The 72,089-nt window shown below is 39.1% G+C and overlaps 4 protein-coding genes across 6 annotated transcripts in view; 1 reads left to right on the forward strand and 3 right to left on the reverse strand.

The window, feature by feature from the left end:
• Positions 1-9,603: 9,603 nt before the first annotated feature.
• Positions 9,604-12,437, reverse strand: LOC121997205. Of its 3 annotated transcripts, none has more exons than XM_042551496.1 (4): positions 12,135-12,437; positions 10,337-10,433; positions 9,908-9,991; positions 9,604-9,819 (listed from the first exon to the last, which is right to left on the reverse strand). In XM_042551496.1, exons 1-3 carry the CDS (start codon positions 12,344-12,346, stop codon positions 9,980-9,982), a joined length of 321 nt encoding a protein of 106 aa, XP_042407430.1. In that variant the 5' UTR covers positions 12,347-12,437; the 3' UTR covers positions 9,604-9,819; positions 9,908-9,979. The 3 variants fall into 3 exon arrangements, with proteins under 3 accessions (XP_042407430.1, XP_042407428.1, XP_042407429.1); XM_042551494.1 differs by having other exon boundaries at positions 9,908-10,024; XM_042551495.1 differs by having other exon boundaries at positions 9,908-9,962; positions 12,135-12,436.
• Positions 12,438-17,948: 5,511 nt separating this feature from the next.
• On the reverse strand, positions 17,949-21,603 carry LOC121997206 (amino acid transporter AVT6A-like). Its single transcript, XM_042551497.1, has 5 exons — positions 20,715-21,603; positions 19,854-20,006; positions 19,534-19,737; positions 18,846-19,311; positions 17,949-18,401 (listed from the first exon to the last, which is right to left on the reverse strand). The coding sequence occupies exons 1-5, from the start codon at positions 21,139-21,141 to the stop codon at positions 18,263-18,265; spliced, it is 1,389 nt and encodes a 462-aa protein (XP_042407431.1). The 5' UTR covers positions 21,142-21,603; the 3' UTR covers positions 17,949-18,262.
• A 21,354-nt stretch (positions 21,604-42,957) lies between these two features.
• LOC121997207 (transcription factor bHLH49-like) lies at positions 42,958-45,390 on the reverse strand. The gene is made up of 7 exons (XM_042551499.1): positions 44,577-45,390; positions 44,319-44,492; positions 44,188-44,253; positions 44,037-44,105; positions 43,858-43,929; positions 43,569-43,742; positions 42,958-43,409 (listed from the first exon to the last, which is right to left on the reverse strand). The coding sequence occupies exons 1-7, from the start codon at positions 45,069-45,071 to the stop codon at positions 43,323-43,325; spliced, it is 1,137 nt and encodes a 378-aa protein (XP_042407433.1). The 5' UTR covers positions 45,072-45,390; the 3' UTR covers positions 42,958-43,322.
• A 25,425-nt stretch (positions 45,391-70,815) lies between these two features.
• LOC121997208 (E3 ubiquitin-protein ligase CIP8-like) overlaps positions 70,816-72,089 on the forward strand; it is a 1,487-nt gene continuing 213 nt past the window's right edge. Inside the window, exon 1 of the mRNA XM_042551500.1 lies at positions 70,816-72,089. This exon is cut by the window's right edge and continues 213 nt beyond it. Coding sequence (XP_042407434.1) covers positions 70,934-72,089 — 1,156 coding nt within the window. The 5' untranslated portion in view covers positions 70,816-70,933.

A 72,089-nucleotide genomic window follows, 5' to 3' on the forward strand; every position in this document is an offset into this window, starting at 1 on the left:
TCTCGACGATCCTCTTGCTTCTACGCGTTCTTCTCGCGGAGAAGAGCGTCCTCGTACCCTTGATGTTGCCGGAAGATACTCCTATGGCCCTAGGGATGGAACCCTAGGTCCTTCCTTGGACTTGGGCGCCGAGAGAATGAGGAGGAGAAGAGGGCGGCGTGACAGTTTGAGGGAGAGGAAAAGTTACGATGAAAATAATTCTCCTCTTAATTTCCTATTTATATTAAGTGGTTAATTCACCCAACTTAAATATAAATATAATTGATTCCCTTTTCTTTCAGCACGGCCCTGCTGGGTTCACTTGGTTACTAGAGTTATCCATAAGACATAGGGTCTCATAGGTCTCGGGTTCAATTCCCCACCTAAGCTATTTTATATTTCTATTTATTTTTGTTACTTCCGCTACTCTAAAAATCTCATAAAAATATCCTAAAATTCCAGAAAAATACTAGGATATTTAGAAAAGTCTTTTGAGAATTTTCGGGCGCTACACCTTGCTAAAGAACTCTAGGAGAAGTTCCTAGAACTACACAAAGGAACCTCAAAGGCTAAACTTGCAAGACCGGACCTGCTCCAGAACCAACTCAGCAACCTTCAAATGGAAAAGGGAGAAGCAGTAGCCCAACTACACGCAAAGATCAAGAAGTTGATCACCAGACTCATAAACCTCAGAGAAATGGTAAGAAATCAAGATTCTTTAAGGTATGCATTAAGGCAATGTTTGGTTAGACATAATGTAATCAAATTTATGATGTAAAGTAATATAATTAATATTACATTACTATGTTTGGTGAAAGAGTTGTATATTATTCATGTAATCTTTGATTACAAGGGTGATTATATTCTTTTGTTTGGTGTCTATTATTTTTTTATAAGAATTGTAATTTATATTATTATAAAATGACAAAACTATCATGTGACCTTTGCCGGCAATGATTGGCAGCCATGGCTGGCTGTGGCGACAGTGCCCCTCCCTAGTGGCAGGTGATCAACGGCGGTGGCCGGGTGGTGCAAGAAATGGACTAGAGGTATATCTGGCATATTAAATCTTAGGATTGCAATATAATCAAATTACATAGTATTAGCCTTGTAATCCAAGTTGTATAAGTTTATTGTCTTTTGTAATCCAGATTATATTTCATTACAGGTTTGAAACTATACCAAACAAAGTAATCAACCTTGTAATATAATCTTGATTACATTACAGGACTGATTACCCCCCACCAAATGCAACCTAAATGTTGTTCTGAGAACACCTGAATGGACGTCGATAGTAGACTCCTACTATATTTTCAAGGACCTAGAGGTAAGTATTTTAGAAAATCTATTTTCCACATTTGAATTACATGAGTTGAGATGTGCAGGTTTAAGAAATAAAGAACAAAAGTCAATTCAAAACCTGACACTCAAAGCCAAGAAGAATGAGTCAAAGCCAGAATCATAGCTTGACGAAAACAAAGAAGGCTACATGGTAAGAAATTTTAGTAAGTTTTTTAAAACTAATAATTTTGATAAGAAACAGGAAATGAAGCTATTACCAAGCAAAAGGAAAGCTCATTGCTACAATTGCTAAGAAGAAAGACACATCAGGAACAACTGTCCGAAGCTGAAGAAAAGGGAGAAAGAAAAGGGCAAAGGGCCAAGATGGACGAAGCACAAGAATTTAAAAATCATGTGGGATGAGTTGTCGTCAGAGTCCGAGATTGAGGTCTATGCTGGACGTGCACTTATGGCAAGTCATCAAGAAGAAGATGAGGAATGCTCATCCAACATGAGCATTGAGAGCAACTATGAAAGGGGAGCAACGAACTACGAGTCTGACACGATAAGTGAGGTATGTAATCTTCCCTCTGATTAATTATTTGAAGTTATGCAAATGCTAAGTAAATCACTTTATAAAACTAGGACTAAGTATATAAATGAAAAGAATAAATATGCATATTTGTTAGAAGAGCTATAAACTTAAAACTGAAAATACAAAGTTAAAAGGCAAGATAGAATTATTAGAAAATTCTGCATACTTAAATCCTAATATTATTCATATTTTAAATTTTAGGAATTATAATAGATTTAATTGGTATTTAAGAAACCATGAGGGCCAAATTATGAAAATTACTAGAAATAATATTCCTAGAAAATACTTGATAAATCTAGTAGATAGTAACTTATTTTGAATATCAAAATCTATAGATTGTTAAATTAATTTCATGTGTATGCTACAAATTTGAATGGTTTTGATTTATTAATATTTTTAGCAAAATTAAAATCGTAGATCTTCTGTTCATATTTTCAATCCAAATTCTTTTTTTTTTAAAAAATAAAATATTATCTCGTAACATAAAAATTCTAATTTTTTTTACCATTATATTTTTATGAATTTTTAATGAAAATCTTATATTTTTTAAATTAAAATTATTTTTAAAATTAATTTTTGAAAATCTTAATTTTCTGTGATAAAACATTATGTTTTCTGTTGTGAGAAAATATTTCAAAAATTTTCGACTCTTATATTAATTATTATGAATATTTTACCAAAAATAATATTTTTATAATAAAAAATTCTCACAATATTATTTTGGAAATTTTAATTTTTCTATAGATAAACATTATATCTTATATGTTTATAAAAATTATCAAGATTTTTTTAGCACTAAAAATATTTTTAATCGATAAATTTTAAAAATATATATTTCTATACCAAAGTATTTATTTTGGCTATGAAAAAAAATAGTATTTTTATGAAAATATTTTATTTAGATCCGAATACTTCTGTGAACATTGACAAAAATTTTAAGGATATTTTATGACTTAAAAATAATCTTTAAATATTTTGGTAAAAATAAAAAAATATCTTTTAAAAATTATTTTATGTAACAAAATATTTTGGTAAAAATACAAAAGTTTATATATTTTGCAACCAACCCCTCAAATTTTTTCTTGTATGTTTTTCTATTATTTTTTATTTTTTTCCTTTAATTTTGTTATGATCAAAAAGGAGAGAATAACTAGATGTTAGATTTAGAGAGAGGTTTTATTTAATTGTCATATTTATTTAGGTGCAATTTAAATAATTATGTTTAATTGTCATATTTAAGTTATAATTATTTTTCACTTGTTTATTTAATCTTAACCTTCACTCAGGTTGATATACATTAAAAAGGGAGTCAGATTAATTTTGATGTGATTAACTGAGTTAAGCTAGGTCATTTTGCTGCTTTGTGTCTAAGTGTGTAGAAACTTAGGAAAACAAGAAGTTGAACAGAAGATGTGGTGAGCGAGAAAGGTGGCACGGGAATCGAGTCGATAGCTAGATGCATCCAAGGGATGAAAAGTTATAGAATAGTACACCGATTAGGGGTGAGAATTCGATTAATTCGATATTAATTTTGTATAAATTCTTTTTTTTTTGTTATTTTAAACAAATTTAGTTAATTCAGTGTTTACCGAAATAATCAATTCAGTTAATTTAGTTTTAGTAAAATTTTGATTTGATTCGGTTAGCTAACACTAAATCGATTTTCGGTTAATTTATGGACTGAATTAACCGAATACTCACCCCTAACATCGGTAGACGAAAAGGACACACACAAAGAGTTTGAGGGATGAGAAGTAAGGAGGAATTCTGATCAAGGAGAAGATTAGAGTTGGATTTGAGTGAGCTCAATTTTGGACAAATGGAGCATCACCCATGTGATTGGAGTTGTTTATTCTCGGATGAACATCACTTGAGGTGCCTTTAATGGAACTGGAGGAGACTTGGATGAATAGTGTCAAGACGCCTCAGGGCAACAGGAGGTGCCTTCAAATTGTAGGAGTGCGAATGCGCCTTAGATGATTTGAGGATCCTTGAATGAATAGTAGTTAAGGCACCTCCGATTAGAGGTGCCTCCAATGAAGCAAAGCTATTGAGAAGACTGTTGCAATATGGATAAAAGTTTATCCACTTTGAGACGCCCTAGATTCCTTTGGAGGCGCCTCCAAGCCACGTCATCACAACGGTAACTTTTCCCAAGAGACTATAAATAGCCCCCTAGAGCTAAAAATTAATCAACAATTCTTGTATTCATTTCTTAAATAATTCCTGAGTATTCAAAGTCTATAAAAGGCTACTCCGCCTTCACGAATGAGTCATTTTAGTGGAGCTATTTTAATTATCTTGAATTAACAACCACCTAGATTGTAACCAAGTAAAATTCTATAGTCTTCTTACTTTTATTCTATTTATTTTTATGTTACTAGTATTCATCAAATTTTGTGTCCTTGCCAAGTTCAAAAAGTAAGAAAAATTTTCCAACTTTATTTTCAGGGTTATTGACCCCCACTCGCTAACCGGCTTTATTGGACCTACAGTGACAAGGCTAATGACTTTTGACTGAGGAGTTGGGAAAGAGTCGGAGAGCCTATCATAAGATTGTGTTCTCCAACTCCAGAGTCAGGAATAGAGGCTTACCAACATCAGTAACATCATGCTTGATCTGTGACTCCCAAGTGTCCGTGGAGTCGGAGAGAGACTTACTAGCATCATGCTCAAGGGAGGCTTATCGGCATAGATAACATCATACTCATTCTACAACTCCCATGTATTCATAGAGTCGGAGAGAGGATTATTGCCATCATGCTTAGGGGAGGCTTACCGATATAGATAACATCATACTCGATCCGCAACTCCCAAGTGTCCATGGAGTCGAAGAGAGGCTTACTAACATCGTGCTTAGGAGAAGCTTAGCAACATAGATAATGTAGGATCGAGACGTGCTAGGGGGGAGGGTGAATAACACTCATGACTTTTTCACTCTTTTTTGAAAATACAGAATAAACACAGCGGAAATAGAAAGCAAAATAGCGGAAGTAAAACAATCACTAACACGCGTTGATTTTATTTGGTTCAGAACCGTTGACGACTCCTACTCTAAGGCTTGCGATCCTCGATCACTTTCATTGGGCAATGCACTATCAGTTCGAAAAATCTTTACAAAGACGGGTACAATAGATTTATAATTTGAAAGTAGACCAACAACTTTTGAGGATCTAGAAGGTCGTACTTTCAGTCGTCAGAGTCGTGTCACTCAGTTGCCGGAGTCGCATCGCGGAATCGTAGGATTGTCTTAGGAGCACCACATAGGAGAAAGGTTACAAAATTGAGTTGTTTCTAAGCCTCTGGTCGAGCACACCTTTTATGGGCCATTGAAGGTGCGCCTTCAACCCCATCGAAGGCGCCTCCAGCCTGGATCCTTATCCCAGAATCCGCGAAGATAATAATTCTCGCATTCTATGAATTTTATCCCTTTGAAGGTGCCTTCAAACTCATGGAAGGTGTCTTTCATCCGGTATTCAAGGCGCCTTCAGGCACTTAGAAGACACCTCTGTGCCTCTTCACGCGAGCCTTCACCAAGGTGATCAAGGCCCCTCTAATCTCCCTGGAGGTGTGATAAGTTATGATTGTTAGTACCCTGAGGTAGTTTTGACATGGTCAACTGAGTTAAGTTATGTTCTGTGTGTATTTGATGTCTTGTGTCTAAGTGTACAGGAACTTAGGAGCATAGGAAGTCGAGCGAAAGACACAACTAATGAGAAGGACAATATGAGAGAGAGTTGACAAGCTCAGTGCATCCGAGGGACGAGATGCTGCAGAAGAGTACGTTGGCAGACGAGAAGGGAGCACGCGACGTTTCCGAGGCATGAGTAACCGGAGAAGGATGGAAGATGGGTCCAGCCGTTTGGGTGAGCCTAATTCTGGATGGACAAAATCACTCAGGCGATTGGCGCAGTGGAAGAGTAAACGGGAGTTGCGAAGTTGCTAGAGGTGCCTCTAATGTTGTTAGAGGCGCCCTCGCACCTTTTTAGTGGAAGACGCCTTCGCACCTTTATGGAAGGCACTTTCAACCCTTTGAAAGCGCCCTGGACTGGGTAAACAGCAACCGTTAGTGAAGATACAGTTTTATCTTTGCACGGATAAGATTTGCCATGTTGGAGACACCTTCAACCCAATTAAAGGTGCCTTTCAATCTCGAATAGAGTTTTCCAGGAGCTATAAAAAGACCCTAGACCTAGGAAATTAATAACAACTCAAGTATTCATTTCCTAATAAATTTTTGAGCATTCAACATATGTAAGAGGCTTCTCCATCTTCATCGAAGGAGATTTTTAGTACTTTCTTTTGCCTTAGATTAACAACCACCTAGGTTGTAATCAAGTAACTTTCTTTACCTCTTTATTTTATTAGTTGTTAAATTGTTTTAGTTTAATTGTACTACTAATCTTATTTGAAAGATCTAGAAAGGTCATTTTTAATTTACAAGAAATTCACCCCACTCCCCCCTCTTGTCGGTCGCATGGGTCCTAACGATGATTTGATACATTCTTTTATGTTGATATTGGGTGTATTACATTTAATTGCATATGTTTATATGCACTTTTTATCATGTTTATACATCGATATTGTTTTAGCTCAAGTGTATATTTTTTCTATTAATCCATGATATTATTCTCACAATTTGAATTTGGTTTTGTAGGGCACTTGAGTTGATTCAATTGGTACATGATCAAGGCCCAAATAAGTTTGGTTTAACCAACTTGATGAAGAAGCTCAACCAAATCGATTCAACCGATCACAAGGAGTTTACCTCTCAAGCTTAACCCAAATCAGATCCTCCTCAACAAATCCCTAAAACCTCACTTGAACCAAACTCAATTCCATATTTGACCCCTATTTAAACCACTGTATATAATCCAAGTTTTCATGGATGAACAGTGGCTTGCGTTACTATTCATCCATGATCTACTTCCTTCCATGCAATCGCAGCCCACTTTCTCCACTCCGGATCCACTTTCGACATACTTCATCGGCGACGGGGTTTACAGCTATTGGCGTCCAGCTTCTGGCCATCTGAGCTCGCTTTAAGGCGTTCCTACGGTGACAATTAGACTTTGGAATTCTGTGTCCGCCACTGCATAGGTGGTGTTCCTCTGATCAGCGGGTCCAACTCACAATCGTGACCATCGGCGGCATACCTCCGGTGGCACTAGATCCCTCCCAATGACTCTCCATCCTCCATCAATGCCACATCGGATCAAAACTTTAGAATCTCAAAATTACAGATTTGGATGAGGTTTGGCAGTTTGATCTTCACATCTTCACAAAGAGGACTTCTATGCGTGATGGTTGGTGAGATCGAGCTTAGTTTAGTTGCTGAGATCTTCTTCTTCGATTGTCAAAGAGAGGTTTCACGGAGGTTCCTTGTGTGACGGCAAGGAATTATGTTCTTATCAAGTAATCTATCATTTCTTTATCTTGTTGATGTTTAATTTGTGTTAAGTAGTTAGTATTTCATTGGCGTAATTTATTTTAAGTTTTTGTTAAAACTTGGTTAATTGTTAAGTTGCAATTTATTGAGATCTTCTTCTTCGATTGTCAAAGAGAGGTTTCACGGAGCTTCCTTGTGTGACGGCAAGGAATTATGTTCTTATCAAGTAATCTATCATTTCTTTATCTTGTTGATGTTTAATTTGTGTTAAGTAGTTAGTATTTCATTGGCACAATTTATTTTAAGTTTTTGTTAAAACTTGGTTAATTGTTAAGTTGCTAAGTTTTAAGTTAGGGTTTAATTTTTTGCTTTATATCAGATTTCAATTAATGTTTTGCTATTTCATTCCTTAATGTAATTGTGTTGATGATGAAATCCATAGCATATAGTGACAATGCGTTATGTGTTGGATCGAAAAGAATTTAGATATCTCCACTGGCATGATATTGTCCACTTTGGGCCTAAGCCCTCATGGTTTTGCTCTTGGGCTCTCCCCAAAAGGCCTCATACCAATGGAGATATCTTTTCTCTTATAAACCCAAGATCTTTTCCATGTGTTTCCAATATGGGACTATGTTTGCACCCTTGCAACCCCAACAATCCCCCCCTCAAACAAAGGACCATAGGCTTCCCACGTTCGATCCTCGACCCACCAGGTCTTCCTGCCCCTCGGTCCACCCGACCTACTAGGACTTCCTTGCCTAGTCGCAACTAGGACTTCTTGCCTGGTGTCTGGTCCTCTTGATTTGAACATAGGAGCCCCCACTTTCTTTGTTCGAGGTCAATATTGTACCCACATGACTCAATCAGACCATAGCTCTTGTGCACAGTCGGCGGTTAAACCTTCTGGCAGTCCGGGCTCTGATACCAATTGTTGGATCGAAAAGAATTTAGATATCTCCACAATGGCATGATATTATCCACTTTGGGCCTAAGCCCTTATGGTTTTGCTCTTGGGCTCTCCCCAAAAGGCCTCATACCAATGGAGATATCTTTTCTCTTATAAACCAAGATCTTTTCCATGTGTTTCCAATATGGGACTATGTTTGCACCCTTGCAACCCCAACATTATGGATTAATTCATTCAAGCATTCAAATAGTTTTCTACTTGTTTTGATTTTCATTTGTTATTTAGAATCATAAAAAAACCAAACAACCTCCATTTTCATATTAAACCCCCAAAAATATGAATAATATACGATCCTAGATTACCATCATATCGTTGCATTCGTTAGGAGACGACCTGCGTTATTTCTATACTGTATTAGTGTAGTTAGAGGGGTTCAATAATTAAATTCTTTTGATATCATTTCATGGCGTAAACAAATCTTTATCAAGGCACCTTGAGCGCTGTTCATTCGAGCTTATTTTGTGGTTTTCATACCCTGCAAGCCATGTTAGTCCAAAATACGAAACATACCCTACAAGATAAAGTTAGTACAATAAAATATGAATAACATAACTTATTGACAGTCTTTGGCTGTTCAATTCTGACTTTCAAATTTTTTAAAAATCCTAGGTCGAACAGACGTCTACTGCTCCCTTAACGGGGAATGCGTCCTCATCTACTCTTCTTGGAAAAGTTTACCTTTTACCAGATCGACCCTCCAGATTGTTTAGACTTTTGCTCAGCGTCCGAGACATCCGGACTTTATGTTGAACGTTTGATCCCTGATCCATCTATTCTTCCACCTGGTGCTTGCTACCCCCAAGATTTTCAACTAGAGTCCTCGACTCTAGGATTTCGCCCAACGTCCTCGACCCGCCAAGACTTCACCTAGTCCCTGAATCAGGACTTCATTGCGTAGCCGTAGCTAGGACTTTCCATAACCTAGGATTACCTCCCCTTATGACCTAAGGTTACCTCTCCCTAGAGTTTTCCACCTGCCTAGAATCTACTAGGACTTTTACCTAAGAGCACTTAGGACTTTCTTGCATCACTACAAGAAAAAAACTAATAGACAACGCTTTTAAAACGTTGTCTTTGTGCCTGAAAAAACGTTGTTAAAGGCACTGTTGTTAAAAGTCTGCTCAACGACAACGCTTTTAAAGCGTTGTCGTTTGTAGCGAAGACAACGCTTTTGCAGCACTATTACAACGCTTAAAAAACGTTGTTGTTTTTTTACAAAGACAACACTTTTTGCAACGCTTTAAAAGTGTTGTAGTTTTAAAGAAAAAAATTTAAAAAAAAATTATTTAAAAATCATTATTTTTATATTTACGAAACTATTATTTTTCTTTTACCATGTCTAAATTCGAATTTTACATATAATCAACTAAGCTAATGATTTCAAACTCATACCAAAATAATAGAATTCTGACATTGAAGTAATATTAGTATTTAATTACATGAGAAGCTAGTAAATATCAAAATTAACACTAATTATGTTTCAAAATAGATAGTGATATTCCTCGAACTCTTCCTAAATCCAGCTTCAGTTCCACACTGATGGAAACCATCTGCTTCTCTGTGAACTTGGAGACAGACTCTGCATCAAATTCAACAAATGCCACCCTGCCACACAACATTTCTTTCAAGATTCTAAATTGTTTAAACAAGTACTTTCCTCTGAATAAAAACGGTTTCTAGCATTAGTTCTAACCTGAATTCATTCCTCTTCTTCAGTATAGTAGTCCAGTCCATCCCCATTTGAGCTCCTGTTAGAACAAGCAACTCAAACAACATCCTGCAAGTTGCATGTGGTACCAAACAACTCAACCTAAAACGGAGCCATTGTTAATGTGATACCAAACAGATGCAAATGAAGTCTTTTTCACAATTTAAATCCTAATTAACTAAGTTGCATGTGCAACCATATTATGGCTAGGGAGACCAAAATACATGTACTACCCAAACTGAATCCTAGTGTCTAAAAGATTAAGATCAAGTGAATCCTATATAAACAGCATAAGTTTGGATCCTCAACCAACTCACTAACTTTCATGTACTTGTGCTTTTTCTATTTTCTACCATATACTAGATCTTGAGACTATTAATCAGTGAATCATTTCAAAGGTGAAAACAAACATACAATGGCCTTTAATAGAGATCTATCATCATCTGTGAGAAATGTAACAGCATGTCCTTCACGCCCAGCTCGAGCAGTACGACCAACACGATGAAGATAACTGTGAAGTGAAATAAAACAGATCATTAGATAATGGCAAAGTGATATATAACATTACATAGAAATATAGAATAACTGTAGATCAGTGAAATGGAAATACATCAATTTGTGTCTGCAGAAAATTTAAAAAACAAGTTGAAACTGTACTAAGCAAGCACTAATACAATGCTAAGTCAATACATAGCCTAAGTCAATCATGTCATCTGCGGCAAGCAATGCCAAGGATACCAATATAACCCTTATAATGAAATCAAGAACATGAAATTTCACAAACAGAACAAAATTTCTGGAAAAGGATAATACAGAATATAGAAGATTTAAAAAAAAAAACAGTATAAAGACAATGTATGTCATTTACATTGAAGAAAATTATTGTAAGTCATTCAGTTTGTTTGTTGATGTCTATTATGATTTGAGTTCTGTAAAAAGCATATCAGCCTACTTCAAAGAAGCTAGGTAACAACTAAATTCTAAAAGACAAAAGATTCTTATGTTAGAGTGATTTGAGTTCTATGGAAACATAGAACTGATGTTATAAAGGAATGACTGTGAAAAGAAAAGGAATTGTGGGTTATAATCAAGGTCTTAAACACTCATCTGATGTTATGCTGCCTACTGGGAATCACTAAATACTTGCTTTATTTCCACAACAATAGGTACAACTTCCTAAGGATCATAGTGATAATCCACCAAGAAGTCATTAACTAAATGGACTGATCTATCATCTCCTTTATAAGTAAGCCTTCATAAAATAACTTGTGGACCAACACCCCCACCCTAGAAACAGAACCTTCAATGCACAAAGAAACAAACCAAGGTAACATGTCCTGGGGAGGTAGGAATACCACCATAGGCTCATAGTGAAGGTACACACAATCTTCCATATTGCCATAATATTATCTTGGTGTTAGCAATTATAGTATGCAATTATTCTTGTATATTTTTTCTACTGCATTAATTATTGTATAGCAAAGAAATATTAGTTTATATTTACAGAAGACTAACTATTCCTCTTCTTAGCTCATCCATGCTGTACTTTAATAGTTGAGATTCTCTACAAACTTGTTTTATTTTTAATGTCATGTGAATGCGAGCGTGCGGGGAATACTAAGAATGATTAAGTGAAGAAACAAAGTAGGATTTAAATGAGACAGAGATTGATGTTAAAATAGACTTGAAACTTTGTGTTCATTAGAACACCTATGACCTGACGCCATCTCTCTGCTGTAGTTTGTATAGAATTCAATGAGAGAGATTTAGAACTGTCCCATAAAAATATCCATCTTTGTTTGCCACTTCAATGTCATATGGGTCTACATACATAATCAAATCTCTAGTTTCAATATGCAGAAAGAGGCCAATTTGGGTTTTCTATAGTTATGATAGTTTCAGAAAAAGAAGCATATGAAGAATGCATATTTTTCAAACAAAAAGGTTTTCAGTTGCTCGAAGAATGCGAAATCCCTAAATAAAAGGTGGGAAAAAAAATCTTAACAATATAGGAACTATGTATTCTCATGTACACAGCATCAGATCTAGGACAAATTGCACTCGCCATTGGCATGCTTTTACCTACTTCCAGATTGATCTACAATCGAATCACCACACTTCAAAATTTCTAATTCAAACCCTGAGTTACTGGGAGGCAGGAGAATCTCGAAACAAATGTGGAAAATCAGTAATGAAGCAGGAAGCAACTGACCTCTGAGGGACGAGGCGGCCAACAGTGCAGCCACGGAAGAGTTGGATCTCGGTCTCCTCAGCCACCGCAGTAGAAGGGAGACAGGCATGCGTTGTGAGGAGGAGGTTACGATGGATGAGGAAACCAGTGCCTGCGCAGCCGCCGCCGCAGCCTCCGACGACGGAGATGGACGCGAGCGCGAGGCCTTTGGACGAGAATATGCTGTCCTTCATCCTCTCCGATCTTGAGAAGAGACGGCCGGAGGTGGGAGGTCGCGTGCCCTAGCCGCGCGAGAGGAGATGTCGCGAAAGCACTGTGTCGTCGCATGGTTAAAAGGAAACGAAGTTTTCTCCTCCTTTAATCTGGGTCGTCCATATTGTGATGAAGATGGATGAAGATCCAGCCGTCAGATCTTGAGATAAGTGGTCTAGATCACTTAAGATTGAGATGATAACTTGACAGTAGACAACGCTTTTTAAAAATCGTTGTCGTAGACACTAAAAAAAAAGCTAATAGACAACACTTTTTACGAAGCGTTGTCTTTGACCCGTAAAAATCACTAATAGACAACGGTTTTTAGAAAAGCGTTATCTATTAATAAGAAAATAATGAAATAGAAAATGCTTTTCACTAAAAGTGTTGTTAAAAAAAATAGAAAACATTTTTTTTTATAAAAAACGTTGTCGTTTAAGTGTTGTAGAATCCCAATTTTCTTGTAGTGCATATTCAGTTACACTTGTTAGATAACAAGACATCTTAACTTTTAAACCCTTTTCCATAATCAAAACTCATGTTCGATCGTCTGGTGCTCTCTGCACTAATAGATAACATCGTACTCGATCAGCGACTCCCAAGTGTCTACAGAGTTGGGGAAGGGCTTACCGGAAGCATGCTGAGGGGGAGGCTTATCGTCATAGATAACATTGTGCTCAATTCATGACTCCCAAGTGTCCGTAAAGTTAAGGAGAGGCCTATCAACAACTTGTCCAGGGGAGGCTTATAGGCATATATGAGCTCAATCCTGCCTATGTCCGAGTCGAGAAGAGAGTGAACCCTGAAAAGAACAAGGTGATATGATGCTCACTTGACCCTTGTACGAAGGGGAGTCCTCTACCGTAGCCTGGAGGATCTTGACCCCTATTATGTCAAAGTTTGGGATAGTTTGGGCCTTAAAAAAGATAAAGTAATACAGTACTCGCTCAACCCTTGTAAAAGGGGAGTCCACTACCGCAGCCCGGAGGATATCGACCCCGACTATATCCGAGTATAGGAGAGTTTATGCCCTGAAAAGGATAAGGCGACATGGTATTCGTTTGACCCTTGTACAAAGAAAAGTCTGTTACCATAGCCTGGAGGATCTCAACTTTGACTATCACCAAATCTGAGGGAGTTTGGCCCTTAAAAGGACAAGGTGAAACAATACTCACTCGACCCTTATACGAAAGGAAGTTCGCTACCGCATCCTGGATGATCACAACCCCGACTATATTCGAGTTGAGGGGAATTTGTGCCCTAAAAAGGATGAGATGATATAGTATTTGCTCAACCTTTGTACGAAGGGGAGTCCGTTACCATAGCCTGGAGGATCTCGACCCCGACTATATCCAAATCTAGGAGAGTTTGTGCCTGAAATGGACAGGGTGATATGGTACTCACTCGACCTTTATACGAGTTAGAGTCTGCTATCACAACCTAGAGAATCTAGACCTTGACTATGTCTGAATTCGGGGAGTTCAATGAAGCATCTTCATGTAAAACTGCGAGAAAGAGCAACAATTCATATTCAATAGATAGAACTATATGTATTTGAACATGATGCGCAGTTTTGAGATGATTTCGTTACTCTATTAAAGATAATAGCTCGATCCCTCAACTCCCAAATACCCGCGGAGTCAAGGAGAAAAATAATATCAATCTACTGAGAGAGATAATAACTTGATTCTGGATGAAATAGAGATTGACTTGATCCCATTGGTGGCATTAACATTCTCTTGCATTATGGTCACTCCTCCGTCGTGACTTTTTTCTCCACCGGATTTACGGTTGTCAGCATCCCCTCTAGTGTTAACCATCACAGTATCTTGACTTACACGTTCTCACAGATGGTGCCAATTTATTTCGGCCAATATACAGTAGATGGTCAAGTCACCAGTCAATGATATGCTGCCGTTCATTATTCCTTGGAGATCGTTGGGGAAGATAAGGAAAGGACCTCTATCTGCGGGGGCTATCAGTGAGGTGTCAATGATGTTGATGAAGTCGTCATTACTCGGAGAAAGATAAGACTAATAAAGATACTTGTGGGGTCATAAAGGGCATCATTGAGCATTGCAAGGAAAGCCAAGCCGTCTAGAGGGCATGCAAGAAGTAGAAGAGCATAGAAGAGGGTTAGAATGGAGGTCGAGGGTGCCTTAGCTCATCCACTAGGACGCTCAAGTCTCCAATGGGGGAGATAAATATGGATAGTAATAAATGTGTATATGAAGTATGTAAAAGTATATGTGTACCTTAGCCTATGTGAGCGGGAATTTTTATAGCACAGAGTAGAATGTGCGTCGGGGCATCCAAATGGTGAGGCCCTCGGAGATGAAGTGAATCAAGATCGATAGGGATCGAAGCTCGGATCAACGGTGAAAGCAGAACACAATGAAGGCGGATCACAACAACGATGGAGGGGTCTCATAGGCTCAAAAGTCGACTACAACTTAGGCGACCCAAAGGCATGGTGATGACCTAGAGGCTGGAGATGGCCCGGAGGCCAGAGACAACTCGAAGGTCAGAGACTGCTCGCAGGAGCCCAACAAGCGGAGAAGGTCGGCAATAGAGATGCAACCTAGCATTCTTGGAGATTGTGCACGACTAGCAATGAGGGAGGCACATCTGGCAGTAGCGAGAGAGAGAGCGGAGATGGTTGTGAGGTCTTCGGTGAAAATGTCGTTCAGTGATGTGAAGAAAGAGGAGAGGCATCATGTCTGTTGAAGCGAGGAGGAAGGCGATGGAAGATCTTGCTCCATGGTCCGACGGCGAGAGATCTGATGGTGGGCTTTGGCGTTGCAAGAGGGAGAATGTGAACTATGTTAGCAATATCATCGTGAGACGTGAGGTCAGCGACAAAGCCATGTGCTGCAAGGTTGCCAATGAAGAATAAGGAGAGTAGGCCGGTGCTGGGACGACTTTGAACGGAGAGGTGGCGTCATTGGCAGCATGAGGTCGATAGGGAAGGCCTCCTCCTATCCACAGCAAAGGAGGAGGAGAGAAGATCCTCCAAGAAAGAGAGAGAGCTCCAAGAGAGAAATCGTGAGTGTGAGAGGGAGAGAGAAAGCTTCAAAGGGAGAAGTGTGAAAGGGAGAGGTGGTGAGGGAGAGAACGTAAGAGGGAGAGAGAAAGTGGGTGGGGTGCCCCTTGCCTCTGAAATCCCCCTTTCCTTCCCTCAATCCAACTCTAAAAAGGGGAGACAAGAAGGAAAAGATCAAAAAGCGCTCGTCCACGTGGAACCTATTTTATACCTCCACGTCAATAACCTTAGATAAATAACCAAGATTATCAATAATAATATTGAAACAAACACATCCTAAATGTAATTACTCCCTTTTTTATCTCTATGTTCGATATGCATAAAGGTGATCTATTCTAAGGAATCCGATATATTCTTTCAGATAATACCAGTGTATCTACCCAAACACAGCACCTACTTTCAAGGTAGTCATACTAAAGCGACTGCTTTCTCATGCATTCTCATGTTGCGATGCTCCATGTTCTTCTAGGTGTCATTTCTTACTTCATGATGTCGAACCAAGATAGACCCATTAACTTCTGTAATAGCTAATGGTGCTCTCGAGAGGTTTTGAACTACTTTCATGAACAAGTCCTCAATTTCAGGATTATAGGTCTGAGAATTAGATTCACATCTCAGCCATCCATTCGTAGAATTTGCTTGATGGACTTTTGATATTCAACGAAGTAATAAGTAGATAATTACTGAAGTATATGAATGTGAAGTAAAATGATCAATTTATTACTCTGCTACAAAGTACCAAAGTTTTTGTATGGTTTGTAACTGATTCAAACTCGGATTGATTTTGAAGTAAAAAGGTTCTTTACTTTATTGGTTATGTAAAAGTACCGAAATAGTTGATCATATATGACTTCATAGGTTACGTTGATTGACGAAAGAAATAATTTATATGATTTCAAAATTTTTGTATTAGAGTGTATTAAATGTGTGATTTTACTTCTACATAATTTGGCTTGACCGAAGCATTTTTTGGTGTATTACTTCGTTGTAGTGTAGACGTAATACAATATATTTTACCGTAACAAAATTTTTAATTTAACAAAGTAATTTATATGAACGATTTCATAATTTTAAACCATAACAAAGTAAAAATTTTCTTTAACTTCTCCACTATTCAAATTTGTCAAAGTGTTTTATATTGTATTACTTCACCATTTATTTATAGTGTAGAACTAATTGATCATATTTTACTACAACATAATTTTAATTGAATAAAATATTGTTCACCATCAAAATAGAATAAATATATCACAAATATCTACCAAATATAACCTAAAAGTATATTTACAAAAGACATGTTTAACCAACCTCACTCAAAAGTGTATAAATATCTAAATACAATCCCAAAATTTATATTATAATGTACACGATTTCATGTAATTAATGATAAATAATATCATTTGACATTGTAGGTAAGATGGTTAAATTAAAGATGTCTAAATAGATATGCATTATTATCTATTATAGAGAACCATATTACATTTCATAAGAATCATAAGATTTACTTGTATTGTGCATTGAGACATATTAAATACAAGTAAAATTTGAAAAAGATGATAATAATTCAAGGTGTTAATGTGGTGCATCTAGATGAACTAAGTAATATCAAATTCACATGGATCATGTGTTAATCAATCATATAAAAAACTAATGACCAAGTCATGTTTATTTGGCTAAAGATTATGATTTAAAATTATTTTTAATAAAAAAATTAAAAATTTTAATGTTGTATATCTACTAATAGAAGTCATTATTGATGGTACTAATATAAAGTTAGAGAAGTATTAAAGTTTTCAATAATTTTAAACTTTATATCATTCTTTGAATATGACCGACATTGTTTTAGAAAATTATTTTTCACTCATAACCATTGACATAGAATTCTTATGAGTTTTTAAATTTGAACTTCTAAAGTTTTCACAGTAGTTGACTTATACCTATTTGTCAATTTATTGGAACATTAAACCTCGACTAAAACTTGGTTGTTTTAGTCATCTGTCCTTACTCCTAAATATGCTTTAAGGGGAGCTGCATTTTAAAATCAAATGAATGATCCCAAGAAGAGGAGACGTATTTCGACATCCCCAAATTAAGAAAAGAAGTTAAGAAGAGAAGGTTGGAATAAAGGGAGGCATCCACCTTGTTGAAGTGATAAGCTTAAGGCTGAGCTTTGGACAAATTGCCAAAGGAAAAAAGGGATGATATAACGGTGACTGCTTCTAATCAGTATTGTCAGCCCACGGAGTTGTAAGAGTAGCTGTAAAAGATTAGGCAGTGTGTCGTGAAATTCCTGTTCACTTACAATGCTGATATGGTAGATTTCTATCTACTGAATTACTAGTTTACTTTAGATGCCATGCCAGTAGAAATTTTAGGACTCAAAATGGTAGGTCCGTCGCAGATTTTGATCATGCAGACAGAAAACCACCTCAACTGAAGCTGAGCAATTCAAATTTACTGATGGTGATTAAGATTTATGTATTTGAATATCATTGTATGATCACTTAAATATTTCATTCAAAAAGTCTAATGACAAATTCTAAGAAAAACAGGTTCCAGTGTTTAGGATGCCTTTTTATTACATACAACTGAGATATATACCACATCCAGCAAATATTAACTTTATTGGACATTAATTGGACATAAGATCCTAGTCGGGCCTAAGGAACACATTCCTGGAGGTCCTTATACTACGAGCCACTATACAACACATAACTCAACGTATAGGTTGAGTTACATTATTGCTGATAGGTACAATTTTACACAGACCAACATAACTCGATTCATCATAAGAACAATTGTGTCTCCCTACAAATAACAACTAAAATCACCAGCACTGACATTAAGAAAGATCTCAGAAGTCCGAGGCTTCACTCTTATGAAAGAGAGCATATGCATCACTGTATATAGCAATGACATTGGACACCACAGCAAGGACAATCATGAAGACAGCTATAATCTTGTCCCATTTTGTTGCAATGCCATGAGAATCTCTGAAATAGGAAAACAATGGCAACAAACTAGGGATTAAAGATCAGTTACAGACTGAAACCATGTATTATAAATAAGGATAGGCAAACAGTACTTTGAGGTCACATATTATCATATAGATCCACATGCATATACAATGTTTCAAATTCAATAAATATCTATTGTATCAATAAGCAGATGCAAGATAACTCTTTCTCTCTAAGCAAATAATCCAAAACTTTTGCTTATTGCATAGAAGGCTAGCATCTTGCCGAGGATTTCTTCATGTGAGGATTAATGCAATACAACCGCAGGTAATGTGAACTATGGTAAAACTTTTAGTGGCCTACCAATAAGTTACTTGCTGAAGCCAATTAAAATAGAATATTCAAGAAATAACAAAAATGGCGGAAAATATAACTCCTGCATCCAAACAGATGTTGCAATAATGAATTGCTTAGACGCACCTCAGGGTAATGGAAGCAGGAAAAATGAATCCAATGCAAACTGCAGCAGTTGCACCAGTGAATTGGAATGCATCCCAAATGCTGGGAATAAAGTTGGCTGCCAAGAAAATAATTGATAGAAGCACCACTGTAATTAATGCAAACCTCCGATTGTCAGAATACAAAGGGTTGGCTGATGGATATAGTAGGCCATCTACATTGAGCCGAAGTGCATGGAAGACTATGGGGAACACGAGCATGAGATGCATAGCATAGCTAACTCTGACTGTATCATTGAGGATAGAGCTGTATGGGATATTGAGATTGGTGTCAAAGTTGGCAAGAACATCTTCGAGAGTGGATTCACCAAATAGGAGAAACCCAAAGAAGCTTGTGGCTATGTAAACTGTGGAACAAAGAGCTAGTGATGCCTTTACAATTGACTTTATTTGGGACGAATCCTCCAATTCATTTTCGATAGGGTGAACTGCAAATAACAAGTCAATAGAAATGAACCTCTCAGGTTATATGAACAATTCTTGATGAGCAAAAGGGACTCATAACGTGAATCAGCAGTTTGTCATGATAATAAATGGTAGATTATAGAAAACAGAACAGACGAAGAGTTGTTTAAACGTAGGGAAGCTTCATCCGGACACAAAAATTTAGAACTATGCAAATAATTATAGATGAATTTCAGTTACAATACCATTATAATGGCAGATGTATGCAGTCACAAGTACAGGGACCACTGTAAAGAAGTTCCAGACAGAAGCCAAATCTGGGACGTCAGGGAACAACTTGGGCATTGCAATGCTTCCAGCCAGCAATTTGACAATAGCAATTCCTGCTGTGATTACCACAAAAACAACAGCAAGCGCAACTGACAAGGCAGATGTGTACCTTAATGAATCTGCCAAAAGAGAGATAATAAAGTGTCAGCCTTGTTAAACACAGAATTGTTAAAGAAAATGACAGTTCAACTTTTCTGAAAAATGTTCTCAATCAGAAAATATTATAACCACTAACCTACACGCTTGAAGCATGCCAAAGGAGCAAACACTGCAAGCATAGAAACCAGAAGAACAAAAAAACGACCAGTCCACCAGTGTTGACCAAACCATCCTTCCAAAATACCAGAATGGTGGTCTACAGTCGATGATGTTCCAGAAAGCACATCACCTAGTAACAACAAGGTAGGCAGAGGACAATAACTGTATCAAAATCCACTCAAGAAAAATATTTAAAAGAAGTTAGATTTTAAAAGAAATGGGTACCCTGAAATTTTCACAATTGGTGTACATACATAGATGAAGAGAAAAGAATAAACAAAAGAAAAGGCCTCGTGTAAGTAATTTCAGACATGAATTGGGAATTAGATTCTCATATTGTATTTAGGGATGACAAATAAATATCTGGTTTCTTCTTAGATTCTTAGCTATGTCTCATTTGCAAGGGATGTTGTCCTTGTAAAGTTTCAAAGTTGCCTCTTAATCAAGTCTACAAACTGAGAATCCAGTTTCTTCAACCTCCCCAAGGTGCGTTGGAAGGTAAAATATATTATTTGTAAAGAACTTTAATCTGACAAAATTGTTTTCAACAACAAAAAACAACAAAGCAAGATCTTAATTGTTGTGAATAAAACTGTTTGATCTCTTTTTATCAGTGAGTGATTTGTCCAACTTCTACAAGATATTATATGGTAATCTTCTATCTAGGCAAAGACTAGAATAGCATTAAAAGTGAAAAAGAACTGTATAATTTGTCTAAGTAGTGCAACTTACCTAAGAGTTTAGCAAACAAGGGAGGCAATTTGGTATTGTAATTTACAACCTACTAAATATATATCTTAAAAAACTACTATGAAAATTTCTATGTTGGAGAACATACCAATAATAATCATGTAAACAATCAGCACCCCTACATTATTCACAATGATACATAACTGAATTAGCATCTTGCCAATCCTTCCAAATGAATCATCCATAAGTCCTCCATAGGAAACTGTTTTCCCAGCCCGACTATACCTTATCAACATGTCAATTGATATATCAGTGAAGAAAGCAAAAAATATGATGAGGAGAATTCCTGGAACCAGTCCTAGGACCTTCATGGTGGCAGGAAGAGACATAATTCCAGCTCCAACAATAGTAGTGGAGAGGTTGAAGACAGAACCAGCAAAGGAAGCCCCATCGAACTCATTAAATTCACCAGTTTCCTCCTTCTTTCTGGGTAACAGAGGAACCTTATCATCGAGGAGTCTTTTCCCCCTTCGATCTCCAATGTTCTCAATTGGATAAGTACCTTCAATTGTCATTTTTTTTTACCCGAATATCTCGAAAAGAACAATTTCTAACAGTAACACCCAGAAAATCTGATACGCCGAGAATAACTATTTTGATGTATGCGATCCAACTCCCAACTCCGCAGATCCCAGGGCTGAGCAATTGAAGACAGATACACACCAGCTTGGAAAGAAAAGATAAGGAACTAGGACAACTCTCCTTCTCCAATAAGAAGGGTAGCTTTACTATCCGACCTCTATTACTTACGATTTGACACGGAACAAGAAGAAATGTACTAGGAACGTAAAAGTTGAAATTTTCTCTCTTCTTTTTACAGCACGAAGACGTTGACGCCTGAATCGAGCTTCTATCGGTGGATCGCCTGAAATCCACAAATTTCCTCCGACTCGGATCGTCGGAGAGAGAACAGAAAGGGGTTTGCTCTTCCCCTCCTTCGCCGGTGGTGCTATTTGAAGAGAAAGGAGAGAGAAATTATGGCGAGTTGTAGTTTGCTTGCCCATAAAATGATACAAAGTTCGACCGAATACCCAAGAATACCCTCCGGAACCAACTAATCTTTCCATCTAAACGCGTTTTTGTTTTGTTTCTTTTGACCTAATCCAAGGTTAAAATAGGCACTTCAATTAAAATAAATCGACCCGATGAGCATTATTTTTAAAATTCACGTTATTATATTGTACCCTCTTCCGTACCTCGAATTTACTACTGGATCATATTTCTTGAGCCGGGTGGGCCCGCGGAGCTAAACACTGGTAAGCTGTGGCGGGTGGAAGACAAATCCCACCCAAATTAAAAATGAAGAAGAATGATTGTTCGAGGCAGTGGACAGAAAAATATTTTTTTATTTTTTTATTATTGCCCTTTCCGTGTTTGAAATATTTGTCACAAACATGATACGCATGTGTTCAAAAGTTCTCTCCAATTATCATGCTAATAATTTGTTATGGGAGACATTTATTTGAAGGGAAAAAGCATATTATTCTCAGTGATAAATATTTTCCTAAAAATTACATTTAGAAATAATTTTAAATAAGTATTTGAATATTATAATAATTTGTTACGTTGGCAATAGGGATGATAATAAATTAGATTTAGGTGGAATTTTATATTCGAAATGCTCCTTCTTCATCATCTTGGGTCGGATATCTTTTATATTAATAACTTTTATCATTTCATATCATTATATTCATTTAATAAAAATATATTAAAATTAATATTATATCTAAAAATATATATAATTAAAGAAATAGATCAAACTTCCATAATTACTCCTAATTTAATTCTATTTTAAAAAAAACAGATTAAACGTTAAAAAATAATTAGTAGCTTTTAAAACATAAAATTTTCTTTAATATATATTATTTAATATGATATTAAATAGGATTCCATTAAACTCATCTTCATATTTAATTATCTAAATATTTATAACTGATTATCTAATTATTTAATTGGGTCTGAAAAAAAATCCTTACATTACATACCCTATTTTATTCAGATATCTGATTAGATTTCGGATCCTAAAATTATCATCCTTATTGGGCAAAAAGGATAATAAGGATGTGGAGATAAGCAACAAAAGATCCAATTAAGTTTCTCCAATAATTAATGTCAAACTTATGGATGTGGTTTACGCGCGGAGTGGCGTTGGCTTTTCTATGAGCTTCTTCGTTTCTTGCGGCCGGCCTCAAATTAGAATTTAGAATTATCAACAACGCGGTGGAGAAGACAAAATTGATAACGATAACAAGATAACAACTTTTTATTGAACAATTTCGATCCTTATTTTTCAAGTTTTACCTTCTTTAACATTCTTTTTTATATTGATCCGGTTATAAGGACGGGGGATCCTCGTCGGGGGGGGGGGGGGGTCAACGGCACGTGGAGGTCAAAGGCCAAAATAGTCAACCCGGAGACCGGCCGACCAGACATAGCAGGCCTACAGACAGGGCCCCGCAAGCTGACCGGCCGTGAATCTTCCGAACCGAATGAAAACCAACCCGACTAGAGGTCGAGTTTCCGATGCTCAAGGTAAAAAGGCTTCAAGGGTCGAGCGGGCGGTTCGTTCAGCTGGCGCACAAGGCAACACAAACAGGAGCACTCTCGTCCGAGCATATGACCGATGCATAAGTGATATACCTGTCGAGCGGCCTATCCGCTCGGCCCAGTAACAGACAGGGAACACAAGAGGACAAAGGAGACAGGATAACATCATCCTCGAGACACCTGCCGCCGACAAGCAGCAGAATTGGCGGTCGAGCCGTACATAGAATCATACGGCGGAAGCTTCCACCGTCACATCCGGGATATGCTCGGACGATTGCGGAATGACGTCATAGGTACTTTTCTGACACAAGCTTGTTAAGGTATGTTTGGGGAAGCGTGCACGCATCGGGAAACGTGTCCATGCTTCCCCGGGGTCCTATATAAAGACCCCAGACGTCGACGAAGATATGCACACATCTCTACTGTAACCTCGTTACTCTGCCTCTCTCGTTGCCTGACTTGAGCGTCGGAGGGCCATCACCGGGAAACTCCTCCCGGCTCGGCTTCCTTGCAGGTTCGTCGGAGGACTACACCACCAGTCGGAGACAGCGGAGCGTGCCACGTCCCCAGTGTCCGTCGACTCAGCGCTCGGACAGGATCAAATTGGCGCCGTCTGTGGGAAGTAATGGAAAATTCTCCAGGAGGTACCCCACTCGGACTGTTTGGGGTAGTAGAAGTAATGGAAAATTCTAGGGGCTAAGGGAATGCCGTGCAGCTTGAAAAGGATTACTACGCCGCACAGCAACCTAAAAGAATTGGGGACAAGTTGGTCGAGCGGAAGGCGGAAATAATTACAAACCTCCCGGATGAAAGGGTGTAGAGGGAAACACAGACCGTCCACGAATTGATCGCGGAAGAAGCAAACAGTGCCGGTCGGCGGATTATGGGGCCGATCGGAAGAAGTGGCTAAAGCTAGTCTATGGCCAGGAGGCAGTTCGAATTCGTTAAGGAAGCGTCCCGCGTCGGTTTCGTCGAACCGGCTAACCATGGTCATGTACCACAGGCCAGGAGAAGGACCAAAAGGCTGCGAAGTGCTAGCCATCGACGGAATAGTAGCAAGGAAAGAAGAACCGATAAAAGGAAAATGAAAGGGTTGATAAAGAGGATCAAAACTATATTGAATGGGTATGGAGGCCACCAGAAAAGAAAAAACAGAAGAAAGTAAGGACAGGAGAAGGCTTACAGGGAGCGAAGCGTGAAGGAAGGGGCGGAAGTTCGTCGGAGCACCGAGACAAGCAGACGCCCAGGAGCTGGACACGGGAGGAAGCACCGAAGACGCGATGAAGGAGAAACTTGCGTCGGCGCTTCATAAACCCCGGTCTCGGCTCACCACAGCCGTCCGATCCAGGTCATCGAAAGAAGCGAAGACATCGGACCGTCGGATTTGAACCGACGTATGTCCCATCGAAGCTTACGCCCCCCGCCGTACGATGACGGTGGACAGGCCATGTGGCGATCAACGATTGGACGTCATTTAATTAGCGTCATTACTCGTGCGTGGGCAGCTTAATGAGGATTGGCACGAATCCCGAGGAGACCCGACGACTCCAACCCCCCAGCACGGTAGCGCGACGGCCGACAAATAGAAATCAAAACACCCAAGGCATGGCCATCATCTCGCCGATCGACCGAGGGGGCCTCCTAGAGCCGGTCGGAAATACCCTTTCGGGAGCGGCGAAGTGAATGTCGCTCGACCAAATTCATAGTCTAGTCAGTCGGACTTGGCGCCTCCTTCGACTAGACTTGAAGGGGAGGCATGTGATCCGGTGATAAGGACGGGGGACCCTCGTCAGGGGGGGGGGGTGGGTCAACGTCACGTGGAGGTCAAAGGCCAAGATAATCAACCCGGAGACCGGCCGACCAGACGGAGCAGGCCTACCAACAGGGCCCCGCAAGCTGACCGGCCGTGAATCTTCCGAACCGAATGAAAACCAACCCGACTAGAGGTCGAGTTTCCGATGCTCAAGGTAAAAAGGCTTCAAGGGTCGAGCGGGCGGTCCGTTCGGCCGGCGCACAAGGCAACACAAACAGGGGCACTCTCGTCCGAGCATATGACCGATGCATAAGTGATATGCCTGCCGAGCGGCCTATCCGCTCGGCCCAGTAACAGACAGGGAACACAAGAGGACAAAGGAGACAGGATAACATCATCCTCGAGACACATGCCGCCGACAAGCAGCAGAGTTGGCGGCCGAGCCGTACATAGAATCATACGGCGGAAGCTTCCACCGTCACATCCGGGATATGCTCAGACGATTGCGAAATGGCGCCAGAGATACTTTTCCGACACAGGCTTGCTAAGGTATGTTTGGGGAAGCGTGCATACATCGGGAAACGTGCCCACACGCATCAAATGCACTCTGCATCAGTACACAGATGGTGTGAAATGCCGAGTGTTCCTCACAACGCTTTCAGGATCGGCGCATCGGTGGTTTCGAAGACTGCCGGACGGCTCCATCACAAGTTTTAAGGAATTCCGAACGACGTTCCTCCATCATTTTGCTAGCAGTAGGCGCCACCAGAAGACAAGCGTCAGCTTGTTTGCCATCAAGCAAGGCGCGAGGGAGCCGCTCCGAGCGTATATTCAGCGCTTCAACCAGGTGGCCATGGACATTCCAACGATCACCTCGGAAACAATGGTGAACGCGTTCACGCAAGGGCTCGTGGACGGTGACTTCTTCCGATCGCTCGTCCGGAAGCCGCCTCGGGACTATGACCACATGCTGCATAAAGCCAACGAATACATCAATGTGGAGGAGGTCCAGGCGGCGAGAAGAAAAGAAGCCCAGAGCAACCAGCCAGCTCAAGCCGAGCGGAAGCAACCCATCAGTCACCAGCCACCCAGAGGACCGCGAGCCGAAGCCGCCCGTCCTCATCAGCACACTCGACCCCACGCCGTCTAGCAAGTTGCGGTTGATCGGCCCAAGTACAAGGGGAAGGTATGGACCCCGATGTTTTGTTCACTACATCAGTCGGCCACTCACAATAGCCGCGACTGTCGGAGCCTACCCCCCAACGCTCATCCCGCACCGAGGAGTTACCGTCGTCGATCGCCTTCACCAGACCGGCAACATCGACAACGGAGTCCCGTACAAAGGATAGAAAGGCGATCCCCCGAGCGGCACCATCGTCAGCAGCACGGAGCCCACCACCGAGCATCAAATGAACGACCTCGACCTTCCGCTCGGGAGGAGGAAAACAGGGGTAACGCATCGTGGGGAGAGATCAACATCATCGCTGGGGGCCCGACCGGCGGAGATTCCAATAGAGCCAGGAAGGCACATGCAAGGCAGCTGAGGATCCACGCGGTCGGCTGCAGCCAGGAAAGGGCAAGCGGACTCGAGATCAGCTTCGGGCCCAGGGACCTCCAAGGAGTTGAAGTCCCACATGATGACGGCCTGATCATTCGAGCGGTAATAGCCAATTATACTATTCACCGTATTTTCATTGACACAGGCAGCTCGGTTAACATAATCTTCAAGAAGACCTTCGACCAACTACAAATTGACCGAGCCGAACTACTGCCAATGACGACCCCCCTATACGGGTTCACGGGGAACGAAGTCTTGCCGGTCGGCCAAGTCCGACTAGCTATCTCGTTGGACGAGGAGCCGCTCAGAAGGACGAGGACCACCACCTTCATCGTGGTTGATGCTCCTTCTGCCTACAACGTCATCCTGGGGCGACCGGCTCTCAACGAGTTCCGGGTGGTCGTCTCTACCTTCTGCCAGAAAATAAAATTCCCGGTGGAAGACCAAGTAGGGGAGGTGCGGGGAGACCAGCTGGCTGCTCGAAGATGCTACGTGGAGATGGTCCGAGCCGAAGCCAAGTCCGCTCGGAAAGTGCCGCGGGTCGAGGTACATGCTATTACTGAAAAGCCACCTTCTTTAATTTATGAAGAAAAGGAGGAGGTGCAGATTGACCCTTCCCGACCGGAGGCCACCACTTTCATTGCATCCGATCTGGAGGAGAAGCAGAAGGAGAGGTTGATCAAATGCTTGCGGTGAAACTGCGACGTTTTGGCCTGGTCAACCCATGAGCTGCCTGGGGTCTCGCCAAGCGTAGCGCAACATGAACTTCATGTCCAGCCGGACGCTCGTCCGGTGAAGCAAAGGAAGAGGGACTTCAGCGTGGAGCAAAATGTAATCATCCGGGCGGAGGTAGAGAAACTTCTGGAGGTCGGCCACATAAGGGAAGTACAATTCCCGAGTTGGCTTGCAAATGTGGTCCTGGTTTCCAAGCCGGGCAACAAGTCGAGAGTCTGCATCGACTTCCGGGACCTGAACAAGGCGTGCCCGAAGGACTTCTACCCCCTTCCCCGGATCGATCAGCTGGTGGACTCCATGGCCGGGTGTGAGCTGATATGCATGCTGGATGTATACCAAGGCTACCATCAAGTGTCGCTCGCCCCGGAAGACCAAGAGAAGGTCAGCTTCATCACGGCGGACGACACCTACTGCTACAATGTAATGTCGTTCGGGCTGAAGAACGCGGGAGCCACCTACCAGCGTCTGATGAACAAGGTCTTTAAGGAGCAAATCGGACGCAACTTGGAAGTGTACGTGGACGATATACTTATCAAGTCCTTCCGAGCGGCCAATCTCTACGCGGACGTGGAGGAGACCTTCCAAACGTTGAGAAGGTATGACGTCAAACTTAACCCTCAGAAGTGCCTGTTCAGGGCAAAAGGCGGGCGCTTCCTGGGCTACATTGTGACCGAGCGGGGTATAGAGGCGAACCCCGGCAAGATAAAGGCATTACAGGACATATCGCCTCCCAGAAATCTCCCGAGAGGTACAGCGTCTCACCAGTCGGATAACGACGCTGTCAAGATTCATTTCTAAGACGGTCGGCCAGAGCTTGCCATTTTTCAAGATCCTCCGTAAAGCCACCAAGTTCCAATGGGACGAGGAGTGCGATCGGGCATTCGAGGAATTGAAGACTTATCTGAATTCCTTACCCGTGTTGGCGAAACCAGCCGAAGGTGAGCCGTTCCACATTTATTTATCTTCAACTGAGCATGCTGTGAGCTCAGCATTAGTAAGGCCGAGCGGTGAGGAACAACCAGTGTACTTTTTAAGCCATATCTTAAAAGATGTTGAGTCTCGCTACACCGGTCTTGAGAAGTTGACTCTCGCATTGGTGCTCGCCGCTCGGAGGTTGCGCTCTTACTTTTTGGCGCACACCATTATTGTGATGACAAATAGCCCGCTCGCAAGGGTACTCCTGAACCCTGAACCTTCCGGACGGCTCATCAAGTGTACAACAGAACTTAGCGAATTCGACATCCAATACCAACCCCGCTTGGCGATCAAAGCGCAGTCCTTGGCGGATTTCGTGACCGAAGTACAAAATCCCGAGCCCGAAGCTACGTGGAAAATATATGTGGACGGATCGTCCACTTGGCTCGGAAGCGGAATTGAGATCATGCTACTGTCGCCTCAGGGAGAGCGGATGCATTTATCCGTCCGGCTAGATTATCGAGCAACCAATAATGAGGCGGAATACGAAGCCCTCATAGCCGGATTGCAGGCCGCACGGCATGTTGCAGCAAGTCGGGTCGTGATCCACTCGGATTCTCAGCTTGCCGCTCAGCAACTCATGGGCGCTTTTGAGATAAACAATGCAAGACTCAGATTGTACGCAGAGGCCTTTGAGAAACTCAGGACCGGCTTCACCGAGGTAGTGGTCCAGAAGATACCCCGAGCGGAGAACCAGGCGGCATATGAATTAGCCAAGCTAGCAAGCTCGATATCGCCGGTCGTTATCCAGCAACCAATCGAGCAAGTATCCTTGGTAGCACATATAGATCGGATGGAAGGCGTCACGTTCCCGAGCGATTGGAGAACGACCATCATGGAGTTTCTGCGCTCGGGGACCACGTCATCCGATCGGGACGAAGCTCAGCTACTAAGAAGGAGAGTCGGTCGGTTCACGCTCATTGGAGAGCAACTTTACAAAAAGGCGTTCTCCCGACCTCTGCTGAAGTGTGTCAGCTCGGAAGACGTCGAGTACATTCTTCAGGAGGTACATCAAGGATCGTGCGGAGGTCATCCGGGCGGTCGGTCTTTGGCTAGGAAGATCTTGCTGGTCGGATACTTCTGGCCAACGCTATACGAGGACGCCGCTCGGACCGTCGCAACGTGTCTTTCCTGTCAGAAGTACCACAGTTTCTCGCACAAGCCGACGGAAGAAATGAAAGCGTCCACAGTGTCTTGCCCATTCGACCAGTGGGGCATGAACATCGTAGGGCCCTTTCGTATGGCGACCGGGCAATGGAAGTTTCTATTGGTGGCAGTAGATTACTTCTCCAAGTGGGTGGAGGCTGAGCCATTGGCCAAGATAACTGAGCACATGGTCAAGAAATTCATCTGGTAAAACATCATCTGTCGGTTCGGCATTCCGCGTCGGCTCGTGTCGGACAACGGGCGACAGTTCGTCGGAAATCAGCTCGAGGAATGGTGAAAGGGGTATGGCATTGAGCAGCACTTCATGTCGGTGGCATACCCCCAAAGCAATGGTCAAGCCAAAGTAGCCAACCGGGAGATACTCCGAATTCTTCGGACTCGGCTCGACCACATGGGAGGAAGCTGGGTGGACGAGCTGCCGGGAGTCTTATGGGCCATCCGCACAACCCTTAAAGAGGGAACGGGAGTAACACCTTTCCATCTATGTATGGAGGCGAGGCGGTCGTCCCAGTCGAAGTCAGCGTAGAGTCCGTCCGGATCCAGAACTACGACGTGGATAATGCCGAACGGAGGTAGCTAGAATTGGACTTGATTGACGAGGAGCGAGCCAAGGCGTCCGTCCGACTGATGGCCTACAGGCAGAGAATGAAGCAGAACAACAACCGTCGCGTGGTTCCTCGAGCATTCCAGGTGGGTGACTTGGTCTGGAAGAAAGTGAAGCCAGTCGGGGATGTAGGCAAGTTGGAAGCTCCCTGGGCAGGACCGTTCAAAGTCATCGAGAAGCTCCGATCGGGAGCTTATTACTTGGAAGATGAAGATGGGTGAAGGCTGGATAGGCCATGGAGTGCAAACCACCTTCAGCCCTATCGGGCCGGATAAAAGGTGTGCCGATGTAATGTATTTCATGAATATGCCGTTCGAATGTAACTTTTGGCTGCAGGAATGAAAGCTATAAGAACAAAACAAAGGCATGAGCACAGTGCGCCCATCGGATAATTGTATAAAGGCAAACGCTCAACGGCGAAGACCCCGTGCCGTTCGGCCGGGAGTATATTATCCAAGCCATAGGCTCAACGGCGAAGACCCCGTGCCGTTCGGCCGAGAGTATATTATCCGAGCCATAGGCTCGATAGTGAAGACCCCGTGTCGATCGACCGGGAGTATATTATCTGAACTAAAAGCTCATTCTAGAAGACCGTCGAGCTCCGACGTTAAACCCTAGAGTCGAACCGGGGACTATAAACCCCCCGGCTTGAAGACCGTCGAGCTCCGACGTTAAACCCTAGAGTCAGATCGGCGACTATAAACCCCTGGCTTGAAGACCGTCGAGCGGCGACGTTAAACTCTAGAGTCGGATCGGCGACTATAAACCCCCGGCTTGAAGACCGTCGAGCTCCGATGTTAAACCCTAGAGTCAGACCGGCGACTATAAACCCCCCAGCTTGAAGATCATCGAGCGGCGACGTTAAACTCTAGAGTCGGACCGGCGACTATAAACCCCCCGGCTTAAAGACCGTCGAGCGGCGACGTTAAACTCTTGAGTCGGACCGGCGACTATAAACCCCGGCATGAAGACCGTCGAGCCCTGACGTTAAACCCTAGAGTCGGACCGGCGACTATAAACCCCCTGGCTTGAAGACCGTCGAGCGGCGACGTTAAACTATAGAGTCGGACCAGCGACTATAAATCCCCCGGCTTGAAAATCGTCGAGCGGCGACGTTAAACTCTAGAGTCGGACCGGCGACTATAAACCCCCGGCTTGAAGACCGTCGAGCGGCGACGTTAAACTCTAGAGTCGGACCGGCGACTATAAACCCCCCGGCTTGAAGACCGTCGAGCGGCGACGTTAAACTCTAGAGTCGGACCGGCGACTATAAACCCCCCGGCTTGAAGACCGTCGAGCGGCGACGTTAAACTCTAGAGTCGAACTGGCGACTATAAACCCCCCGGCCGGAAGACTGTATGGCGTAGACGCGACAAGTCATGCGGGCCCCGGCTCAGCAATAAACACTAGTAATCGACAAGTCTTGTCCATAGGGACAAAAAAGTGATAACGTACTTCCGTCTGAATACATCAGCGAGAAGGTACTAAAGAGGTCGGCATGTGAACCGAGCGTCCGAGCGGTCGAGTTACCAAAGGTACTTCGCGACAATCTAACGAGAATTCCATTATAAGTGGGGTGTCCAGCCGAGCGGCCTAGTTATAAAGAATACTTCGTTAAAAATTCCTTGGGAAGGCCAGGCAAGGCGAGAAACGATTAATGAAAAGAAAGAGGGGGGAGACGTGAACGATTGTATTTCGCGGTCTGATCGGAGGACACAAGTATTGACAAAGTTAATAACAAGACGGGATATACCCATTAAAAGTCTGACCCTTAGAGCCGATAGGAAGAGTTACAAAAAACACTACAAGAAAATCGTAAGCTCCTCACTCCAGGGGCTCGAAAATTGGCTCCAGAACGCATTCCAGCAGGCCGACCATGTCTCGGGATGGAGGTATCCGCTGGGAGATAGCCCTTGGCCCTCAAGTAAACAATGGTCGCCCGGATAGCCTCTTCGAAGGACAGGACTAGCCGATCGTTGAACTTGTTACCAAACGCGTCCGATCGGAGGTAGTTCCGTCTCATCACCTCGAAGCGGTCGGACTCTCCGTCTTGATATTCCTTCAGCGCCGCTCGGGAGGCGTCGAGAGCTTCCTGAAGATCTTTCAGATCTGCTTGCAGTTTAGCTTCAGTGGCAGATCGACTCTCTTTCTCAACAGATAGCAGGTCGGTCAATTCCGTGACGCGTTGTTCCAGCGCCTGAACCTGCACCTTCATTGCGTCCAGATCAGCAACGACCCTATTTTTTCTGTTGGTGCCCACAGTGATCTGGTGGTCATGGGACTTGACTTGAGCGTCGAGTCCAGCTACCCGGGTTTCCAGGCCGGAAGACTTGTGTCGCTCGGCCGCTAGCAATTTTTCTATTTTGGCCAGATCGGACATGAGCGTGGCGTACGAGGGCCCCTCAGCTGGTGGCCCTCCAGAAATTTGGAGTTTCTTCAACTCCTCCTCCAGTTTGGCCAGACGATTGCTGACCGCAATATTTTCCACACATTGCTGCGTTCGGATGGGATAATGTCAGGAACCTGGTGAAGTCGTCATAATAGTGTGTTAGGAAACATACCCCGGTGGCTTGCTGCATATGGCTGTCGGCTAGCTGACCAGGAGTCATCAGGGCGACCCGACCCCTCGCATCTTCCCACGTCTTGGCGAGTGGCCCTCGAATAGTAACTTGATGCTCGGGAGCAGTGGGCTGATCCGTCGCCAAAAGGAACTCCTCGGTGGGAAGATGGAGGACGAATTAGATCACTCGACGACCGCTCGGATCCGATTGGGAAGAAACGGCTCGGCTGGACGATTCATCGATCGGCGCAGAAATAATGTCCGAGTGCTTGAGCCGAAGTCGGACCCGGGGCACAGAACTAACGGGTGGCGCTCCAGTCGAAGCTGCTGGCTGGTCAAGCTGGGAGGGAGTCCGATCAGAAGAAATGGCCTCATGCGCGGTGGGTAGCGGGTCGATTGTCTCTAAGGGGGCGTCGACTGGCCCGGTCACCGTCTCTGCGTGCGCAATGGCCGCCCGGCGCCGCTTGCGTACTATCAGTGGGGAATCGCCTGTCGACCGCTCCGCATCCTCAGACGTAGGCTGCTGCTGATCGGCCGAAGAGATAGCATCCCTTGCCGCTCCAATTGCGGTGCCCTGAGCGGTAGATTATCGGGCCTCAGTTGGAGTGCCTTTGCTTTCGTCTTCATGCGAGCCGACCGGCGCGACGCCCCGATCAGCCATCTCCTTGGCTGCCACCGCCTCAATCTCAGCGGCCTTCAACTTCAGCCGATCAGCAACCTTGGCGCGCCACATGATGTCAGCTACATAACAGAAGAATAAATCAGTTAGACCAAAAGGAAAAAGGACAGGGAAAGTGCTTACCCATGCTGCTCAGAAGCTTTGTGCGGATCGGGCTCAAGCCAAACACGTACAACACCACCTCGTGAAGTAGTTTATCGATATTGAACCTCTGGCCGAGCAGTAGATGGCCCGCATGAAGATACTCCGACTGGTTCTTGTATTTTCCGAGGTTAGGCGCGTCCGGCACGGTGGTCTGCCACTTGGTGCGAAAGGATGGCAGCTCGGGAAAGCGAAGGTAAAAATAATTTTCCTTCCAGTGCTTGTTCGAGGTCGGCATCTTATCGAAGAAGACGAGGTCGATCCGCGACTGGAAGAGGAAAGTACCCCACTCGGACTGTTTGGGGTAGTAGAAGTAATGAAAAATTCTAGGGGCTAAGGGAATGTCGTGCAGCTTGAAAAGGATTACTACGCCGCACAGCAACCTAAAAGAATTGGGGACAAGTTGGCCGAGCGGAAGGCGGAAATAATTACAAACCTCCCGGATGAAAGGGTGTAGAGGGAAACGCAGACCAGCCACGAATTGGTCGCGGAAGAAGCAAACAGTGTCGGTCGGCGGATTATGGGGCCGATCGGAAGAAGTGGATAAAGCTAGTCTATGGCCAGGAGGCAGTTCGAATTCGTTAAGGAAGCGTCCCGCGTCGGTTTCGTCGAACCGGCTAACCATGGTCATGTACCACAGGCCAGGAGAAGGACTAGAAGGCTACGAAGTGCTAGCCATCGACGGAATAGTAGCAAGGAAAGAAGAACCGATAAAAGGAAAATTAAAGGGTTGATAAAGAGGATCAAAACTATATTGAATGGGTATGGAGGCCACCAGAAAAGAAAAAACAGAAGAAAGCAAGGACAGGAGAAGGCTTACAGGGAGCAAAGCCTGAAGGAAGGGGCGAAAGTTCGTCGGAGCACCGAGACAAGCATACGCCCAGGAGCTGGACACGGGAGGAAGCATCGAAGACGCGATGAAGGAGAAACTTGCATCGGCGCTTCATAAACCCCGGTCTTGGCTCACCACAGCCGTCCGATCCAGGTCATCGAAAGAAGCGAAGACATCGGACCGTCAGATTTGAACCAACGTATGTCCCATCGAAGCTTACGCCCCCATCGTACGATGACGGCGGACAGGCCATGTGGCGATCAACGATTGGACGACATTTAATGAGCGTCATTACTTGCGCGTGGGCAGCTTAATGAGGATTGGGACGAATCCCAAGAAGACCCGACGACTCCAACCCCCCCCCCCCCTAGCACGGTAGCGCGACGGGCGACAAATAGAAATCAAAACACCCAAGGCATGGCCATCATCTCGCTGATCGACCGAGGGGGCCTCCTAGAGCCGGTCGGAAATACCCTTTCGGGAGCGGCGAAGTGAATGTCGCTCGACCAAATTCATAGTCTAGTCAGTCGGACTTGGCGCCTCCTTCGACTAGACTTGAAGGGGAGGCATGTGATCTGGTGATAAGGACGGGGGACCCTCATCGGCAGGGGGGGGGGTCAACGACACGTGGAGGTCAAAGGCCAAGATAGTCAACCCGGAGACCGGCCGACCAGACGGAGCAGGCCTACCGACAGGGCCCCGAAAGCCGACCGGCCGTGAATCTTCCAAACCGAATGAAAACCAACCCGACTAGAGGTCGGGTTTCCGATGCTCAAGGTAAAAAGGCTTCAAGGGTCGAGCGGGTGGTCCGTTCGGCCGACGCACAAGGCAACACAAACAGGGGCACTCTCGTCCGAGCATATGACCGATGCATAAGTGATATGCCTGCCGAGTGACCTATCCGCTCGGCCCAGTAACAGACAGGGAACACAAGAGGACAAAGGAGACAGGATAACATCATCCTCGAGACACCTACCGCCGACAAGCAGCAGAGTTGGCGGCCGAGCCGTACATAGAATCATACGGCGGAAGCTTCCACCGTCACATCCGGGATATGCTCGAACGATTGCGGAATGGCGGCAGAGATACTTTTCTGACACAGGCTTGTTAAGGTATGTTTGGGGAAGCGTGCATGCATCGGGAAACGTGCCCACGCTTCCCCGGTGTCCTATATAAAGACCCCAGACGTCGACGAAGGTATGCACACATCTCTACTGTAGCATCGTTACTCTGCCTCTCTCGTTGCCTGACTTGAGCGTCGGAGGGCCGTCGCCGGGAAACCCCTTCCGGCTCAGCTTCCTTGCAGATTCGTCGGAGGGCTACACCACCAGTCGGAGACAGCGAAGCGTGCCACGTCTCCAGCGTCCGTCGACTCAGCGCTCGGACAGGATCATATATAATTAGTCGGCTATGATTTTTTTTTAAAAAAATATCCTTAATTTTCCTCCATTACCCATCATTTTATATAGTAATTAATTAAATTTTAAATGATAGAATTTTTATAATTAAGTGTCAAAATTAAAAGTAAAAGTTAGATAAACTAGCTAATCAATGACTCTTCTGAAATGGTTTGGACCAAATATTATATTTTTATATGTTATGGATAGTTGTAAGTAGTCAATCATGTTTTTAAAACTTGATTTTATATTTGGTAGATTTCTAATATCTTTAATGTCTTTATAACCATTTGCAACCGTGACAATTTGGATATCATTAATTTTATTTTAGCAGTCATATGTTTCGTTAATTAAGTGTCAAAATATTTTATATAATTATTTTTAAAACCACAAAGTTAACTATTTTTTTTGTTTTATATAGTTTTAAATTAGTTTTTTTTCATCTTTGAATCTAAATTAAGGAGAAGAAGAAACGAGCAAGTGTCTAGGACAAGTGCAATGAAATAATTAGATGTGCTAAATGGGTGAACGACGATTACACCTGTAAATATAGTTTTAATTACTCTTACTAATATTTTAGAAAGGTCATATAAAGATTAATAGAGGAAATAAAAATACATATAAGCAAACACATACCAATTGGTTGTAATGACATTTAAGTGATTAGAAATTTTGGTTCCTATTTCAATCAATGAGTCTTACTCAGGACTATGGTGTCACGGTAGGATATCCAGATTGTTACCCAGATATCCGTAGTTCGATCCCCAGCTATGGTATATTTGTAGAAAATTTTCCTCCAAATGAGGCGCGTAACAAAATATGCTGGACTTTTGGGTTATTTGGCGTGCGCACTTCCCAATTTATCTTTAGTAGCTGGTGGAAAAATTATATGGGATCGGACTGATCATCCAGGAATAGTCAATGAAACTAACTGAGATTATCAATTTTTTTAAGATGAAAAAGACTTTAACACCATCAATCAACAATTATAAGGGAAAAAAGTCTTTTACAACATCAATCATGAATTATAAGCAAATAAGAACGAGAAAGGTTTAAGAATATAAGAGAGAAACTCTAATAAAATTTGACCAATGCTATTTTAGCAACCTTCAATCCTCCACCTTGGTCCTAATGTGGTGGAATCTTGTAGCCCCCATTTGTCTCATATGGTTAAAAGTCATGTTGAGTTATAAGTCAAAGTCAAGGTGGATCAAACGTGACCCAAAGGAAATTAGACGTAGCTCAAATGAGTCTTGGGTTTGATTGAACCAACTGAATACACTAATCCTAAATATTCAAGTTTGACCAAGGACAAGTCAGCTATTATGTTAGGACACATAAAGAGCTTGAGGGGGGAGGGTGATAGCTTCATTCGTTTCTTGGATGATGACTCCCTTGATTTACTTGGTCTAATCCAAGGATCCACATAGTGCACACAACTCCACTATGAACACAACCCTTGAAAATCTTCCATAGGCAGAGAAGCCTCATACAATCTCAAACACGAGAAATACAACAAGAATATAAGTGAAAATGATAATAAACATTTTACAATGAGATCTTGCTTAGCTTGCTATCTTGTTGTTTGGAAATGTCTCTTGATCGATTGAAAATGTAGCAGTACTTCTTCCTCAGCGTCCCAAGAACTAGCAGCGCCAAATATCCACAAACACCCCTTTTCTAAGGTTCCTTCGACACCTCTTAATCAATTGGCTTCATCCCAATCAATTGTCACGTTAGATCAACCGTTCAACACTTGCAGAATGACTTTTTTAAACTCCTAAATGATTGGTGAGTCATACCAATTGATTTAGAATCTTCAAATTGATTGACCGGCCCAATCGATTCAGAAGCTTTATGTTCATGAGAGAAAGCTACATAATTGATTCCCGACCTTTTTGTTCTCTTGCGAAAAATACCCCAATCGATTAGCTCAATTGATTAGGAAAGGCTGAATCGATTGCCATAATTGATTCACCACCTTTCTATGTTCTTCATGAAAACCTCTCAATCGATTACCCTAATCGATTCCATGGCTTGTATTTTCTTCGTGAAACCTCTCAATCGATTACTTAATCGATTAGCTTCAACCTAATCGATTTAACAATTAATTCCTGCCTAACTATGCTCTCGCAAAAGCTCACAATCAATTAAGCAATTAGCCTAATCGATTGGAGCAAGTCCTAATTGATTAAACACTTTACCTAATCGATTAGACTTGGGCAACTAGATTAGCTAACCCTAAGCTCTTATCTCAAGTATAGGGTTACTTTGCCCAATCCTACAGTCTTCTGTGACTCATTGGGATTTTCTGTTGCCTAGCATCCGGTCACCCTTGACCTGTTAAGACTTCTTTACCAAGTGTCCAATCAACCCTTGATCCACTTGGACTTTCAATCTCCTATCAACTTCTGGTTGAACTTTTGATCACCAAGTGCCCTTGATCCAATTAGACTTTCCCTTGCCTAGCCTAATTAGGACTTTCCCTTGCATAGCCTAGTTAGGACTTCCACTATCTAGTTTCCAACTAGATTTTCACTACCTAGTTCCACTAGGACTTTCATTGCCTAATTCCCAACTAGATCTTTACTGTCTAACCCTACTAGGACTTTCACTATTTTCTAACCTCTGGTTAGGACTTTCTGTTACCTAAACTCTAGTTAGGACTTCCCAGACAAGTATTTGGTCACCTCTTGACCTACTTGACTTCTCTCTCACATATTGTCAAACATTAAAACTCAAGTTTGAGTCAACTCGAGCTTAGTCAAAATGGTCAACATTGACCCAAGATTGATTGTATTAACAATCTCTCCCTTTTTAATATTTGAAAATATATTTAAGTTAGGCTAACAAATATTAGCATAACTCCCTTATTTATCTCATGTCAAAGTATAAATGAGAGTTTTCTAACTTGAACCCTTTGACACACATCAAAAACTCTTCCCAAGAGTCAATTCTTTAAACCAACCCAATGAAAGTGTCATACCTTTCATTATTTTTATGCTCAACCTTGATCATACATCCATTACAATGAAGATTCCCCAATCTTCCATTGTCTTCAATGCTTAACCTAGAGCATTCATCACAATGAAGGTTCTCAACCTTCCATTGTATTCTCATCCTTATTATTAAAAAAAACTCAAATAATACTTTTAAGGAAAACCTCCCCCTTAATGCATGCTTCAACTTCTATCATTGTACCAATAATTATTTTGAGTTTCTAACCCTTTAGGGAACCCAAAACAAAGTCATAAACTTAAAGATTCAATCTTGATTCTAAACTCCCCCCAACTCCATATTTTTCACTTCTAACCACTTTTTTTTTTATTTTCATCAAGAAAATTATCCTTAAATATTTATCAAAGTATTTTATAGAGTTAGGAATAAATGAAATAAGTGTGGCTTAATTAGCTAAGGCAAACTTATTTTAGCCAAAATCAGAACTGCCAATCAATTGGTTTTGAATGCCAATCGATTTCGGCATGGCTCAATCGATTGGTTTAAGCTTCCAATTGATTCCACACATACTAATCTATCACCTGATCGATCTCGTGAGTTTCTGTGCTTACGAAAATTCACCACGAATCGATTATCCTAATCGCTTGGTGTGAAGTAATCAATTGATCCAATCGATTACTATAACTGAATTTTATGATTTCAATTTCAGACTAAAATTTAGAAATCCATAAATAATTCTACGATTATCGAAAAATCACAAAATTTTATGTAAATATTAATTATTGTTAGATTTTGAGGGATGCTTTAAGACAATCACCTTACGTTTTTTTACTAAATATAGATTCATTATTTGAGTGCATATTATATGTTTGATTGTTTTAAAGTTATTTACTGAATATCTGTAATACAATTCATAGTATGAGAGAAATTGTAATTGGATCACGACTAGTGATTATCTCAATATATGAAATTATGAACGTATTAGAATTTCCCTACTCGTTGAATTAATGCATTTGGACATCATCAATTCTGTAAGACTAACATGGGGTATACTCATTGGTTCACCTAGCAACTGTTCTCTCACTAGCTGGAGACATTGATTAGTGGATGGTCCATCGAAAGAACTCTCACGTGCGGGACTTGGAGTAGGAGTTGTCACAGGCTTCGAACCAAGTAACTCTTGGTGTTCACAATTACTTTTCTTTCTATCTTGTCTTTCTTATTCCGCTACATTTTACTCAAATGTTTTCAAACGAATGTGAAAGCCACGAGCGCTATTTACCTCTCCCCCCCCTCTAGCACAACGATCATACAAAGGCATCATTGCACATTTGCACCAACATAAAGATATTTTAGGAATGAGAGACATGCATAAATCATTTGTGAAAAGGAGCCTTTATAAATGACAAGCTGCTACAACATATAACAACTACTCTATAGTTGCTATAACATTGTACTTTGCTTTTAATGCTATTATATTAGCTACGACTAGCCACTAAAATATATAATAGTTATTTTATATATATAAAAAAAATATAGATCTGCTATCTTAGTGACCCCCCTAGTGCTGGCCCCACAGATATAGAGGGAGGTAAATATAGGTACACAGGTCATAGGTCCATGGTGGGATAAATCCCAAGTCGTCAGTTTCTGAAAATCGATCATTGGTCATTATGCTAGAGATGTCATACGACCACCGTCTGCGATACGCCTTAGGAGATATTATAATCCGTGGGGTCGACACTAAAGGTTAATATAATGGATCTATATTTTTTTTATAGATACTACTAGAATGTGTATTAGTTAATACAATATTATTTTAGTATTGTAGCAACTATTAAGTAATTTCTATAACTATATAGCAACTACTTAATAACTTTTTTTTAGTATTGTAGCAACTATTAAGTAGTTTCTACAACTATATAACAACTACTTAATAACTTTTACTTAATAACTTTTACAATTGTGTAGTAGCTATCTTAGTAGCTGTTGCATATATTTTAAAGTGATTTTGAATGATTTAAAGTGATTTTAATAAAGTTCAAATAATTTTGACCAATTTAATAAAAATTATTTTTAATATAATAGCGTTCATGATTTAAAATTTAAGATTTAGGATTTAACTATAATTTGTAGCTACCTAAGTTGCTACATAGTTATAGAATCTACTTAGATAGCTGCTACAATTGTTTTAAAATAATTTTGACAAACTTAAAGCAATTTTAACAAAATTTAAGTAATTTTGATCAAGTTGATAAAGAATATTTTGATATAATAGTGCTTCGTGTATATTAATTTTTATTAAAATAAAATAGTTGATTTTTTACATTATTGCAGTTGATCGATAATTTATACATATTGTAACAATTACTATTTGCTACTATATATTGTAAAAAAAAAAATGATAAATCCCAGTTGGTCTCATTGACTAGCTTTGGAGTGACTGGCCTGGCCCCACGAAATTTTTTTTACCAGTCACCAGGATAAATTGAGAAGTATACGCGGCGGGCAACCCAGAAGCCCAACATCCTTTGGTTGTGCTCCTCATTTGGAGGAAAAATTCCTACAAATACGCTATCGCTAGGGATTGAATCGCGGGTGCCTAGGTGATAACCTGAATGTCTTGATGTGGTACCATAGTCCCGGGGATCATGAAAAAAAAAATGATAAACTCAGTTAGTCTCATTCACTAGCCCTGGGGTGATCAGCCCAGCCCCATCAAATTTTTCCACTGACCACTAGGGTAAATAGGGAAGCGCATGCGGCGGACTGTCCAAAAACCCAACATCTTTTGGTTGCGTGTCCTATTTGGAGGAAAAATTCCTACAAATATGCTATAGTTAGGGATTGAACCATAAGTGCCTAGGTGACAACTTGAATGTCCTACCACAGCACCATAGCCCATGGGATAAAAAAATGATAAACCAAGTTAGCCTCATTGACTAGCCCTAGGTGATCTGCTTGGTCCCATAGAATTTTTCTATCAGCGACCAGGGTAAATTAGGAGAGCGCGCGGAGGGCAGTCCCAAAGCTCAACATCCTTTGGTTGCATGCTTCATTTGAAAGAAAATTTCTTATAAATATACCATAGCTAGAGATCAAACCACGGATACATAAATAATAATCTAAATATTTTATCACGGTACCATAGATCGGAAACACACTGCTACATATTTTAGCAATTACGGATAGTTGCTATAATAATATTTGCAAAAAGAGGTATTTTAGATTTAACATATTGACTTTTTTAGAAAAAAAAAATGGACGTCCATTTGATAACGACTTATATAATTATATAATTTGGAGTTTTTTTTTTTTTTTTTTTTTGCCCCATGCTTATATGACCTCTTTTAAAGGGTGTAGTTTGTTCAATTTCTTTCAACTCAAGGCACATGGCAGTGATGCATGAATGGTATACATGTCCACATAAGATCTTGGGTCGAAACTCGACGTGATCGAGTATAATTTTCTTCATATCTTGGTCATTTGCACTAATGACTAGTAGCCATCCGTGATTTACCTTCTCTGTGTTGACCTAGGGATGGGTTGGTGGGAGCGCTAGGGGCGAGCAAATCACCTTTTTGTCACATGAATGGTATACATGTTGATAAAAGATGATTCGCTCACCTAGTCCATAGATGAATGAGACACATGATCAATGTAACCTTTGTGATTGGAACAGCGCATGCATTCAATAATCAAGGTATATGTTGAAGATGGTTATTATCGACTTCATTCTAAGTGTGACACATGATAGTATGGATGAATGGTGCATTGTGTGATCGATATAGCTATCCTCCATGATTGGATGATGATGCACATCATGTCCGATTAGGATGATAAGGCAAATTAATGTCACCTTAATATAATTGACAATGCATGCTCATTGCCATGATGTGCAATTTTTATGATGCGTAGTTTTTGCAATGTATATTTCTCTCCAACCTTAATTGTGAACTTGAGTGACATTATGGCACCCATTCCATGATGACTCATTGGCCTTTCAACCGGACCTGTTCCTTATCCCTTGCGACATTGAAATTCTTTTTCTTTTCTTACATGAAGAGGTGTTGGTTGCTAGAATGAAACCCTAACATGGTCTTGGTGAGTTGCAAGTTTGATTATGAGCTCACGTTGTTAGAACTTTTTTGCATCTTTAAGGAGTTTTCTAAAGTTATAGTTGAAATAGTTTGCTATAGTTCTAATAATTCTTTCGAACACAATCCGCCATCAAATTTGATTGCAGAATCTATTTCTACTTCTTAACTTAATCATATCCCATTTGTTTCTTCTCTCCCAAAAACTTTCAATAGTGATCAAATGTCAAAAAAACATAATGCCATAATCTCAATCACCACAAACAACTTTATGATATGCAAACTTCTGTCATTTCTAAAACTATAAAAGATTGACAAGTTCCAAACATGAGAAAAAAGAAAATTCCATATGATGTTTGCTTCGAAATTCCAACAAGTGTACACTTAGAGAGCAACTTTATGCTGATGCATTTATGGTTTTTGCTGCTCTGAGAATACAGGGAGCCTTGAAACAATTCAATTTCTATACAACTAAAAGCCATAACACTTGATATGATCTCAGATTTGCTGAAAAATAATCAAATCTTCAAGTGTTGATGTTGTCAACCTTGTAGCTTCCAAGCAATTGATTATATTTCAGAACCAATTTGCTCAGGAAGCTCTGAGAGAATTGCTTCAAGCGATGCGAAGATTTCAAAGCAAAGACGAACTCTAAATTGATGATTCCCTTTGAAAAATCCATCTCCAAATCTATCATTCAGTTCTTGGCTGCTGAGGATTGTTGCTGAAAGAAGTCATTTGCATGACATTTTGCAGCTGTTCGTCCCACACATTAGGCAGCTGCAAACAAATCAGGAAGATAAGTGCTGCAATGTAGTTTCTGAAAAGTTGGGAACTTGTAAATTAAGATTGTTGTTGTGTTCATCATGAGAAGCTTGAGATACATATCTTTTCTTTCAATATTTCATAAACATGATTTAGGTCATTTCCACCACTCACTGAATTGAGTTGAGAATTCATTGCTCGTCTAAAAGTATTTGCATTTGGAGTGCTGTTTAAGCTGGCAGACAAAGCAGATTGCATCAGTCCTTGTTGAGATGGATGCATTTGAGCATGGACCATATCAGGTGAGAAACCAATGGCAGACGAAGGCCCGCTGTGCGACTGAAGAAACTGTTGCAGAAACAGGATTGAAATTGAGAAAATTTACTTCCGACTTGAAGTTCATCAAATTTAAGTTGAAATCAATTTAAGCATCCAATTTCGACAAATTTTCAGTGTTGCATACATCTTTTGAGAGAAGAGGGTCCATGTTGAAGTCCATCCTTGGATTCACAGTCGCAAGCTTCATTGAGAGAAACTATTGCATGCGAGAATAACACAAGGGATGAAACATTGAATTAATTTCGCATTCTTTTATTCCCCTTTTGTGGTGTTTTTGTGGCAAACACAAGTTTGACAACATACCTCAACCTGCCTCTGCAGTGACTGAACATAGTTAATAATCTCATCGAGCATCACTGCCTTTCCAGTGACCTAAAGCCAGATGTTTAAGCAGTAAGATAACTTTCAAGGGTATGTTCATAAGTGTCAACATGGAGGTGTATAAGTAACCTACTTTGCTGCAGCCAGGAACAAGTTCTTGAAGAAACTTCATTCGCTGGCTAATTTTCTCCCTTCTCACCTGAACACAAAACAGTGCCAATCATCCATTTGTTTCAATCTGAGAAAGAGTGTGAAGGGCCTTACTCTTTCTGCAAGACTGTGGCTATTTGTTGCTTGACCGCGCCGCGCTCTAACATGAATGTAGTCCTCCTTTGCTGCTTCTTCTTGCTTACCATCAGGCTTTTGATTGGTGTCCACATTCTCCTTGATTCCAGTAGCCATGGTTGGGTCTCCTTTTGTTTGATCATCCTCCAATTTCTACCATGTACGTATTAAGCCAAGTAAATAAGAGTTTTAAGTAATTAAAAAAAAAAAGACAAAGACAAAACATAGAGCATGTACCTCACTGGATCTCTTCCTCTTCTTAGCAGCAAGGGCTTTGGAAGACGAAGCACCAGTACCTTCTTGCAAGGCGGCCTTGTCTTGCTCCACCATGGGGCTCCCTGGCAGCGAGCCATCCTCCTTGCCAGATTCTGACATGTTGATGTCAATCTTGGAGTAAGGGTTGAAAGATGAAAACCTCGCAGCTCTCTTGATGAAAGCTGCTGAATCAGAAGCGAAATGGTAGACATTCGGAGGCAGAAAGCTTGCTCCTGCGGACAGCGAGTCGGAGGAGGGATGATTCCAAGCCATGCCGAGATGAGGGGGCTGCTTGTTCACGGCAGGCAGGTCAGCTTCAGCCATGGAAGGGTTCCAGAGGCTTGCTGTGAAGGAGCCAGGCATGGATGGAGTGGAGGACCCTCTCGAGGGGTGCCTAAGTTGCCATTCTGAGGCAAATCCAGCATTGCCGAAGCCAACATGGTCCTCACTCTTCTGCTCTGAGCTGCATCTATCCATCTCTACTAGTCAAAATTCACCCACTCAGAACCACGAGAACAGGATCAAATGCAAATAAACTGAACTTATTGAACAGGAAAGGGTGCCTGGTAAAAACCATGCCAAGTTGAATTCAAAGAGAAGAAGAAGAAGAAGAAGATGGTAAGATCAAAATTGAAGGAGGAGTTGAACAAGGATCCAATGTGTTAGCTGGAGCCAAGTCGACTTGAAAAGACAAGGGAAAGGCAAAGCAGTCTCGAGTTAACAAATGGTTTACGTGCATCGGGTGAAGAGAATAATATGAGTGCAGCAGGAAACGACCAAGGCATGAAATCAATGGCGAGTAGACCAGTCACAAAGTAACTAAAACCAGATAGCTGAGGATAAGGCAAAGGGCCAGTCGCCCAACCAAGATTCTCTTCCAACTTTGAAGCCATGAGATTGGAAAGAATCTATTCTCGCTGTCCTCAACTACTGATCAACAAGAAAGCATGCAGCTGTAACCAATTTTTACTTGAAAAGCACATATTTTGAACCATCAAAATCCTTAGTGATCAATCATTTCTAAATAGGGCCTTTTCTGTTTTTTCTTCAAATTAAATGAGCTAGAGAGTTTCATTCATCTAAATTTGAGTGGTTGAAATCAATATTTGAATTTGTATGATAAAGGTTTAACTTACTCATTGTCATAGATTCACATGCAATATGATATAGGGACAATATTTTCTAAGCAAATCAAACTCCCATGGGATGACATGCAACACCAATGTTGTCTTCTCTATATCTTCCTAATTCCAATGACCATAATGCGACGATGACATCCCTAGCCTTTGCGTGAAAGCTTAGTTGTCATTGTCGTTTGTTGATGATAGTCGTTGAGTGGCGATAGCTCCATGGTCTCCTAAAACCCAAAGCTACTTTTTAGTGGATTTGACATCTACATTCTTGAATCCATTTTACATGTTCGGCAGCCAAGACCTGGACATCGCAAGCAAATCAGGTGATCGGCCGGTATAACCTTCTAACTAGATGTGCTAGTTATCATAGTTGGAGAAGTCATTGTAATGTTTTAGTAAAATTCAAACTTTAAGTCTTTTAATTGCCTATTAAATATTTTACAGTCCTTATAAATTGTTAAAAAGTGTTTTTGAAAAATACTTTTATTTACATATAAATTTTGACAGTTAATCTAAGGATGCTGAGTTATTCTAAAAACTTCTTTAGAAGTGAAAGAGTCATCCTAGAGTTAATTAGCTAAATTGGATGTTAATTAAAAAAAAAAGGTTAAAAGTGCTTCTTATTATTTCAGAAAAATATTTTTATTTTTATTTTTATTCTAAAATGGAACTTCATGTTATATATTAAAAAAATAATTACTCTGGTAATATTGAATCTGGGGGGTGAATGTTCGATTCCATAAAAAAAAAATTTATCGATGGTCTAAGTAAATTGAAAAAAAAAGATACATATGAAGATTTATTACGGAAATTTCCAATGGATTTAGGGTTATTAAATGAGAGAGAAAGAGTTTGATTGGTCAACTGACCACCAGTTCACCACGATGAATGGCAATAAAAGAATAAATATAAAAGCAACTCTGACATGCTCTTATTAATTTATTTTTGGCCAACTTTTGTATTGATTACTTACTTTGATTCTTTACTTGGCATACTACAAACTTTGTGTTAGCAGTCTGACAGTTGCCAACCATTGCAGTTTATAATATTCAGAGGTTGCCAATTATTTGGCTTAACATATTATTTCTTTGGTTAAATAAGATACTTTTATAATAAGCCATGGTAGAACGCATAGCAAGCTGTACAAGTTGAAAAGGTTTAAATACTTTTTTCCTACTACTACTACTACTACTCTAAAATGAATAAATCTATATATTTTTTGTTTTAAAAAACAAAAGAACTCATGGCTTCAAGGGATAGGATCTTGTAGACCGTGTTTAGAACCACACACACACATATAAAATGAAATCAGGCCAATGTTCAAGTTTTGAAAGGCACTTGGCGAGAAGCAATACAACAACTCTAAGATAAAATGAAGTAATTTTCCCTATAATGTTGATAATGAAGTGTCAAAATAGATTGATTAGCTTGGACACAACATGGAATTGGTTAACTTATTTACATAGATCATGTGTTAGTGCTTGTGCCGTCGGTGATTAGGCTCGATCATGGGCGTTGACGTTTGGACAAATTAAATATTTTAAGTTAGGATCATTTTTTAATAATTGTGAAGAAACTTAACTGAAATACATATGAAAACTTGGCATGGACAAGGTTGATGATGACTTGAGGTCTATTGACAATCATAGGAGGATGATTTGAGACATTTGAGGTCCTGTTTGATGAGGAACATTGACTCATTGAGGTGTAGATGAGTTGAAAAAGATGAACTTTGTAGGTCAAGTGTGAACAATTTAAGGGATAAGTAACGTTATAAAGAGATTGAGTTACAAGTTGATAGACTCGTACTTGAAAGAGAGTAGTTCTTAATATAGGTGAAAACTCAACTATTAGGATGATTGCAACAGACGATCCGATCCAATCAAATCAATAGACAAATAAATAAATAAAAAAGCCTAAAACTCCGTAGAGTCGAGTTACTTTAGCTATCAATTTTATTGGGAAGGTTCTAACTTAAATTATATACTTTCTCCTCCTTCCATTATATATCAAAAATATTAAATAGGCAATTCACTTCATCTCACAGAGAATAATAAAAAATTGCAAGAATTAGAAGGAAAAAAAATGTGATAAAACAAGTAGATTGATTTTTTAAAACATGCATGTAAATAAATAATATGAGTCAATGAAGATGTAAAAACTCTCCTAAATAGGTTAAATAAGTGTTTTGGGTCAATAGAGAAGGCTTGATAAATTGGTCAACTAATAGATTTCCTTTGATGGACTTAAGAATAGGAGAATCAGCTAACAATGTTTGGAAACCTCTAGAAAATTATAGAAATGTTTAAAAGTACCAAATTTAGAGGCCATGTGCATTTTAATACCATAAAATAGGAAAAGTCTTTTTTTCATAAATCTCCTAAGTTTGAATTGATTTTATGTATTTTATAAATATGCTAAAAAAAATATTAATGTTTTAAGCATTTTCATCAACTAACCGCTCATCTACACATAATCAGTACTAAAAAATTTTCAAACAAATGTAAATGAGCAAAAATATCCTAAATTTAAAATTGTCAACTCAATGAGGTTGTAAGATAAAATTTTCACTTTTATTTACATTTAAGAGTAATAAATGTATATCACTAAATATTAAGTGTGTTTCAAATATCTTGAATTGTACTCAAATTGTATCTATATAATATTGAAACACATATACATGATAAAATACAATGTCAATTGATAAAAAAAAACATATGAAACATGATTTTGTGCAAATATTTATTAAGTGTTAAGTGTATCAAGAATGCAAGTTATCTTACAATTTAGCATGTATATCACTCAAACATCAACTGTATCATACAAAACATAAAAGTAAGCATGATTGATGATAATTAAGCATGATAATCCAAAAAATACATAAAATTGCTATTAAATAGAATCTTAAAACATTAAAAATAGTTTACATAGAGAGACTTAATTAGTTGGCTACACCAACCCGAGGGAGGAAACAACAATATAATCACTCCCTTATCCAAAACTCATATAATAGGATGAAGCATTTTTCACCCAAATAGGCTAGAGAAATTGAGACTATTAGGTGTTGTAAATCCACTTCTCAATTAGTGTTTTAGTTTTAGTTCCTCTAATGACATCCCTATGCATGAAAGATTCATAAGATGCATCATTTGGTCGACTTCTAGCTATCAATTATGTATCAATCATTTATTTTAATTTTGATTCGAATTCTAACTCAGCCTTGTTATAAATTACTTTTTTGGCTTTAGAATCACATTAAAGTACTTAGAGCCATGGGTGAACCTTTATGAGATTGTTCTCATCTCATCAAATAGAGATTTTAAAATTTCATTCTCATTCTTAAGTAGTGCAACCCTAAATTGATCAAAAACATATTCACAAATTGTATGAAAGAAATTTCCTTTCCTATGTGTCTTGGTCTTATCCTTAAATTTTGTTAGTTGTTTAGGAAATTAATTAATGTATTAAATTTAGAAATTCATTATAAGATTATTTACCTCATAATGGCTTTCTTTATGACTCTTCTCTATATTGATTATTGCAATGAGATCATGATGTTTGGAAGTAACTTCACCACTAGGAAAGGCTGATTATTCAATATCCAAGTAGGAGAATAATTTATTATATTATCATTGGCCATGTTCTCTACAAGTTTTTAATATACTCTATAAATTCTATCATCTCAACATGTGGTTCTTTGGACTTATGGACTTCTTGTGATTATGAGGATCTTTTATAAAGTTATATCAATTTTCTCTAAAGTACCTTTACATCTATGTAATTTCTAATCTCACTTAATTTTTTCTCTAGGAAAGTCACAATGTTAGGTGTTTAATGTTCTTGCACTTACCATAAATTTCTCTCTTTTTGCTCACTTGTCCATTTGCCTCTTCCAACAATAATTCCATTTGAATACCTTCACTCTTCAAATCCTGAGGATTTTCCCAAATGAAGTATATTTCACAATATAGAGGTAGATGTAATTTATAACATCCTTCTTGGTAGTTAGTTGTTATTACAAGATGTAAAGTCTTTAATATGAGAATTTACTCCATGCATTGACAATTTTAGGATCCAAAAGATGTGAATAGTTGATTGTCTATTTTTTTCTTACAATCACAATGCTAATAAGAAATGTAACATAGTCTAAAATTTTAAATTCTGATATCTATAACTTTGTTGCGTTTGATGCAACACCCTGGATTAAAATCACTAATCTGCATCTTAACAAAAGGCAATAAAGCAAGTCTTTACCATCCATCCTAAAGATGATAGGTGATAAAACTTCACAAGGATGAAATTTTAACTTAATTGGTGATCCTTTGAAATAAACAACGATAGAGGAATAATTAAGATAGTTTCATGCAATTTATTTACCAAAAGGGTTGACAAAATTTTCCTTTAAATGAGACATAACGATCATTTTCTTTTGTTGGTTGGTTGACAAACAAAAAACTTTGTTCAACCAAAATAATCTATCTACCAAATGTGGTGGGTTGAACTAACTTACATTTGTAAGTTAGGTTTTCTAGATTACAGTAATTTTTTATCAACCAACTATAAAATTTTAGTTTTTCAATCCTTGGCTACTGATAGGAGGTTGCCTGAATCCTTCGTAAGTCAACTTAGGTTGTAACAATAAATTTTCTATGTTTACTTCTAAGTATGCATAAGTTATACTCTAAATTTTTCCAATAGCAGAATCTGTTAAAAGACCATCTACCTCTAGAACTAATCAGATGAAGTCCGAACACCTGAATTATCAAAAAAAATTATGATTTACACTCAATCTAAAAGTTAAAATCTCTCGTCTATCAAAATGAAACCCAAAATATCACTATAAATAACAACTGAATTTTCCATCGCAATTCTGTAAGTAATTGGGATTATTGACGGAATAACGACAGAATTTATGTTATCAGAAGTAATTACGTCGAAAATGTAATTTATCGATGGAAATGATATTCAGTCAGTATTCACCACGGAAATTTATATTCAGCTAGTCGGCCTCGAGCAGGCTTGCCGCGATCGACCACAAGGGCCTGAGACCAGCTCGCGTGCGCATGAAACTTTACGAGAAGAGATGAGAGAGGAGGAGAGGAGCATACTCCAAGTCACTCATTTGCCGATCATTGAGAACGGGAGAGGAGAGGGTTGCGGATCACTGAGAACGCGAGATAGGTTCATCAAGAGAGGAGTGCCAAGAGAGGTTCGTGGGGAGAGGAGTTCACGTGCCCTAATTTCTATTTGGGCTTTCTGACGAAATTTGACTTCCGTCGGTAATTACCGACTAAATGTCAAATTCAGTCAGCAATTCCGACAGAATTCAAATTCCATAGAAAAATCCTGAAACCCTAAACCCGTAAGCCTGCAATCACGTCCGCGTTTAAGATTTACCTAAAATTAATATTCAGTCAAGAATTCCATCATTATTTACTGTTATTTTTTAGTGTATATTAATCGATTTGATTCTCCTCAAATTTGATTTATCACCAAAGTGATGCTCACTGTTCTGCACTCAATCTATCAATTAGTTCATCATCAAACTTGCTTCACCAGTACCTTATAAAATCTTTTGATGAGGAGCATAAGAATATCTTACTTATTCTTTATAAACATATTATTACTAAAAGGTCTATTACCTTAAATATATTATCAAATATTAAAATAATATGATCAAATATGATCACAAAGAAGGAATTAATTTTTTAAACATTGCATATTTATATTTTTGTTTTTTATAATTACAAAACTAACATGTTTAACCAATAACAACAATATAATATAAAGCAAATCTATTTTTATGAGTTCAAGTTACTATATAAATTCTTTCCTACTAAGAAATATATTTTTTTCACTATTTTTTTTAAAACAAATATTATTATATCAAAATTTAAACTCACTTGATTTATTGTAATCTTTACCAGATTTTAAGTTTTAAAAATTACTACCTCAACAAGTGAGTTTTAACTTGCAACTGGTCTAATTTATTTTAAATGTGTAGATGATAAATTCTAATGAATATAAGACATTTATGGCATAATATTTTAGATAGAACATATTTTAATGTTATTTTAATACTTTAAAAAAAATTACCAGTTGATCCATATTTTTAAAAAGTGCATTTAATTTTTTTGATTAGATTCTTTGACAATTTTTTTAATTGACACTAATTATTCAATTTACGTTGATTAATCTTGGGAATGATTTATTTGATTCCAATTATCATGATAAATAGAAAAGTACTTGTTGAGTTCTCGTTTTTAATTCAAATTATTTCTTATTTTTTGTTATTGTTCTAGTAATACATATGTGTATGCATTTAGTCTTACATTGCTAAGCTAAGAGGGTTGGAAGATCTTATATATGGAGTCCTTCCATCCTTGCTTAGCAAAGTTAAAGGGATCTACACGCACGCGCAGGCCGAGCCTAAATCAGGTGGTTTCGGGGGGTTTGAGTTCGAAATCCATAAACCGGACGCGACACACGCGATCATCGCGCGCAGGGGGGTGCAAATCCCTAGCTCGTGAGTCTCACGCTTGTGTCGGTTCCCCAGTCCAAGTGTGACGTTCGTCTTGGAGTGCACCTACGGACGACGCGAGTGGTTGTCGGATCTTGGGAGAATTTTGTCGGAGAGCCTCTGCACCGTGGGCGGCAATAAATTCTCTAAAGACAGTCGACACGCCGACGCTTCAACCGGAAGATAACAATTTCTGAATTTTACTCTTTTATTTACTTGTTCATTGCATGCTTGCTATTTTGGTGCAAATATATTACCGTATTAATATTCTCCTACAACAACAGTACTCGCAACGGATAACCTATCAATCTAATGTTCTTAGGTCAAATGTTAATTGAGAAAAATTTATTTATTAATTCGTTAAATTGATTGTTTAAATATCTAGTAAATTAAGAAATCACCCTACTGTCGTTTCTGTACTATTGCCTCTGGGATTAATTCCACACATGGGAAGCTAAACCTATAATTTATAATCCAATGCATTTAGAATAATTGAAGACAACCTTTCTCCCTTGCCATTATTGTCCAGCATAGAGAATTGAGCTTTCTTTGTCAAAATCAATTAATTAATCAAATCATTACATGCTAAACTTTAAAAAAGTGTTGTCGTGTACTCTTTTCAAAAACAAGCTTTATTAAAATTGTCACAAACCCTAAATTTTATGTTTTCTAAAAATAAAAATAAAAATTGAAAGTATCATCATCTACTCTTCTAACTTATATTGATAGTAAAATTTAACTTTTGCCCTAAAATCTTTTCCATAGGAATTTGAACAAATTCATTCAAAACTTTGAATAAAAATTAATATTTCTTTACAATCATATACATATGAACATTATAATCCACAAGGCATATTGTCTAAAGACACAAGTTAAAATAAAACCAAAAAACACAAGTACTATAGAAAGTAGTTCTTAATATTTTCCCTATATTATTCCCATTTTAAAAATAAAGTACTTTCTAAGTTTCTCTATATTCCTACTTACTCATAATGAAGATTTTTATTAAATGAGTTAATGTACTATTTAATAAATGGAAATAAATTCCTTGGATTCTTTATTGGGCATTAAGAGTACAAGACACATTGTTGTCCTCAAAAAATTTAGGTGATTATTTTAAAACTAAACTTTTATCTCAAAGGGACCTACATATTAAAAGCTTGGGAAAGTATGTGTATAATCTTTTGTCGCTATCTCTTTTATAACATGCTTTGGAAGAGGATTAGTTGGCATTGCACTCTTTTAGGGAAAAGCTGAAAGAAAGGAGGAAACAAAGTGGGTAGGGGATTCCAGATCTATCAGCATATGATTTTAATTTTGTGCCAAGGGTATAAGAGATTATTTAATTTTTTAGAAGTGACATATTATAATTTGTCAAACTTTAATTTTGTGATTTGTAGAGATCCAAATGATCTTGAAAGATTCATAATTTTTTTTTTGTCATGAATCATAAATATACACATGTTCATGATCATCTATAGTTCTAGAAATCATGAACTTAAATGACTTCTAATTATCACATGTCAAACTATGAAAATATGGTGTTGTTAAATAAAGTAAACATTTATTTTATACTGATTTTGTATTTCTCTAATTAGTGTTTAAGACCGTAAATAGAAAGAAATCAGTCATAATTAATTCTTATGTTGTATAGAAAGAGAAATAAATCATAATTAACTGTCACTAAATTAGCCTTTAATTATCGTATATTTTTCTATTTATTCAATAAAATGAGAAACAAATAACATCAAGTCATTTAATTAAGAAAAGTTATCGAGTACTCATCTTAGGACTTTTAGAATTTCTAATTGTTCTTTTGGAGATTCAGGTCATTGCAGATTGCAAGCGTAGTCTAATTTTGTCAATATTTAATTGAAGTTGCTCATATTTTGGAAGGAGAGAAAGCTCACTGTTCTGGTAAATTTTTTTGTTGAGACTTATTGGGTTGTTTGTCTCTCCAGTTATGTTGTATTTGAACTTCTCTAAATGACATGTAGCAACTCTGAATTTTATGTAAAATTTATGAGAAAAAATTATCCAATATGAAAAATTCAAATTCAATTATGTGTTATTGAAAAAGTGTTATGGGGACATATTTGTTAGTGCAAGAAGCACAATACGATTGAACTTAAGTTTTGATGTTGAGAAAGAGTTAAAATTTAAGTTTATTTGAGGTTTGATGTGCTTATCAAGTTTATAGTAAAGTCTTAGTTGAGGCTAGGTTAGACAAGGAAGTCATAGTTGAGGCTAGCTAAGGAAGTACTGGTCGGATAGATTGGGCAGGAAGTCTTAACAAATTGAGGACATCAGGCAGGAAGCCTTGGGGTCGAGGACACCAATTAATAAGCCCTAGGTGCAAGGACAACAGGCAAGAAGTCTAAATGAGTCGAGGTCCAGAGATCTAGCGAAAAGTCCCGAGGATCAAGATCAAACTAAGTAAAAGTCTAAAAAGGTCAGGTGGACCAAGGTTTGACACCAAATAAACTCTAGTGAGTGAAGTCGGCATTAGTCCAAGCTAATGTTTTACGAGAGACCTGAAATTGAGATCGAACAATTGGAAAGTTATCGATCATAATATTATTTGCTTGTGTTAACACTGTAAATCAGGAAGCTATAAATAGAAGCGGGCTAGAAATAGGGAACTTTGGGCACCTGGAGAGGATCCAGGAGACTAAAGGTCTGGGCTCCTTGAGTGGATCTAGGCACCTTGATGGCTCGAAATCCAGGTTGCGTCTAGATGAGGTGACACATTGTGATTGCAGTGCACATCATCTTCCAAACGCCCAGGAAGGGATAAAGACGAGGTGGATCAAGCTTCAATCTAGTCATGTCACATTAGCATTCCAGGCGCTTGAAAGAAACCAATCTCTTGGAGATGACTAACTCATTGATGGAGGTGGATCAGATAAGCCAAGATGGAGACACCCTAAACTAGTTATAAAAGAAGGTCTCGACCAGAGTTTCGGAACATCAACTACACAACATTCGAAGTGCTCTTCTACGTCGTCCAGACTTTGAAACGCTGCACTCAAGATACAATGACGCAACAACGTTGCGAAGCCGCTACAAGCTCAAACGAGCCTAGCATTTGATAACACCTTGTTAGTTGAGTATTTTGTAATCATTTCTTATTCTACTAAATTACTGTAAGGGTCGGTAAAACTATTACCAAACCCCATCATTTGTAATAGAAATAAACCTTCCTCTCTATTGAGAAGAAGGTTAATAGTGATTACCCATCGAAAGTGGTCTGTTAGGACCAAAAGAATTCATATATTTCCATAATGATATGATATTATTACTTTAAATCTAAGCCCTTGTGAATTTGTTAGAACATGTAGAGAGTTAGAAGAGGGGGTAATTAGCTTCAATCACTTCATTGATGATTTGTTGTAGTGAAAAACTGGAAGCAATGCTAACACCTTCGTTTTACTTGGTATCCACCTTCTTAAGGTGACTAATCTAAGGGTCCGCTCCTCACACTCATAGCTCCACTATGAATACCTCCTTCTTGGAGGTAGAGAACCCTCATACAAGCATAAATATGAGAATACACCAAGAAAAAAAGAAGCAAATAAAAATGGAAATCGAAAATGATTTTATAATATTAAATCTTACTTTGCTTGCCTTTTCTTCTTGCTTGGAAAATGCCTCTTAATGCTTGGAAAGTGCAGCAATACTTCTCTTTAAGAGCTCAAGAATTGACAACCAATAACCATGCTTTAATCCTTCATGAATACCCTTTTCTAGGATTTCTTTAACGCCTCTAATTAATTAATATTTTCCTCGATCGATTGCCACGTCAGCATTCGACCATTCACCTACAAAATGACTCTTTCAAATCTTGAATCAATTTGTGAGCTATACTAATTAATTCGGCAAGGCCTTAATCGATTACTCAATCGATTCCCAACCTTTTTGTTTTGCGAAAAACAAATCTCAATTGATCACCTGATCGATTGACTTTGGCATGGATCAATTACGCAATCAATCTAGAACCCTTCTATTTTGCAAGGAAAAAACTCTCAATCGATTAGGTGACTGGCCTAATCGATTCAAGCCTACCCTAATCGATTAGGCACTTTACCTAATCGATTCCGAACTCCTTCGTTCGATCGAGAGAAAGGCTTGAATCGATTAGTCAATTGATTGGCTATTGTTGAGAATCTTTGGATTGGCTAGAAGGTGTTGGATCGGAAATTCGTTAGAGGGGGGAGAGGGGGTGGGTGAATAGCGATCGTTAAAAATTTGATTTAAAAACTAAGTAACGCAGTGGAAAATAAAAGCAAGAAAAATAATGCTAACACAAGTTATTTTTACTTGGTTCAGAGCCTTCGACGACTCCTATTCCAAGGCCCGCACTCGTCGAATGCTTTCATTGGGTAATTCACTAATAGTTTGAAAAGGTTACAAATTTAAAGTCAAGAACTATAAAACGGTGTTACCAACAACAAAAGAAAAGAATCTTGATCGGCGATTGTCGAATGAGCTTTTTAGCATCGTAGGAGCCTTTTTGGAGCATCGAGCATAAGAGAAAGTTGTAACAATTGTTATTTTGAAGCTCCGGGACGAAGGCCTTTAAATAGGTCCATTCCGGGCGCTTAGAACCCCTCCGGGCGCTTGGACCACGTGGCTCGGTCAATCGACGCGCTCCACATCAACTTATGGATAATTCTTTGGGTCCAGGCACCTGGACCAAGTCGGGGCGTTCGGACCGCCTAGGCGCCCGTGACCCTGTCTAGGTGAGCCTGGCCCGGGTGCTCGAACTCCTTCCGAGCACCCGAATCTCTTTTCTTCAGCTTCTCCTCTTGCAAGAAAAGGTTAGTCCATGCAATCGAAAAATATATTTTATTTACCCTGCAAAACAGAGTTAGCACAACATAATAAAATGTGAGTATTAATTAGATCCTATCTTCACGAAACTAGGATCTAGTCACGATCTCAACTTAAGTTTCCCAAATTGACCTAAGTTGGATTGACACCTACAATTTCCTCAACGGGAAACCCGTCCTTACTGGATCTCTCCTCCAGTTGCTTACTTTTACTTACCAATCACTTGACTTGCCTCTAATCCACTAGGTCTTCCTTCTAGTTGTCAAGTTCACAGACCCAACTGGACTTCGACCGGTTGTCAGGTCCCGCTGATCAAATCGACTTCCCGCCAGATATCGGGCCTCGTGGACCTATCTAGACTTCATACCAGCTATTGGGTCCCGCTGACCTAGCTGGATTTCAGTCTGGTGTCAGGTCCTTCAGACTAATCAACTCTCCTGCACACTTGGTAGAAAGGTTAGACAACAAAATATTCTAACTTTAAACCCCTTGTCATATATCAAAACATGAGTTGGATCATTAGTGTAAATTGCACCAACAATCTTCCCCTTTTTGATGCAATGACAACCTGAGTTAAAATTAGAAAAAAATATTGAGACAAAAAACAAACAAATGATTAAATTTGTTTTATATTATTTTATTTGTTTTTTTCTACATTAACTCTTATCCTCCCCCTTTGACATTCATAAAAAAAACAGGATAAAAGAAATGCAAACATACAAATAATGTCTGGCAATAAGAAAAAAATAACTGAAAGTAATGCTTTGTATATCTCAGACTTAGGGAGAGGGTTGAAGTCAATATTTAAAACAAAATTTTTAAGGAAAACTAAAATATTTGAGTAGATTCCTAAAAAATTTGTAAGTAAATTTCTAAGAAAACTTCAACAATTTCTAAGTAAAATTTGTCAAAATTTTCAAAATAATTTTGAAGAATATTTTTCTAAAAAAGATTGAAAAATTATTTTCAAAGGTAAAAAAATCTTCTAAGGAATTATTTTTAGGAGTATTTTTGAAGTAAAGCTTTAAAAAAACTATTTTTCTAAGTAAACTGTTTTAAGTAAAAAAAATTTTCAACTTAAATTCGTCAAAAATTTTCTAAGTAAGAATTTTAAAATTATAACTTTACTAAAGAAAATTATGAGATCTTTTTAAGAAAGTACTTGCAAAGTAATTTTAAAAACTTTCTAAATTTCATATGTAATATTTAATGAAGTTTTTCAAAGATTTTAAAAGTAACAACTTTTCAAAATATTTTAAAGCTATTTTTATAAAATTTATTTATTTATTTTAAAGTAAAGATAAAAAAAATATTTCTAAAATTAATTTTAAGGTTCTTTTCTAAGAAATATTATTTTTTTTAAAGTACTTTTAAAGGCATAACGTTTTAAGATTAATTTTTAAAGTATTTAAAGAAATAAAGAAAGATTAAGAAAAAAATTAAATAATTTTTAAATTGTTTAGACAAATCCTCTCCCTTAATCTGATATCAAAAAGTCATAATGGAATATCAAGCATTTGGTGATAGACAACACAAAGTTAAATGACTAAAGTAAAAGTAACTAAAGGAAAACTGAATACTAGTAATAGAAGTAAGAGTAAAACAACATCAAGTATGTATAAAGCAGGAAGTAAGCAACAAACAACAAAATAACAGTAAAAAACTGTACTACTGTGAAGACGAGGAAGATGGGCCAAAATTCCAGGAGCGTAATAACTCCAACAACTCAGCATGACGAGTCTGGCTCTCTCGTTGAAGATCGAAGACCTCCTAACGAAGACTCGTCATGGATTCCTCAAGTCTGGTAACTCAGTCATCTAACATACGAGGGACTGGAGGTGTTGGTGCCCCAAAGAGATCAGTGATATACGCATCTAGCTCTGCCTCCTCTCCTGGAGCTGGATCAAGCTGATCCTGGGCATCAGGATTAGGCTAGGGCTAGGCAGCTGGATCAGGCTGGGGGTGTTGGGCCTCTCTCTTCCAGGACAGGACACTCTCATCATCTATATCTACACCTCCTAAGAAAAAGTTCCTAGTACCTAGCATGTCAAACTCTTTTAGGGCTCTGACATCAGCTGCGGTGACATCAATGCCCAATGAGGTAATGTAAGCAGTCAAAATATGGCAATAGGGCATGTGAACCCGCTGACTAGTGGTAATACCAATCGAATAGAGGATGGTATGAAATATGTGTAAACTAATGTCTATATCTAACCTACGACATAATGCATAAAGGAGAAATGAATGAAGATGATGCATCATCGCTACGTCGCAAGTGATCAGGGGTAAAATGTAAGTGACTAGGACTTTATAAAGGGTATAGTCCTAGACTCTAAGGATGTCTGATCTAAATAGGGTCACCGTCGGTACACGTTGTCCCCTAAAAAAATATGAATAGATCGTATCAAGTGCAATATGTGAGTAAAGATCACCAAATGGTGGATCCCGAGGAGGGTAACACTGGAAGGGACATGCGGATGGATACAATCCCAAAAAGTCCCGAATAATAGTGGGGGATAACGTCATATCTGTACCGGTGACCCTAGTGGTGTAGGTAAGACCATCGACTCAAACTAGGTTATTACACAGCTCAGCACACAGATCCATATTAACTGAAGTAGAGCAATAAACTAATTGTTGCAAGCTGTAATAATCAATAATATCTACAGAAGGAATGCATTATCGCATGAAAAAATGTCTATCTAAATGTCTAGAAGGTATAGGAACATGTATGGTAGAGGAAAACCTAACCCTAAATTCATCAGTAGGAAACATAGGATCTGTACTAGTAGTCAAGGGGCCAGCACGAGGATGTAATCGTTTCCTAATTAACAAGCAACATCCTAAAAATGAAATTCTAAGCAACAAACAAAGGAAGAAAATAAAGTTAGGTTTAAAAATTTTATCGACCCATCGTGAATATTTATAATAGACGGACGACCTCGGTTGATCCATAATGCATGGCTTGAGAACCGAAGTAGGAAAGTTCAAGAAAAAAATATTTTCCCTTTTCTTGCTTTTGCTCATAAAGCCTGGTGAGGAGCTTTTTGCAAAAGAGAAAAGGTGAGGGGCAAGGGTAGGGGCGCCCTCCCCCCCCTTTTTCTCTTTTATAGAGTTGTCTGGGCGCCCGGACTATGTCCTAGGCGATTAGACGGGGTGGCGGGGTGCGGTGCCCGATTGCCCATACCAGGGGTGCCCTTCCTTGGTTTTTGGTACGGTTTGCATGTTTTTTTATATTAATAATTAATTAGAGATTGGGTTAAATATTTATTTAAGTTAAAAATTAAAAATGAATTAAGTTAAAGATTAATTAATTTGAAAGTTGAGCAAGTTAAAATTGACTAAGTTAACAAATTGATTTAAGTTAGGAGTTTATTAAGTTTTAGAAGTTAATTTAAAAATTAGTTAAAGCTTAATTAAAATAATTTCAGTCAAGAATTAAAAATTAATTAATAGTTTTAAGTTGAGCATTGAGAAATTAATTCAAGTTTGAGAATTAATTTGAGTTAAGTTTATAATTTAAATTGAGGATTAATTGAGAAATTAAGTTGAGTTGCAGATTAGTTAAATTAAATTGTTATGGAAATTAAGTAAGTTGAAAATGAGGTTGTTTAAAATTAATTAAAAAAAATTAAGTTAAGGTAAAAAAAGTTATTGAGTTAATTATTAAAAAAAAGTTAAGTTGAAGTTAAGTTAACAATCTAAAAATAATTGAGTTATTTAACAAACTATTTAAAATTAAGTTAAGAATTAATTGAGTTTGAGAAGTTAAGTTAAGTTAAAGGTTAATTAATTTGAAAATTGATTAACTTAAGAAGTTAATTTAAGAATTTTTAAGAAAGACATAAATTAAGAATAATTAATGGTTAATTTATTTAATTAATTAATTGAAGATTAATTTGAGTTAGTAATTGATTAAGTCAAAAATTAAGTTAATTTTAGGATAGAAAACTAATTATGTTTAAGGATACTAGTAATAAAAGCTTAGTTAAACATACTCATCTACTATTGGTCCTTAACTGTCTAACCCTTAGTTACTAACTAACTATCAGAAGATAGCAGTGTTTACCTGGTTAGTCGAGTCAAGTATTTATGTCCTAATTAGATATTTGCCAAAAAAAAAAGGGACTACTTTATTTGATCAAAATACTATTATATTTTTTACCTAGACTTGTGTTGATACACAGATATAAGCATCTGAAGTTTAGGCAAAATGCCTACGCATCTCACACCATTCTATGTTTATAAATACACAATCAAGGTAAACCTAATGTGTTTGTAAGATGTTCAATTCCTAGATCTATAGGATCATACTTTCTATGGGTTTAATCTAGGTTAAGGCCAAAACATATTTTTAAAAACTAAAGAAATAGGAATTTTTTTTAGAAAACATAAGTAAATAATTATCCTAGGATTTAAAAATCATTCAAATAAATATCTTCCACCTTAATCTAAAATTTTCAAGTACAAGCAATATCTTTATTATTATTTGTAAATTTTTAAGGAATTAATTATTTAATTTTAGATTAATTATTTAGATTTAATTTAATTTATCCTGATTCATCTCACCAGTCTAATTTTTTAGACAGAGGGATCCTATGATTTTGTGAGATGAGTTTAAATTAAATTTTAGGGTTGGGTTTAAACTTGTGTTAAATTCAAGTTTAGCTTTGGATTCAACATATAGTCATTCTCTGGATAAACTTTTAAGCTATGGTGAGTGACCTGGACATTATTAGAGTAACCACGCCTTCGAAGTTTTCCAGATAATCCTATCCATTGAACTTAATAATAAAACTTTGGTTTAACCAGCTAGGATTGGTAAGGGGTAGCTTCAGTTAGTTCCACTAAGGCAAATGCGTCAGGTCGAAGCCATATCTTTCTAGACATGCATAAACAGAGTTTCCCTTATCTACTATCATCCAAAACTTCTCTAGTACTATTTTTCAAGTTAAACTTTTGCCCCTTTTTAACCTAATCCTAATTACCCAGCCGGATAAACTATTATCTTGGAGGTGCCAACTAATTTGGAGTCTCCCCCTAAATTATTAAACTTTTAGATTTTATGTTGATTATTTTTGTAGTTGAAATAGACTTGATGTTAATTCATATTAGCTTTGTAGTTTTTTTATTTAAATTTATTTTCTCGATTATTTGATTTTATTTATTCTTAAGTTTGAAATTTTGCTTTGAAGGTTTATCTTGATTTAGTTTTGAGTTAATGGGCTTAGTTGAATTTGGTTTTAAATAATGAATTTCAATTTTAGGTATATAAAATTGATTGAGTCTTACTTGCGTGGTTAGGCACACTTTCGGAACTCAAGCTTTAGTTAGGTTTTTGTTTTGACTTATTAGTGATATAAAAGTTTTGTTTGTTGAGCTGGACTTGTATCCGAGCCCAGACTTATTGTATACAGGTTTTTGAGTTTAAAGAATTAAGTCTACATTTTTTGATCTAGTGGTGAAAGTTTCTAATAATCCTTTAAGTTTATTAATTTTATTTTTAAAATTTATGTTTTCCTCCTCAAGTGTTACATCTTGATTTGGATTTTTATTTTTAATTTATTTCTTGAGGTGGTGTTGATTTTTCTCAAGAAGTGATTTATTTTGTTTTTTCATGATTGTTTTCCATGTTTTATTATTCTAAAAAATTGGGAGGTTAAGATAGAAGATATCTCGTTTGGACCTTCGGAAATTAGTGCGGACTCGTAGCTTGATTCATCTTCGGACTGGTCGTCTTGCTCTAACTCGCTTTCTGATTTCAGTTCCATTGCCATCAATGTGAGGTACTTGTTATGCTTTTGATTTTCGACATCCAATTCTTCTGAAGATGATTTGTCCCACATCACCTTGAGTACCTTCTTCTTTCTGGTTGTTTTGATTTTGTCGTCTTTCATCTTTGGACACTCATGCTTGTAGTGCCCTTTCTTGTTACACTCGTAACATGTGATCTTCGCCTTCGTGTCATTTGACTTGATTACCTTTTATAGGCCCTTCTTCGAGAAATTGTTCTTTCTTTTTGTGAATATTTTTTTTTGACCATGTTCACGAGTTGTTCTTCTTCGTCTTCTGAGTCAGATTCAGATTCTAGCTCTGACTTGTTCTTGTATTTAGCTTCTTTCGAGGGACCTACAAAAAGTGCAATATCTTTCTCAACCTAGTTTGAGTTAGTCTGTTCATGGAGTTCAAGTTCACAAAACAACTCATCTAATTTTAATTTAGATAGGTTCCTCGAAATTTTGTATGCATCCACAATGGATGCCCATAGTGCATTTCGAGGAAACGCGTTTAGAGCATACCTTATCAAGTCTCGGTTCTCCATTTGATTGTCAATTGTGTGGAGTCCGTTGAGGATGTCTTTTATTCTTGCATGTAGTTGACTTGCATATTCTCCTTCTTTCATTTTTATGTTAAATAGTTTATTTAAAAATAGATCTATTTTTGTTACCTTTGTGTCATTGGTTCTCTCGTGTACTTCAATGAGTTTGTCCCACAGCTCCTTCGTGTTTTCGTGTGGGTCGACGCGATTTAGCTCCTCCTTGGTTAATCTGCACTGGATTGTGTTGAGATCTTTGAAGTCAATCTTAGCCTTCTTCTTCATTTCTAGATTCTAATTTTCCGAGTCCATTGAAATTTTGGCGTTTTCAACGGGTGCCTTGTATCCTTTGGTGACACTGAACCATTGGTCAAAGTCGGTCTTCAAGTACACCTCCATCCACTTCTTCTAGTATAAGAAGTCATCACCGTTGAAGAAGGGAGGACAGACGGTGTTGTATCCCTCATTTTGAGCCATTTAAGTAACCTTTACACACAAATAATGAAACAAAAAGGAGATCCCAAGACTAGGTCTTGGATTAGCAATATGGGAGATAATAAAAATATTTAGAAATTTGATTGGTGTTACACCAATTCAAAATATTTTGTAACAAAAAAAACTTTATCCAAAGAGGTAATTATACCAATTTGGATTATATCAAAAAATCTCAAAAATGGAAAGAGATATTAAAAACAACAAAAAAACACCCCTTGCTTGATTGGTAGTTGCACCAATTCAGAGTGGTACCTACTCTGATACCACTTGTTGAATCAGAAATTCACTAGGGGGGGTGAATAGTGATCGATGAAAATTTGATTTAAAAACTAAGTTACGTAACGAAAAATAGAAGTAAGAAAAATAGTGCTAATATATTTTTACTTAGTTCAGAGCCTTCGACGACTCCTATTCCAAGGCTTGCACTAGTCGAGTGAGTTGGTTGGGCAATTCACTAATAGTTCTAAAAGGTTATAGACATTCAAGTGCAATAACTATAAAATGGTGTTACTAACAACAAAAGAAAAGAATCTTGATCGCCGGTTGTCGGAGGAGCTTTTTAGCGTCATATGAGCGTTTTCGAAGCACTGAGCATAAGAGAAAGTCGTAGCAATTGTTGTTTTAAAGCTCCTGGTCGAAGGCCTTTAAATAGGTCCATTCCGGGCACATGGAACCCCCTTCAGGCGCCTGGACCACATGGCTCAGCCAGTCGACGCACTCTACATCAGCTTGTGGATAATTCTTCAGGTCCGGGCGCCCAGACCACGTAGGCGCTCACGGCCCCGTCTGGGTAAGCCTGGTCTAGGCGCTCGAACCATCTCCAGGCTCCTAGACTCCTTCCGGGTGCCCGAACCCCTTTTCTTTAGCTTCTCCTCTTGTAAGAAAAGGTTAATCCATGCAATCAAAAAATATATTTTACCCTACAAAATAGAGTTAGCACAATTAATTAGATCCTGTCTTCACGAGACCAGGATCTAGTCAAGATCTCAACTTAAGTTTTTCAAATGGACCTAAGTTGGATCGATGTCTATAGTTCTCTCAACGAGGAATGTGCCCTCATTGGATCTCTTCTCTAGTTGCTTACCTTCACTTACCACTTGCAGTCACTTGACTTGCCTCTGACTCACTAGGTGTTCCCGCCAGTTGTCAAGTCCACAAACCCAACTGGACTTCGGCCGGTTGTCAGGTCCTGTGGGCCCAACCAGACTTCCCGTTAGATATTGGGTCCCGGGACCTATCTGGACTTTGTACCAGCTATCGGGTCTCACGGACCTAGCTGGATTTTAGTCTGGTGTCAGGTTCTTCAGACCAGTCAACTCCTGCACACTTGGCAGAAATGTTAGACAACAAAACACTCTAACTTTAATCCCTTGCCATTCATCAAAACATGAGTTGGATTATTAGTGCAAATTGTACCAATAGAAGGGGGAGGGGGTTGAATAGTTGTTTATCCCAATCGTTCTCTTTCCTACATATTCGTTAGTGTAGCAGAAATATAAGCAAATACAAATACGAAAGCTAAAGACAAGAAAGAATAAGCAAACCGCTAACATGTTTGTTTACATGATTCAGATATTAGGGCTCCTACTCCAAGGTTGTCCATAAGGTGGACGATCCCTATGATCCATTGGTGGATCAAGCCCCGACAACCTCCGGCCAGTACAAACTCCTTCTCGGTAGAGTAAACCTTGCATAACCTTGATCAATACACCACACTCCAATCACACCTCAAGGTAGACTATTAACAGGGGTTTTCCACTCTGTTTCATGAAATAAGGTCAGCCACCCCAAGCTCCATTATATAGAACTTGGGGAAATTAGCAAGCTAATTTTACCATTACTAGTCGACTGATACTTGCACCAGTCGACTGGTACTTGCACCAGTCGATCGATGCTAGCCAATGGTACTCGAATGACTCTTTACCAGTTAACTGATGCTATAACCAGTCAACTAATCCTTTCAACCGTTGGGTATAGAAATATGCTGTCCTTTACCCCAGTCGACTGCTCCCATCATCAGTCAACTGGTAAAATTCTAAACCTAGGGTTTCCCTCTTGAGTACATTTCTCTCGCACTCAAACCCTCATGACTCACTTGACTCTTCTTTGTAGGCTTGACCTCTTGCCTTCAAGTCTCCTTCCTTTGGCTCTAATTGCTCGGATGCATTTAAGTCTGCGACTTGTTCCAATGTCATTCTTCATGTATGCCTCAAAATGCACTTCGCTTGGCTTATCCTTAATGTCTTGTCCACGATCCCTCAAATGCTCCATCCTTCACCGGACCCGAAGTTATCAAGGTAAGTCATATGTGTATCCTACAAACCTGCACAACTCAAATACACATATCAAATACAATGGTAAACCTAATTTAAACCCTTTACCCAAACATCAAAATTCATGATCACACTGGACCCTCAAGATTGCTTCCAACAGCTATAACCCAATCGATTAGTAGATCGATTCTGGTCCTTTCTGTGTTCTCGCAAGAACCTTCCTAATCGATTACCTTATGACCAATCGATTATCCTAATTGATTGTCCAACCCTAACTTGATCTAAGTTTAAGGTTTCCTTGCCCAATATCATGTCAACTGTGATCTATTGGGACTTCTCCACTAAGTGTACAATCAACCCTTGACTCACTTGGACTTTTCATTTCGTGTCAAGTGTTCGGTCAAACTTTGACTCACTTAGACTTTATCTTTATCAACTTTTCGTTGGACTTTCGATCACCAAGTGTGGTCCCCCTTAACTCATTTAGGTTTTCATTTTGCCTAACCTCAGTTAGGATTAGTCACTCGGTAGACTTCCACGCCGTCTTACCTAAGTTGTGGCTTTCTTTTGCCAATGTGTGGTTCCCTTTGACCCACTTGGATTTTCCCTTGTCTAGTTCCTAACTAGGACTTCTCTCATGCCAAGTGTTTAGTTCCTAGTTAACACAACTTGGACGTAACCTAATTCTTAACTAGATTTTCCTAGTCCCACTAGAACTTCCATTTGTCTAACCTCTACTTAGGACTTCTATTTGTCTAACCTCTAGTTGGACCTCGTTTGCCTAACTTCTAATTAGGATTTCTCGCTTGCCTAACTTCTAGTTAGGACTTCACTTTTACTTGACTTTTAATTAGGACTTTGCTAGTTAAGTTTCTAATTAACTTTGACTGACTTGACTTCTCATTCATACATATTGTCCAAACATTAAAATTCAAACTCGAGCCAACCCGAGCTTAGTCAACTTGGTCAACCTTGACTCGAGGAAGATTGCACCAACAAAATTTATTTTTGGGCTCTACCCAAAATGCTTCATTCTAATGGAGATATCTTTCATATTTAAAACTCATGATTTTTTTCATATATTTTCAATGTGGAACTTTGCTTGTATTCCCAACAATCTTTCCCTCAAACGAAGGACCACCATTACTCTTATGGCCTGAGCCTCCTCTCAATTATCCAATCACTCTTGACCTGCTATAGATCTTCCCATAAGTATTCTGTCACTCTTGACCTGTTTTGGGTCTCCCCTCAAGTATCAGATTACTCTTGACCTTCTCTGGGTCTTCTCGCAAGTATTTGGTCAGTCTTGACCTGCTCCGAGCCTCCCCTCAAGCATCCGGTCACTCTTGACTTGCTTCGGGCCTCCTCTCAATCATTTAGTCACTCTTGACCTGCTCTGGTACCACTTGTTAGGACCAAAAGAATTCACATATCTCCATAATGATATAATATTGTCCACTTTGAACCTAAACTCTAATGAATTTATTTTTGAGCTCTACCCAAAAGGTCTCATTCTAATAAAGATATCTTTCATCTTTTAAACCCATGATTTTTTTCATATATTTCTAATGTGGGACTTTGATTATATAACCAACATGGTCAAACTGATTGTGAACCTTAGAGCAATAGAAATGGGGTTGCGAACCAAGTAAAACCAATGCATCTCTTTTCTATTCTGATTTTTATCTTTCCACTGCATGACTTTGTTTTTCGAACGATTTTTAAATGCATACGAAGTGCGCTAGTCATCCCTTCTAGCGCTTTCTCGATCCAATAATTGATATCAAAATCGACTGGTCAAAATTAGCACAATCACCAATCGAGTTTGTTTATTTTCTTCATTCTTTTTCAGATTCTCATTCTTAGTCAGAATTGATATAATCACCTCTTTTGCTAATTTTTTTAATTTTTCATAGGTGCTTAAAATTGATGCAACACCACTCGAGTAACTTTTTCCATTTGAGTACTTTAATCTTCCCACACTACTAATCCAAGATCGAGTATTGAAACATTATTTTTTTTTTTTTTTATTGTGTGCAAGATTCTAAATGACACACCAAGAGGGTTACAACACCCCCCCCCCCCCCCCCCCCCCTCTTCACCGAAGATGACTTCAGCGATTAGAAGAGTTGTATGGAATTTCACCTGAAGACTCAACTGAGCGTGTGGATCTTGATCCAGGCCGGGTTCACCCTACCTACCAGACCAGACAGAAGTCTAATGGGTTGCGAGGACTAGTATCCAAACCTAACAAAAAAAGTAGATCTGCTATCTTAGCGACCTCTCTAGTGCTAACCCCACGGATATAAAGGGAGTTAAATGTAGGTATACAAGCCATAAGTGTATGGTGGGGTAAATCCTAGGTCGTCAGTTCTTGAAAATTGACCCCTTGTCATTATGCTAGAGATGTTATGCACCTACTGTCTGTAATACACCTTGGGGCAACTGGGATCCAAACGTAAAGAAGTAAATAGAAGTCGACGTCAAAGCAACTCAGACTCTCCAATATGGATTGACCAAGGAGGAGCTCAATCGGGGTCGACCCCTTCATTAGCGCACAAGATCTGTGTAACAAGTTAATCAAACTCTACGGAGAAATATCTGACACTAAGGTAAGCAAAAGAGATTTACTTTTGAATAATTTGTACAACATAACCATGCAATAAGGAGAGTCATACAGTCAACTCCATGCCTGACTCTAGAACATTCTCAACGGACTACACACAATCAGACAAACAGTGGAGAACTGGGACATCATTAGGTATGCTCTTAGAACTTTCCTAAGAAACACCTTATGGGCATCAATGATCAATGCTTACAAAGTTTTTCAGGATTTCTTAAAAATTAAATTAGATCAACTGTTTGCTGCAGTTGTATTATGATTTCAGGGTCCCTACGGGGTGTCTAATTACCGAGAGGGTGACATATTTGCTACAATGAAGTAGAGATCAAATTTCGATGAACATATGCCCTCGGAGAAAAACTCCTTTTATCTCCTAGTCACTTGACAGTCAGCTATAAGCTAATCCTGTGATTTACCTCCCTTCACATAACCTGGGGACAAGCTGTGAGAGACGTCAGAGGTGAGCGTAATCACCTTTATTGCTACAATTAATTGTATTATGATCTCGATCCAATGGGTACGGAATTCCTTACGATTACCTCAATCTCTCCTTGCATACATTGCTGATGCTGGATGAATCCCTTTATTATTTATCTCCCTTTCAGATAATGGGAGAGGATAACTCTAGAGGGCTACCAAGTTGATAATTTCACCCCTTTGTTTTATAATCTCTTAGGCTTCCCTGAGTTAATGCCGTCGATGTTTGATGTAATAGATTTTAAAATGAACTTTTAACGGATATAAAAATATTTCATTAAATATCTGGTATAAAGGATCATTATGCTATGATAAAAATTCCTATGATTTATTTATTTTAGGGTGTATTAGGCCGTTCTACAGGGCGGTTAAAGTGAAGATTTTACATTAGATGTATGTTGTGATCTCTTGCGTTTCCCTAAACAGCATTTCTCCTTGTTTATCTACATGGCGGCATAACTTTACGTGTCTTTCACATTACATGATCCCCATGTAGTAGAAAACCTCTGAACATGTCGCAAAACAAACAGCTGATCAGTATAGCCTCCAGGATTAGCTGTTATCAGGGCTTCCATATTGGTCGAAGTTATTAGATGTTATAACCCTCAATTGACGTTCAAACCAATGTGAGAATATACCTTCCATCAATGTGTCATCAATGTGTATGTACATAAGGTACCTTATATTTTTTTTGAATTTAAAAATTAAAAAATCATGTACATGTACGGTGATGTTTGTGTAATTAAAAATTTTAAAAATCATACCCGCACCTAGGTAATAAATATATTTAAAAATAATATTACTATTTATTTTAAATATTAATTATTTATATTAGGTAAATACAATTATATTTATATTTATTTAATATAAAATAAAATTAAAAATAAAATGAATAACTCATACCTCATGAATTATTGTTAAAATGACTGTGATATAATAATATATTAATATAATATAGATGTGATAATATGAATTTAATAATAATAATAATAATATAAAATAATAAAAATATTAATATAATAAGACGACTAAAATATGATAAGCTAAAGTATGTATAAGTCATTATGAAAAATATTTTAATAATACCTTCTCTATATATTACAATTTAATTTTTTTAATCAAATTCTGACTAGATAAATTTATTGATATGATATGGGATGGTAAAAAGATAAATATATTCTTTTTTAGCACCCTCGTCAATTCGTCAAAATGGTATATGAATTCGTGAGATGGTGGAGGATCACTCCCCTCGAGATGGTCTAATAGCTAGTACATGAGGTATTGTCATTATGAATTCTAGATTCGAATCTTGGTAAAATCGAGATAAATATCTCCCTTATATGTTAATCACTATTTTAAATGCTAGTAACACCTCACTATTCTAAATGCTAGTAGCACCTCTTTCATGTTAACTCTTGGATGAGTTAGCTAGTAGTATCTCCTCCATGTTGATCCTAAGACGGATTAACTAATAGCACCTCCTCTTGATATGGAGCGTTGGGCGAGATGGTGGAGGACCAGGTATTTTATTTCGAGCAAATAACGGACAGGTGTCGGCGAAGAGCAGGAAGCTGTCGAAGACGAGTCAGCTGATCTTTTCTGCGTTGCTGACGATTCTTCCTTCGTCGTAGATCTTTTGCCAATAATCCCTTTTTTGCCTGCATCGTCCATGGCGAACGCTTCCGACGACGTCCCTCTCGATTCCCTCACCGTCGCTTGCTCTCCTCTGCCGATGCCTTGCGACTCCAGCGTTGCCTCCTCCTTCCCCTTGAATTCTAATTTCTCTGAATTTAGCCTCTCAGAGGCGTCCACCGAGGAGATCGCCTCCAGACACTTCCCCTCGAGGCTTGACTTAGAATTCGAGAGGGAAGAAGATGGGGAGTTCCTGGACCGCGATTACGACTGGGCCGCTGACGAATTTTTCGTCGGACGGAGTATGAACTCCCCGTCCGCTTCGATCGACTTCTTCCGGGCTCACCCGATCGATTCGCGTATCCTTCGCATGGCTGGGTTTGAATCGGATTCCGACTCTGACGACCAGCATATCATAACGATCGGCGCATCCTTCGACGAAGGCGAAGGGCGGGAGGATTTGGATGCAGTTTCAGCTGATCTCGACCTAGGCATTCCGCTTCCCTGGGATTGCTTCCCATCGGAAGGAGGCAGGAGGGATCCCAATGACGAATTCGAGTGGGAGGAGGTGGACGCCCGCGTCGAAGAAAGGGACTCGATCGGTGTCATGGTTATTGGCGAAGAGGAAAGATCTGAGGTGAATCGACAACTCGACCACGACGAAGACCAGGCTCGAGATGTCGGATGGGAGGTGCTCATGTCTGTCAACAGCTTAGGCCGGAACACAGTGGATCCTGAGGACGTGGAGCCGTACATCGTTGACGAACAAGAGAGCTTGGAAGACGCCTCTGATTCCGAGGCTTACGAAGTCCTGATAGGCCAATTCGCCGATGATAGCACCATCAAGGTTAGCCCTCCGGCGTCCAAATCGGTGGTGGAGAGCCTCCCGTCGGTGCTCCTCACTGAAGAGGAGGTTGCCAATGCGGATGCAGTGTGCGCAGTGTGCAAAGATGGGATCTTGGTGGAGGAAAGAGTCAAGCGGCTTCCTTGTTCGCATCTTTATCACAAGGAATGCATCCTGCCATGGCTGGAAATTCGGAATTCGTGCCCCCTCTGCCGGTTCGAGCTGCCAACTGACGACCCTGAGTATGAGAATTGGAAAGGCAGGACGGCGGCGGCAGTGGCGGCAGCAGCAGGGATTGGGGTTACCTCCGACGAGGAATCACAGCTCAGGTATGATTTTGAAGTGTTGT

Source organism: Zingiber officinale, chromosome 6A, assembly GCF_018446385.1.
Source record: "Zingiber officinale cultivar Zhangliang chromosome 6A, Zo_v1.1, whole genome shotgun sequence".
Taxonomy (NCBI): Eukaryota; Viridiplantae; Streptophyta; class Magnoliopsida; order Zingiberales; family Zingiberaceae; genus Zingiber; species Zingiber officinale.

Excerpts from the sequence above, each read along its gene's own strand:
- LOC121997205 (XM_042551494.1), bottom strand. The coding sequence starts at position 12,346 with ATGAAGGACAGCATATTCTCGTCCAAAGGCCTCGCGCTCGCGTCCATC. Across the intron at positions 10,434-12,134 it reads GGCCGCCTCGTCCCTCAGAG|TTATCTTCATCGTGTTGGTC; the intron begins GTCAGTTGCTTC and ends TTCACTTCACAG. Across the intron at positions 10,025-10,336 it reads GATCTCTATTAAAGGCCATT|GTTGAGTTGTTTGGTACCAC; the intron begins GTATGTTTGTTT and ends GCTCCGTTTTAG.
- LOC121997206 (XM_042551497.1), bottom strand. The coding sequence starts at position 21,141 with ATGACAATTGAAGGTACTTATCCAATTGAGAACATTGGAGATCGAAGG. Across the intron at positions 20,007-20,714 it reads TGTTTACATGATTATTATTG|GTGATGTGCTTTCTGGAACA; the intron begins GTATGTTCTCCA and ends TGTTGTTACTAG. Across the intron at positions 18,402-18,845 it reads CCTGCTTCCATTACCCTGAG|AGATTCTCATGGCATTGCAA; the intron begins GTGCGTCTAAGC and ends TTCCTATTTCAG.
- LOC121997207 (XM_042551499.1), bottom strand. The coding sequence starts at position 45,071 with ATGGATAGATGCAGCTCAGAGCAGAAGAGTGAGGACCATGTTGGCTTC. Across the intron at positions 43,930-44,036 it reads CACTGCAGAGGCAGGTTGAG|TTTCTCTCAATGAAGCTTGC; the intron begins GTATGTTGTCAA and ends CGCATGCAATAG. Across the intron at positions 43,410-43,568 it reads TGAATTCTCAACTCAATTCA|CTGCCTAATGTGTGGGACGA; the intron begins GTGAGTGGTGGA and ends ATTTGTTTGCAG.